The sequence below is a fragment of the Coloeus monedula genome, assembly GCF_965178545.1.
Source record: "Coloeus monedula genome assembly, chromosome: 1".
Taxonomy (NCBI): domain Eukaryota; kingdom Metazoa; phylum Chordata; class Aves; order Passeriformes; family Corvidae; genus Coloeus; species Coloeus monedula.
In genome coordinates, this window is record NC_138781.1 from 147,084,449 (window position 1) to 147,156,537 (window position 72,089).

Consider the following 72,089-nt stretch of genomic DNA (forward strand, 5'->3'; position numbering starts at 1 on the left):
AAGAAGAGCAAGTTTAAACAGCACAGGGTATGAAATTTCCTCTGGGACAAGAGACTACTCTTTTGGGCTTAGATGGGACTGAAATGGTACATTACAATCGTGGTTTTTTTGGAGGTTAGCATCACCTCCAGCTCTTCTCAGATGATGCATTGTAAAGGTTAGTCTGCACAGCAGAATCACCCTATGATTTTATCAAGGTCTGGCATCCCTGCATTGGCAAGCCAAGGTGGCAATAGCAGTAAAAATGACAACATATAAGCTTTAGAAGAAGCATTTAAGTAAAGTGTATTGCTAGTGTTTCTAAAGCATGTGAACCCTGTTATTAGCAGATGATAACATTCAGGTGCTGCATTTTCCTGGCCATTGTCCTCCCTGGCAGGCAGATTACAGCAATTCAGACTCCTTTGTTTTGCTGAGCAGAACTGCTTCTATTGAGAGCTTTGCCCAATCTCCCGTACTCATCAAAAAAGGAATGAATTTGGACTCAAGGTAACTGAGGTTATCTTGGGGAAAATATATAGACACAGAGAGGCAAATCTGTGCAAGGGATGCTCACATCTCTTTGTCATGCCTTTTCAGTTATCAAAAAAGAATGAGTGCCTTCAGCTATGCTAAATCATTTGTTGCCTAATTCTTGCTGAAATTGCTTTATTTTCCTTTGGGGTTGAAGCGGCATCTGATGGGAGTCCGAACAAAAAACAGAAAAATATTCTACTAAGTAGATGATCAGCCATATTTCCTAATGAATTTTCTTTGCTCCAGCTCTTCATACAACATTCTGCCATACACAGTGATAATCTTTTCCCATCTGACCTATCTACAGCACAGCATATTTAGTTTGATGACAGTATTTATGGCATAATATTAAAGCTGTGTGTAGGAGCCAGGAATGGGGAAACACTTGGAAAGAAGTCAAATACAGTCAAACTAAACATCTGAATGTCCAGCTCAATCTTGCAGTTCTCATTCAAGTGAATTCCTTGGATGGGAATTGGGGCTGAGTAAACTGTAAAACGAGAAGCCTTAATCAGATTTCTGTAGATTGGAATTGATCTCTTAACAGGTTTTCTGTGTAAATGGAAAACCTTCACTATTGTAGGTGTAGCCTTTTTGAAGTCTGACATTTTCAGACAAATCCTGCTTTGATGTAACCTTAGTATGCAAAATGGTTTGTAATTTTCCTCCTGTCTATTTTTTTTTTGTACAGTTGAATAATCCAAAATGTCATTATTAAATACAGCTAGATTGGCCAACCAGAAACACTTTTTCCAAAGGTAACTGACTGATTCACAAGTAATTGCATTGATAGGAATGCTTAAAATCAGAGAAATCATAGAAATGGAAAAATTCCTTAAATCAGGATATTCCAGCCTGTAAAGAGGGACCCAGCATGAGCTCACAGACTTGATCCAAGTGTTTTATTGGCAATGCAAGAACTTTTTCCATGATCAGTGAAACTAACGAAGCATCACATCCACTGAATTTGTGTCTTATGATTATATTTTTTACCTGTTTTCTAATGCCTTAAGGTCTGGAGTATTCATAAAAGTTCATCATGTAAATTCTCTGATATCAAATAGGAGGAGAGCTCCCACTGCAGTATTGATGTCTCTCTCCTATGCAGATATCAGGGGGTTTTAGTCCACAAAAGCTCAGAAAACTTTAATCCTCTATCCTGTTGAAGATAAGATTGAATTGTATTACAAGTGGAACACATATTTGGAAGATCACACAGATAATCATCACTCCCCCCAGGCCATAAACACACTGCATAATTATCCAGATTGTGTTCCTTTATGACATCCTGCTACAAATAGATCCAACTACAGACCATTAGTGTGACTACCATACTGATCAAGACAGCAGAAACAATGATAAGGATTTGCCAATTACAGTCTGGAAACTGAGGTAAAGATACTCCTGAAGAAAAATCCATATTTAAATTTAAATTCCTAAAAGCAATTAAGGTATAATAAAAATGTTAAATGAAGGATTGCTGTCTGAGACAGCAATACAGTACAGTATAACCAGCACTGCATGAAGAAAACTCAGTCAGGATTTGTGTGCAGAGGACACCACATGCATATATGCTCCATTTGGTTAGGAGCTGCTGGTCATAACACAAACCTGTCACTGATTTCTAATCAGTATAAGTATATGGTATTAACCATATTATATTAACCTTTTTCACACCATCCAGAGTGTTGTTATTAAAAAAGCAGTTTGTATACTTTAGTAGAAAGTGAGCAATACTGATGGTTAAATGAATGGAGTTAAATGATGATTTGTACACTACAGGTTATGGATAGCAGTGTAAACTTCCCCACTGGAATTTGTTGATAAGCAAAATCATAGTAATTTTGCAAAATAAATAAGAATGTATTTTGGAAAGGTCTGCCACATCAAAATTCTCCATTTTATAATAAGAAGCATCTAAATGTCAAACTGGTGCATAATTAAGAAATTTTCAGCTCTGAATGTCACCATCTTTACAGCAGTTCTTTTAGCTGGTTTTCTATGGTAGTAGATTTAGAGATTGTTTAAATTAAATGCCATGCTTTATTTATTAAGTGCAACAATATTTACCTTAATTATGTGTGGAATGGGTTGGGGAGCTGAGACATTATTGAGTAGAACACACACAGACTTGAATCAGAGCAGAAAGGAAATGTTAGTTTAATAAAGAAATTTGCATAATAACACTTCATTATCTGCTGACATGTAGTTGTCTAGAGTGCTACTGTGTCTGCTGTGCACAGACACAGATCCCATTTTGTCTTCTGCTGGTGACCCTCTCGCTCAGGAGACAGTTGGATAGAGCCTAGGAAGGATGAGCTTGTGCCCTCATCTGGTCAACTTTGCATGACAAATGCTCATGAGAACATGGTATCTGGAAAAGATGCATTTTGTGGGAAAAGTTCCCATGTATTGGCCCTCAGAAGGCAGGGAAGATGTTCCTTTATCATGATATATGAATACTGAAGGCCCACCTGGTTACTGTAGGATGTCCACAATTAATTTCTTGTCACTGTCTCATAGAAGCTATAAAAGGGACAAAAGACATATAGGGGACAAAACTGAATAGCTGACACTAGACTGCTTCTTTGCAATGTGTCTGGGAACTTTAAAAGACATTGGCAAGACAGGAGAAAACCTACACCCAACAGAGATCAAAAGAAGTGCAGTAGCTTACAAAGGGAACTCCTACAAGAGCAGCTGTAAAGTTGTTTGTGGGAATAATGCTCCTTTTGGTCGTATAACTGGGTGTCTGAGAGAGCTGGGACAGCCACAAAGGGATGTAGAATGCATGCTGGGGTTTTTAACATGCTTTTTTCCTCTACATAATTTAATCCTGTGGTTAAGTTAAACTATATTTTGGTCTTCTTTGTCCCTGGTTTTCACACAAATTCTCAGAAAGGAGATGAAGCTGGTGTCTGAGCTTGTTCAAAGCTACTGTATTCACAAATCCTGACCTAAGAACAGGAAATACGCTAGATTTCACCTCTACCAGTACTGTACTTACAGAAGAGGGGTAAAAGAAGGCCTTTTGGGACACCATGGATTTACTGACACCTTGGTGGCTTGTGTCGCTGATAATGTATTGTTTTCTCACTGTCCATTTTTATCAGTTAAAATTTCAGTGCTGGTGAGCTTTTCACTTTAAGGAAAATTTATTGACATGAACTTGAAATGTAGAAGATGCTATTTTTAAAAGGATAGATCCTTTGTATATATCTGAAATTAATAGATTACCTGTCTGGATACTTCTTGTCTTATTTTTTCCTTTCATAACAAAACAAACCACAGCAATAACAACTCTTCAAACAGGGCCTGGGAGATCGCTCAAGATCTCTTCTCTCATAGTTACTCAACCCACTTGATTCTAGGTGCTAACTTCCATCAGATATTTAATGTATTTACTCTCTCTAGGTCATCATAAACTTGGGCAAATAACCAGCTGTTTGCACCCCCAGACAAGGGATGGTAACTACAGCTGAAACCTCCTTAGACCTTTAGGAAAATGTCTGTCTTCAGAGAATAGTATGATGCCATGAGTGCTGCTCCCATGGCAGTATGCAAACTGCCTCTGCATTACTTGAATTTCTCCTACCTTGCTCAAAGAGGTTTCCACTGAGCTTGCTGGCTTCTACAGACCATCCTGAGGGAGTCAAGGTCCCTGTATCATGGTTGTGTCATACTGCATGACCAGGCCCTAGGCCCACCCCACCTAATTTTACTCCTTTGACAGTGGCATTTACAGTAAGAAACTAATGACTGTACAGTTCAGAGGGGCTACATGGGTCATCTACATGTAAGGTCTCTGTCATCTCTGAAGGTGTCTGGCCTCTTTCCATTAACTGCAGAGAGAAATGCAGCAAACGGCCTTGAAATCTACATGGTTCAGTTACATTCCCAAAGTTGTGTAGAATAAATCCTCAAAGGGGTGCCTAAATTTGTAGTGTTGTTATGCTCAGTATTGCAATTCCTAGATCTCTTTTTTTCCTCCAGGAACTTGTTATTTCAACGCTGAATTTCTGGGTTTCTGTAGAACCTAGGCTAATATCTAAGTGCAACTTCCTATGCCTAAACACCTAATGCCATGTGAGAGGTTGTAGTGTGTCCAATTGACAGACCCAATGCAACATGCATCTTTCTGGAGAAGCAGCAGAAGGCCATGAAAAATACCCAGTGGCATTCTCTTTTGGCAACTGAATTAATCCCCTATTAATCTAAAGTGAATATAAATACGTGAGAAAATGAGGGAGTTAATTACCTTAAATCTTGGTGATTTCGGCTCTTGAACTTCTGATATCATAGTTCACCTGTTTAACATTGAATCACAAATGCAGTAGACACATCTCACTGAGGACTCCCAGCCTCTGCTGGTGCACAGTGGTCTGTGTTAGTCCATCTCTATAGACTAAATGGTATGTTTGAACAGATGCACGTCCTGGAAAGCTGCTGTCTATTAAAAATACATATTAATAGTTTCCTTGAACTCCCTCTGTGATACAATAGGTCATCAAAATATTTCTTTAGAACAAAAAATACTCATCCTTTTTACAAAGAACATCTTGACAGAAAGACAACCTCATCAAACTATCCTGCTTCTCTTGCTTTGAGCACCATCACATGTAAAACAGATGTTGTGAATCAAGATAATCTACCAAGTCTGAAAAAAGTCATACAGTATTAAACAACTGTTCTGTATTTGTAGCTAGAGATAGCTGAGATGGATAGAAAGACCAGCTGAGTAGCAGTGAAAGGGGAATCCAAAGTGAATGACCAAGTTTAGCATTCCCTCTTCTTCTCAGTAGCTGTAGTTGAGTAGCCATGTGTTCAGGGTAAACTTTTTCAAACTCTTTTATACATGGACTGGGCAGGACAAGCACCATAGACTAGATCAAAGCCTTAACAGATGAAGACAGGATGAATCTAACACTCACAAGTGAATCAGATCAATGAAACATATCCAGACAAAATAAACAAAGAGGGTATTCAGGACTTCAAATGATTTACTGTAGCCTTCACACTGCTCTTCTGCATCAAGCATATCTTCCTTGTATAGATGCAAGTTGTAACAGTTCCCCAGGTAAATAAACCAACTTCTTGTAAACAAATGTTTTAATTAACTGGTCTGATCCACGTCATGGATGCAAAAGCATGTGAGCAACCATGCTCAAGGCCAGCTTGAGCTTAAGTTCAGCGGGACTTCTTGGTGCAACTTCAGCACCACATGGACAGGCCCGTGCTGTGAGCAGGCAGCTGCTGGCCCTGGTTGCAGGATGGGTGCACACGTTCAGTTTGACTCCCAGTAGGTACTACTTGCCAGAAGCAAAACTCTGGGGGCATGCAATGTATGTCCAGCCAGAGGAGGGTGCAGGGACAGAGATCCCTTGTATGGGGAGTTATTTCCAGCCTTCCATTAGCCTGGATAACAGAGAGCTGACAGCATTGGCAATGACACTTTAATGCTGATACAGTTTGTGTTAGTGTTAGGGTTTTTGCTGGTATATGTATGACCCAGAAGAAATTGCAATTTTAACTAAATCTCTATGCTGGTCGTAAGTATAGGCCTGATCAAATAAAGAGAGAAGATTATTAAATAATGGTTAAATCAGTTACAATAAATGCACAGGTGGAAGTGGCAAATTTATTCTCTAGCTAACTTCATGCTCATACTATGAGCTAAAGATTGGCAGAAGATTTGGAAGTTGACAGAAAAAGGAAATTTTTTTCCATTTCTTCCTTTCCCCTGAACATTTGCAAGCTCCAAAGGCTTCACTGAATTAACAATTTTGAAATATATTTATAGTTTATTTGTGTGTACTGAGGTGGATTCATATCACTAAAAGAGCTAACACATGCCAGTTATCCATTTTGACTTACAAGCTTTGACGGCAAAAAAATTACATAACATTCATTTTCTTTGTTTCTCTTTTTGGCTACACGGTCAAAAAGTTCATGTGTATTCTGAAGTAGTTAAAAACCACAATCACTGGCCTTACGTTATTTGTCATGGCAATAAAAATGTATTAAATGATTCATATGGTGCAGGTGAAATCACCATAGTACTTTTGAAATATGTACCTGTGTGTGTTTTATTCAGTATATGTTGGAGATTGCCTGATGCAAATTAATTTTATGGAAAATTAAGCAGATAGCCACAGCTGCACTTCACAACTGCCAGACATTTCTGTAACTGGCAATTTTCCAGCAATCCTGCTAAGAAAGAACTGAAAATTTACCACAAGCAGCTATGCTGAGGCAGACTCCAGGACTGAAATAAACTGGTTGTCATTTTACCATGTGGTTACTCATAAAAGTATTGAATATTGGATTTTGAGTTGGTTTTGAAGTCAGGTTGTTTATCACTCCAAAGAGACATGTTAGAAATCATTGTATCAAAATTCATTACTAGAAATAATTTTAGGCTATTCCATTGCCTTCAAAATTTAACATCTTTTGACTTTCATAATATTTATTCTGGTTCCCAAATGACAATAGGTTATGAATTACCTCATAGGTTTAAGGAAGGAGTAATTTTTGAAGTATTACTTTGGCTAAATATTTAAGCCATTTGTGACTGTAAGTTAAGCTTTTAATTTAAATGATAAAAAGCTCATTCAGGAAACTGAGGTGCCTCTTTTAGCCTTATTATTTATTGTTCTTATCATATTGCTGGCAGAGATATGGGGTGAGAAAACTAAAGGATAGACCTGTCAGGGTATGGGAGGGAAGCTCTATAGAGACAGTCTCAGCTGAAGGTCCACCTCTAAAACCACAATTTAAAGAAAAGACTCCCCTGGATTACTGAGACAACAGGTCTTGGCTCTTCTGCAGGGGGATTTTTGCACTGCCTTAAATCAGGATTGCAGAGTTGAAGAGTATGGGCATTGACAGAGAGTGAAGTTTGCTAAATGTGGTTTTAACAGTTAGTTGAATATTTCAGAATGCTGTTTCACGCAGCAACAGAGAGCACAAGCAGACCCTATGTTTCCCTCCTCTTCATTTATTGACCTGTTTAAACTAACCTTTGAAAAATGTTTCTCTCTATGGTTTTTTTTTTTAATCCAGACAGCTCTGTAATAAACAAGGAGAATATCTGAGTAAGAAACATGAGTAAATGGTAGATTGTTCTGGTAACAGCTTGAGGTGATGTTTAGTTTTTTGCTTGATTCTACATTTGGTGGGGAGCATTGCCTACGGTCAGAAGCAAACAGCTTTGTGAACAGGCACAAGAAATTAGGCAGAGGAAAAACGTGTGTGTGCTTTGCTGAATACTAGACTTGCTTTGCTTGTCCTAATCAATGCGATCAGATCATTTCCAACTGCAAAGCACCGTCCCCTGCTTAGTTAATTTCTTATTTTGCAACTGTTCTATAGTTAGTAGTGACCTGAAAAGATAGGAGGAACATGTCAAATTAAAAATTGCCTACCATTTCTTCTCATTTTGCTGTAAGGGAAAAAACCAAAAGTAGACAGATGTGGTTAGTCCAAAAAACTGCTCTAACATTTCTTAATTTTCAACGGCTTAAATCAGGAATTTGTTGTGACTTCATGCTCAACTGGTTTCCAAGTATGGGAGCCAAAAAGGTTGGAAGTTGGAAGCTGATGAACACTGTATTGGCATGGCCAGTTTTTTGTCTTTTGGGTCTGGAGGTATTTGGACAAGTCAGTGATGTGATGCATTGCTATGGGTGCCCCATGCCCTGCTTGGGGAATATTGACATCCTGCCCTGCCCAACCTGTCTCAGTGGCCTGAAGACACCAGAGCCAACCAGACCTGAATCATGCAGCCCACAAACACATGCTGGCTACAAAACTGAGTTGGATGCCTGCTCTTCAAAGCTATGACACCAGCTTTGGATCTCCCCCACCCATCTCCCTCCACTATTGGAGGTTTAGGACCCAACAGGAGTGAAATTCAACTTAAATGACTTCCTAAGACAGTATTTTGTTTCGAAAATCTGTGAAGAACCTTAGAGGAATGATGCTCTACAGCAAAATGCTCTGCTCATTGGTGAGAAAATGCCTGGATGGGAGGATTAGCTACATCCCAGGCAGAAGATGAGGCTGGTTCATCCGGGACATTTCTTCTGACTCCAGTCATATTCAGCTGGCCATGAATTTCGATCTTGAACTTAAAATAGCACAGACCTCACTGAGTGAGTATTTTTTTATCTGAGCAGGTTTGTGTATTTCCTCCATAAGTCAAATACTTGCACAGTGTTCATTCATATAGGCCTGAAGCAGGTCACATACATGAAAATCTGATCCTGGGTAATGCTGGCCAGGATTTGTCTGTGGAATAATTCTTAACTGAGAAATAAGAACTTCTGGAAACTGCAGGAAGTGCTGACATTTGCAGGTGAGACAGTAGGGAAAAATGGATGAGAGAAGGGAGAACAAGCAGTCAGCTCACAAGCAGCTCTGGGGACACAGGGAGGATAACTCCAAAACAGGCCTAAGCTTCAGTGTCTCTCTTTTGAGGTGGGAAACAGCAGATGGGACACAGGAAGATTTTTCAACATTCTTTTACATGCCTGTAGGACACTGCTACTTTAGGCAGGAGTTAGATCACTTACCTGAGCTGACAATACTCACATGAAGACTCTTCTGACAGAGCTGGGAGCTGTTCTGGGAGCTTGTCTGATCTCTCGTGCTTTCCACGTCTCAATTCCTTAACAATATGAAATGAAACTGAGTCTTTAATTTATTCTTTTTATAATCAAATAAGTATTATTGTTTTCATCTGGTCCTTCCATCATCTATAAATACTTCCTGTATCTTCATTGGACACACCACTCTAACAAAGACAGGGATCAGGAGCTAGCACAGTATCTATTCTGGCTCAGGCAGCCCCTGACAGAGTCATGCTCTCCTCTCCCTGGGGCTTTGCATCTCCTCAGGGAGAGGAGAGCAAATCAGAGCTGCAAATCTCTAGGCCAAGAGATGTTTACTGAGTAGCTGTACCAAAGAGAGGGCAACAACAAGAGAAGAGATCAGATCTTTTGTCTACAGCAAAGTGGAGTCAAATATTCTGGTATAGAAATTGTAGGGAAGGTGGTTTTCATAGGTTTTAGCAGAGAAAATGGCTAAAGGAAAGAGAACACAGCCTCTGTAAATACAGTGGCTAACTGCTTTTCAGCATCCAGTGGTCTCAGGCACCATGACCTTGAGGTAGGTGCTAAAAAGCTTATTCCAAAAAATAAAGAATACAGACCACAAGTTGCTTGTACGAGGAGAATAGGTATTTCACAAACTTTATTGATCTACAGAGTGTATTTCAAAACTGTTATCACTGCTGTACAGATCTACATTGCTCATGCAGAGGAGGGCAGGGCAACCTGCAGTAGCATTGAGAACAGGAATGCCCAGACTGGGACTTTTAGTTAAACCATTTCCAATCGCAGATCAAGGAGTGGCACTGAAGGAAGGAGATAGTTTTTTCATAGGGATGAGCTCACAGTCTAGGAGCAGGGCAGAGGAGCAGTGAGAAAACTTGTGAGTGAGAAAGCAGCTTTCACTGCTTTCACTTGTCCATCTGTGTCATACATGAAATCCCTATTTGTGCTTGGTCTTTGCATATTAGGTGCTTTAATTAATTAATTTTGAGTTAATTATTTTTAAATTGAATGTTACAATTAACCCATCAGCCCAGGTACAAAAATCCAGTTCCATTATCAGTGTTTTCATTTGTTTAAAGTTTATTAATAGAGTTGCACCCTTCCCAGTTAAAATTTTCCCAGTTAAAAATCACAAACTTGCCCCTTTTCAAGCTTCAAACCACTGGTACACCATAAGAGTCACCTTTCCTGTGTTTACTGTATACTTTTACAAGTGTTTTGAGGTGTGTTGGATGTATTTTAATACTTTTTGTAGGTGTTTCACTTGCATTTTGATTCCAAGGCCAAAACCCCACCCAGTCTTAATAGCCAGCAGCTATTTTTAGCTACAGAGCCATTACTCTGCAGGCAAGTTCCATGGCAACCTGAATACCTGAATTTTAATGAAGGTATTGTATTCCCCTTATCTCAAACTGATACCACGCCCCCCCCCCTTGACAACGATGAGCCATTGGTGGATGGAGATGATCCATCAAAGGGAAAGCACCAATTGCCTTGGACTGAAGGGGCGGGCTGTGGGTGGACTGGGGGCGGAGCAAAAACTATAAAAAGGACGAAGCTGAGAGGCGGGTTCTCTTTTTGTCTTCCCCTCTTGCTCTCTCCAGAGTAGCTGTGGGAGACATCGGTGCTGGGCATTCAAAGCCTTACCCCTTTTAAGGGGCTTTTAGCAATTTTTTTAAAAGTCAGCCCAGCACTGCAAGTTCTTTTTCTCTACCTGAGGTCTAGTGCTGTCTCAGCCAGAAGATCTCATATCCCTGCGCTCCTGGGGCATACCATCTACCGAGCCATAGGATCCCAAATTTTTATATTTTTCTGATTTCTGTAATTTTTCAATTTTTCTGTTTTCAATAAATTAATCTTTTTAAGAGTTGTCTCATTTCTCACAATCTGTTAACAAGACATCCTTCCCAAACTTACAGGATTTAGGGCTAAAGGTCACGAGGCTGCAGTTCCTTTTGTAACACTATTTCCAGATTAGGGTATCATCTATTATTTTTTGTCAAATTAAGCACTCAATTCTTAACAGGCAATATCCTAAAGTTAAGGCAAGCAGCTCTCTAGGCACTATTTTCTAAGTAAAAAAACCCCAATGATGCAAGTTATCATAGGGAGGCTTGCTGTAGAACCCAATTAGACAAAGAATCATGGAAAAAGCAGCCATACAAAGGGCAAACTTTACTAGCCCTGGATGTCTTGAGTATTTTTATTTGTCTGGCAGAGCTCTTGGTCATTCCATGATTAACATCTTGATTAATGAAAACATGTTCTCTGGCCGCTAGTTTGCACTGATGATGGTTTTTGTTTGAAATCTGTGAGTGAGGGAGTCGTTTCCATGAACAGTTAGAAAATCCTCAACGATGGATTGCCTTGCAGGCAGGGTTTTTAGTGTGACACTGCAGAACAGGCTGTTCCTGGCCAGCAGACCTGGGGCATTATGCCCTGGCTCTGCTCATTCTGGAAGCAGCTCTGACAACAGTGGGAAGGGGCACCAGGGTGGCTGCCTCAGACTTGAGGCTGTGGCTTACTTGTTTTCTTGGACTTTTCACGTGCACATGTAACTGGCATCACCCCTCCCATGGCCCGTCCTATCCCTGTGGTGAAAAAGTCCCATCTCTCATCTTGTATACAAGGTGTCAAATAATTACATTTGAACATCTTTTCCTTTTGCACCTTACTTTTCTGCAAAGTCAGAACAACATTATATGTATCTGTACAGGCTTTTATTTCTGGCAACGTGCTCGTTGCTGTTTATCTCCTCCACATACACTTGGGTTTAATGACCTTACAGGCCTATATTATAACATGGCTCTTTGTGAAAGGGACTGAAGCTGAAGTTGCAAGTTTACGAGTTTATTACTCAGAACCGGACCTGAGATGAGAAGAGGGAAAAGAGGTTTTCCTATAAAGGCCTAATTTTATCTATAGCTGTAATAAAATCTGTTAAGGTCAGTAAAGGTAAAGGTCAGAAAAGCTGATCTCTTGCTTGCTTTCCTACCCTTTCTCTACTTTGGGACAGGCTGTGCTCATATTATTACTATTGTTCCTGGGAACAACTCCCACCTTACATGCAGGAGCTTTCTACATCTCTCCTTTCCCTGCTGTCTTTTGCTCTGGCTGTAGCACCATGAAATTTCAGCCATGGACTCAGAGTTTTCTGGACTTTATTTTTGAGACTTGGTATTTTCTATTTGCCTCCTCATGTTTTTAAGAGTTGTGAACTCTCTCTTTTCAGAGACTCGTCCTCTATTTTCTCTGTGCCTTACTATCAGACCAAGGTGAATTTTTACTCCCATTGTGTCAAACCAGTTTGTACAGCCCCTTCTCCAAACTTGCACACAACCTATGATCTATTTCCTTTCTCACCCAGTAGTTCAGATCTTCACCCCACCCCGACACTAACATTTAGGATCATTGTCCTCTTTGCTCATAAAAAGCATCATCAACCTGATATTCCTGGAGAGGTGGTTTTTAAGACTTCCCTGTGAAATCACACAGAAAATTCTCCCCCGTCCTCACCCTCTCAGCTGCCCAACTTCCTTAAGACCTTCAACACAGGATTCACACACATCAAAGATGGTGACATCGCCTTTCTTTTCTTACTGCCTTGTGGCAGATGGGTTCTCGCGCCACCCTTAGGTGAAAATTGCCATCCACCTTCATATCTTAGTGGCTCTGGGGAGAAATGTCAGAGTTGCAGAGCAGGAATAGTCCTTGACTTTTCTTACTCTGACACTTGAGCCTGATGCTCCCTTGCTGCCAGGACACTGTATCTGTTCTTCAACTTCGTAGGTCTACAGTGTGGGTGAGAAGATGACTGGAGCAAGTCCTGCCTCCAGAAACTGCTCCACAACTGATCCTACCACAAGTCTCTTTTCCTTTTTGGCATGTCTCTGTTTTGCTAAATAGTAGGGGTTCTCAGTTTGGAAAAATTATAATGGAGGCAGAATACAGCACAGTTCCATAAACCCTGGCTGGTGCAGGGAAAACAAACAGAGACTGATCAAACTGATCGCTCACAGTCTCTCAGAACATAAAATCTTTGGGGGCACCCAATAAAATTGTCAGGCACAGCTAAAAATAGGCAAAAAAGGAAAACTTTGTGTGGCCTGTAGTTACATTGTGGCAAAATAAATAAAATAAATAAATGCCAAAAGGGATTGACACATTAATGGAGGATGAGTGCTTTGTTGACTATTAGATACTATGCTCTGGATGTAATTTCAGTCTCAGGAAATCTCTACAGTGTTGATTTTTAGAGGCTGGAAGGCAGTAAAAGGGCTCTATATACCCTGATTCTCATACTTTTTTTTTCAGTATCTGTTAATCACTGACAGAGACAGGGTACTTGGCTAGATAGGCTTTTGATTTGACTGGCTATGGTACTTCTTACATTTTTTCATACATTCTGTAGCAGCTTTGCCTAGAACTTGGAGTACAGTTTATTCTGCTCTGTGTGCTGCATTTCTGTTCTTTTGCTGATAGCCAAGAATGACAAATTTAAAATAAGGCTTATGACAGCAGCAGCATGCATGGCACAAGATGCATGGTAATGAGTTGGTTTTCCAAGTTAAGCACTGGAATGACTTCAGTTGCTGCCCATATTAGGGATCTGTACATACAATCCCTTGATGGTGGAGAGGGCCTGCAGCTGGGGTAGATCACAGCTTACTGAGCCCAGAAGCTTTCAGCCCTGCCCGATCATGTGATTTCAACCCACAGTTTGAAATTCAAGCTACTCTGTTATAACCCCAAAGCCTGCCGCAGCCTGGGAAAGACAATTTCACATGATTCTCTCGTACAGACTCAGTAGGTAAGAATAAGGATGCTGGCAGCAGATAATGATCAATAAGCAATGTTGCACACCATGTTCACAGAGAGAATGGAAGCACACTGCTAAATTCACCTGATCCTTAGGATCTAGGCAGTATTATGTTAATGGTTGGACTCAACAATCTTAGAGGGTTTTTCCAACCTAAATTATTCTGTCTGATAAAAAATCAAATCTCAGAGTAAGTAAATGGATTATTCCCCAGGCAAGTATTTTTTAAACCGTGCTCTGAAATGTAGGATGTGAGGAACGATGATGAATATAGAGTAAAGCCAAAGAAAATATTCCCTAATATTTTGAGAAATAAAGCCTTTTTTTAAAATTTTTTTGCATTTCCACAGCAGAGCATGAAGGAAATTTCAGGGGCACATTAACAGAATCAGTGCAAATGTTGGTCAGCATTTTCAGCAAATGCTGGTCTTTTTTGCTTGTTGGCTTTTGTTTTGTTTTGTTTATGGGTTCTTTTCAATACCCCAGGGGTCTGCTGGAAAGGACAGAAATACAAAAATCAGTCCTGCAAAGTGCCAAGAGCCCTACACTGGCCTGGCTGTGGAAGTTGAAGACACCTTGCACCCATGGGCAAGGTCTCTGCTGCTGGGCAGGATGAAGCCTGTTAACAGGTGTGTGAGTCTCTAAACTACTGAGGCATAGATTCAACTGTCATAGGTCCCATGAAGTAGTAGCATTTGGCAGATCCTATTATTAATGATACTATGTTTGCCAACAATGTAAAACAATAACGCATGTGAGTTAACCAAATTCAAATCATATGAAGATTTTCCTGTGTTCTGTCCAAAAAGTTATTGTAAGAGGCTGATTCATCCAATACCATTTCTATCCCAAGAGCAAGGGAAAATAATTTTCCCACTCTTTCACTGTGGGAAACAGAACCCAAATCAGGCCAGATTTAGTCCTATTGGTGGTCACAGACAGACACTACCTTTTTTTCTGACAGAGTGTATCTAAGTTTTGCTTGTAGTTGTTTTCCAAAGAAGTGACTGTTCTTTCACTGTAAGGTTGCTCATACCGTGGAAATCCACCTAATCAGATAGAGCTGAAAAATAGCAAAGAACTATTTTCCTTGCTGCCTCAGAGCCATCTGTCTGGGTTGGAGGTCCTTGTGGATTAATGTGTGAAATTCAAGACCTGGAACTGTGGTCTTTATTTAGGGAGTTGCAAATACATGCAGAGCAAGTGTTCTGAGCTTCCCTCTGAGCATTAGGGCAAGATCTCAAACCGTTTAAAAATTAATCCATTAAGTCTTACAGACCCCTTCAGAGCCTTTCCACCCCTTGTGTCGTGAACATGTTACCAGAACTTTCAGGTCTATTTTGGGGTTTTTTTTCCTCTTTAGGAGGAAACTTTGGTATCATGCACAAGGGATCATCTTTGCTGTCATCTAGTTTACTTCCAGTGAGAAGGCAGAAGCAAATCTCTGCCTATCCTTTTGGCCAGATTACCTCCTGCAGCTGCTTCTCATGGCTCTGTGATCCCTGAACAGCCATACTCATACTCTGCTGCTTTCCTATAGGGAAGCAGAGTTAACACACAGTTCATACTCCAGCTTTGGCACGATTGGCCCACTTGCCTTGGGCAGTGACTTTAGTTGTTTCCAAGTTTTGACTCTACAGAAGTTGCTTAATTACCCCTTTCATGAAAACCAAAAGAGTGCTCAGGCCACCCAAAATCTGATATTATGAATATTAAAGTTGCTTGGTGTTGCACAAAGGTCCAGGAAGAAGGTGGTGTCCTGCTACTAAAGGTTCTTGTTGTAGATCAACAATGGGTAAAGCAAATTCAGGAGAGGCAAGGTTAAAGTCAAAAGCATTATTTCAGATCAGTGTTGTGATCAGTCTCCATTTGTAAAATGCACTCTCTCATTTGAAACTAAAGTGGGGAACAAGGAGGTTCTTGGGCCAGTATTAAATCAATTCCATGGTTGTGTCCTCCTGCCCATGAATTGGACCAAAGCAGGAGGAATTGCAGAATTTTCTTTTCAGGCCTCCCCCAGTTCATCTCTGGATGTGCTGACCAGGCCCAGGACTCTCACACTGGGGTGACAAAGTTTCTGTCTGCAGCACCCTATAGACTTTTGATATTTTTGTGGAACATGGCTTAAAGCTATTTTTATTTTTTCTTGACAGATCTAGAGGTGAAGGCAGGGGTGCACACATGCACCTTGACAAGGTTATTTAAGTCCTCCCACAGTTCTTTTTGTCCCAATTTGTACACCCCTGCAGACGATTTCAGTGAGTCTGCTCTTTCCCATTCATCACCCATTTCAGTGACAGCAAACCACTGCGACATCACTGTGCTTTCTGCCATTTTTCTTGTCCCTTGAGCAATTTCTCTGAGCTGTCCTGCAAAACAGATACCTTCTCTTCATGGATACTTCTAAAATCTTTCAGTGAAGGCATCGTTTCTCTGCCCAGATTGGGAATGGTGTCCACCTTTCTGCTGGGAAAATGGAGGAAAACTGGGAATAAGAGATGGCCATCATCTAGTTATCACATTAGCCGTGTAAAGATCTCATTTCAGAAGTACCCAACAACGCTGTGTAAGCTCAGGATCCCTGACAGCAACTAACAAGGAGTCAGTACACTTGCCCAGTTAAGAACTGTGCCTCTGAGGACCCGGGAACTGTAAGAAGTTTATTTGCATCCTGTATCCTGTTTTTCCATCTTGCCATCTTCCCAGAGACAGTGTGTATTCCTGCAGTCCCTCCCCTCTTCTCCCCTTTCCTTCCCTTTCCTTTTCCCTTTCCTCTTGCCTTCCTTCATCCTTTTCCTCTTCCTTTTTCTTTTCCCTTTCCTTTCCCACAATGTACACAAGCACTCAAAGCGTCAACCTGGTAGAAGTAAAAAAAATATACACTGAAATGACTAATGGGAATTAGATCTATGTGGTAATGGACGTCACACCCAGACTGACCTCCATATGCTTCTGTTCCCTCTGTTTCCCTCTCTGGAAAATATGGTTTACGTTTTTATCAAATGCATAGTTAACATCTTCTAGTTTCAAGGAAAAGTTTAATTCGAAATTGGATCTGCTACAACATTACTCAGTTTCTGAATATTGCTAATTTTTTCACAGATTACCCGTGACTTCCATGAATAAATTATACTTTATAGATGGAAATCCGGATTGTACACTTTCTAAGTATTAAATTTAAAAATTGCTTTTCAGGCTGAGTATTGTAAGACTAAGTACTACAGTACTCAATGTAAGTTTTACATTATTGCTACATAAATCCACACGTATAGATGTGTTATAGATATACAGTATGGGAGAATGATTTATGAACTTCCTCTTTCAAAGAATTCCAACATGTAGTAAGGTCCTTAGGTATTTTGGAGAAATATTTTACCTCATAAAGGTCATTAGCCCAAAGTTATTTCCCTGTGAAGCAAAAATATATTGTTTTGTGAGGAAAAGCACTGCTCTAGCTGCTTCTGGATACAGAATGAGATCTCATAGAAAAGATACTTCTTCTAGTGAAGTTACCTATTTAACTGAAACAGATGGGTAGAAAATAGAAAAAGATTTCTGAAATTGCAACGGTATCCACAAAGGAGAGCAATGGAGCTGGTGGAGGGTCTGAAGCACAAGTCCTGTGAGGAGCAGCTGAGGGAGCTGGGGGAGCTCAGCCTGGAGAAAAGGAGGCTCCAGGAGCATCTTTCCACTCTCTACAACTCCCTAGAAGAAAGTTGTAGTAGAGTGGGGGTCTGGTTCTTCTGCCAGGTCACAGCGATAAGACAGGAAGGAACAGCCTCAAGTTGCACCACAGGAGGTTTAGATTGGATCTTAGGAAAAGATTGCTCATGGCAAGGGCTGTCAAGCTTTGGAACAGGCTGCCCAGGGAAGTGGTGGAGTCACCATCCTTGGAGGTATTTAAAAGACGTGTAGGTGTGTTTAGTGCTGGATTAGTCAGTGCTGGGTTAAGGGTTGGACTTGACAATATTAAGGGACTTTTCCAATCTAAACAATTCTATGATTTTTACAGAATTAACTTTCAAAATGAGCTGAGCTGACAAAAACTCTTGAAAGTCTTCATACAAATTCAGTTTGGTTAATTTTAAAGGTCTGATTGGCTTTTACATAATTCTTCCATTGATTAAAAAGAGATGTAGATCAGAAACCTCAGTTTTTATAGAATCTTCCCTAGTGCCTGTCACTGTGCCCTTAGCTTTATGACTATACAGATATTTTAATGTTTTTCTCAGTCTATTAGAGAAATGGGCAGGTTGAAACACTCTTCCAACTCTACATACAACATCAAAAGTACATTCAATTTACTTTAGAAAGCACCACAGACATAATTTATATTAACATGCCAAATTCTATATAATTAATCTCTTTCCATTGTAGTGGGACGAAATTCATTTGCAAGTACAATTAGTGACTTAGAAGACATCACTGAAGTCCTTATGATGAAAAACAATTTGTAGATAGACATTTTTGCTTTCTCTTGTAAATAAAAATAATTAATTTCTGTCCTTCATAAGGAAGAATGGAATTAAGTCACTGCACTCTTTAAGATGTTCCAGGGTACTCCTTGTTTTAATAAATTTAGAATAAATAAGGAAAGAATTGATACACATCTGAGTTTAAAGATAAGAAAATGTACGTTACATGGTTCTGCTTTAAAGATGAGAAAATGTTAGGTTACATGGGTCTGTTATTTTGCTTTTGTTCTTAGAGCTCATGAGAAAATTTATTTCCAAGAATTTGTTTTTAATTTGCTAACTGAAATTCTAGCAAGTATCCTGCAGACTGAGAAGTGCTTACCTGAAGTCTTCTGTCTAAAATGAGTGGTGTTGATCAGCAGCTAAGACAGCAGAAAGACAGCAGTTAAGTGTTGGGGGTAACTTCCCTCACTGTGGTTCTAGGTTACTGCGCCGTGCAGCCTGAAGTCTGTGCTTCCCATACACAAAGACAACATCACCCATTTCTGGCTTACTCTATTCCTGCCCCTTTGACTCATCTTTTTCAGCCACACCACTTCTGACATACTGAGAGGAGGATGTTTCCTCCCAGTGCTCCATGGGAACTTGCAGATCAGAGCTGGAACTGCCTTTGGCTGAGGAGGTGCAAAGCCTTGAGCTTCAGCTTCCTGGGTAAATGCTTTAAACCTCGAAATTGTTAGGTAAAAGTAACAGTTCTGCTTCCCTTCCAGATGCAGGATTCATCCAAGGCCAGCTGTGCTTTGTGCAGAAGTGAGTGCTGTCACAACACACCCAACTTTTCCAGGAAACACTGTCTAGACTGGACCTCTGGGGACATGAGTGTAGGACTGTCCAGTTTGCAAGTCTCAAAGGACTGCAGTCATAAGAAAGGTACCAAAATGTTCAGCTCTGGAGGGATAGTAGCAAACCAGGCTGTCAAACACTGGAAGCACCTAGTGAACTTCAAGAGGGAAATGATCACTGGTTGTGGCTCTTTTTATCTCCTGCCGGGCTAGGCAAGTTTTTGTGGATTGTACTTTTAGACTTAGACATCTCAATTCTGCCTCCTTCCCCCTGAAAGCGTCTGTTGGTGTGGTTCCCCATATCTAAGCACGCAGGCACATGCATGCAGACACTGCCTTCACATGAAGCTTCCCAAAACTGAAGCAAAAGAGGCTGGACCTATCGCAAAAATTATTTCAATGCGTAGGTTATTCCTTGTGAATTTCTAAGCGAGCCATTTGTAAATGTAAACATATTGTTGGCCAATTAATGGAGTTAAATGTTTTAGCAGCTCTATAAAAACCATCATGTGGCTAATTCAAGTCATTGGGAATTAGCAAGCTGACTTCTGCCAGAATCTGCACAGAAAGGGAACTCTGTAAAACAGGATGAGGCAGGACAGAGATTTATGCAAAAGTGGGGTTATTTCCAAAATTGCTTACTAAAATATGGCTAATATTTTGTTCCAAAATAATACTAACTAAAAAGTCCTTTCTATCTGTATGTCCTACTGACAAGAATTCACTAACACAAAAAAAATTATTTTATTTATTGATGTATTTTTATGTACATTGTGTATATTTTTATGTATTTTATTTTGAAAGCTCCAAATTTCTTATGGGAGGTGATAAACCCTTCCTTTCTCCTCTAGATTTGTGAATCAAATGAGGAGAAATCCATGTTGTTTCCAGTGTGATCTGACTTCTTCCTTATAAGTAACACCAAAATCAGCAGTTCCATTTAAAGCCATGTGTTTGTTTTCTATTTTTCAGTGCATTTTCTCTTTGTGAAGAAAAGGTTATGAGTTACACTACATTCTTCTGAAACAATACTGAAATTATTCTTACATTTTCTGGCATCTGTGCACTTTGGCATGCTGCTGCTTCAGTGTGGATTTGGGGTCTTGACTAGTGGAATCACCTTTATTCCTTTGCAAAAGCACACTGACTGCTGATGTGGACTGAATGCCTCAGGGAACCACTGAAACCAAGAGAATGGCCCAGTGATTATGGAACACATTTGAGGAAAGGTTCACTCTCTTGTACAAGGGTACAGCAATTCCAGAGTAGAACAAAAATCGCAGGCTCTTTTCCCACATGGTTTTATCCTTCAGGGACATAGAGCATTTTTTTTACAAAAGCAAATCCCAGTGGCTAAACTTAAACAGTATAAATAGAAAAATTCTTTAGCTTAGGGTATGATGCAGCCTTTTGATCATGAGGACATTGTTCCTTCAAAGCCTGTTGTTCCTTTTAATTATTTAATATTTATTCTTCTAATTCACTGTAGTTTCACAGAGAGCAGGAGAAAATCTTTTGTCCCCAGGTTTCTGTTACTCTCCTTTCTCTGCACTTCTGGGAAAGAAGCTTAATGTAAGAAAGCTGTAGAACTGTGATACACTGCATGTCTCCACTGTGACTTTGACTGATCTTTTTGGCCTATGACTAACTTAGACCATACAATTCTAGACACCAAGATAAATTCAGGATATCTTAGCTCTTCCAAACAGTGCAGTAGAAAACAAACTCACATGGATGGTGTTACTCAGATTTAAGAAAAGAAGATCAGATGGATTAGATTCTTGTGGTATTGTAAATTCCCTAAACCATGGAAAACCTGGATTACTGCCTATAGTTTGAAAAGGTGAACAAAGAAGAATTAGTTGGAAATTGAGCATATCAAGAGAATAAAAGGGAATGAATAAAAGGTTCCCAGCACTTTCCTGGAAATCAAGTACATCAACACCACTAACAATTTTGAGCAGCTCCACTGGTTTAGCTGTAGTAACCTGGGTTTCTCTCATGTAGCTGAGAACAGAGTATGACTGTTAGTTTTAGATGAAAAATTCTCTATGCAGATGGCATTCAGCTTGATCTTTCAAAGAACTGCCAATCTTATTCTTACCTAGCTGTGTTTCTTCTGGAAAACTTTATCTGTGTCTGACATGAACAGACAATGTGCCTCAAGAACATCATAACATTATCAGTTCCCCCATGTTATCAACACCATGAATGTCAACCCTAAGAACACTGATTTGACAAAACATTTGCTTGCATCCTGGTTCATGATATGGTTTTTTGAGTTTGATTCCTGGATTCTGCTCAAGAATGGAGATTTTCACGTTTTTACACCCATGGCTCTTTCTACTGACTTAGAGATAAGGGCAAAAGGAAATGCTATAAAGGGAGTATAGCAGACTATTGAATGAGAGAGAAAGCAAAGAAAATATAAATTTATTGTATCATCTATAGAAATTGTTTATGGAAGCCTAAAGTCACATTGCTTGTGACTGACTCACATCCTTGGCCCTATATTGGCCTAAGAGCGTTGCCGGTGAATCAGCCCAATCTCTGCAAATCTTTTGATGTATGCTTCTGGAGAAAAGGACATGCTCTCTATCTCTGACCATATGTTAAACTTTCCTCTTCTCTCTTCATTTTATTTATATTGACAGAGAAAAGGAAGGAGGTTTTGGAATAATCCCAGCAATGTACAGAGACAAATGATTAACGTTTCCTCTCCTGGATGCTTGATTAATTAACATAACCTCAGACATCCTGAAGGAACATATTGCATGTGTGCACCATACTTCTCATAACCCCCAAAATCTCAAACCTTGAAATTAGTTAAATACAGTCAGCTCTGCAGTTAGAAATTCTGTAAGGTAATGCCTTTGTAACAGGAATCTGAAGTGTTTGAATTAACTGTGTGTCAACTGCATCTGGAAAATTAAGGGTGACTGAGAGAAGACAAGATGAAGCAAGAAACAGACTTTATTAATCTCACAAGGAAAACAAATAAATATCATAAAGCTGATTTATAGTATCTTATTTTGTATATTTAAACTGAATCTTCTCTAGAAACTACCAACATTAAGACTGATAATGCCAGAGATAAGTAATTTTGTCCTGAATGCTCTTCAGTGTATTCACTTCCTGAGACACCCTGTTTCAGTATAGAAGATCCCACAAAATACCCTAGACTATGCTCAGATCATAAGGTTTGCACGTGCAAAATAGGGTTCCTACAGCCCATGGATGGGTATCCCCATCACTTCTTTGTGGCCTGTGGCCATGTTTTGCATGGATGCACTGATTGCATGTGACACTGTCCTTCATGCTAGGGTGGACATCCAAGAGTGCTCAAAAAGACCATGCAGCCTTCAACAAGAAAAAAACTTCCTCTCCCCACATAGTAAGAACCAACAACCCCTGAAATGACAAAGAATGAAGCAACAGCATGAATTTACAGAGCAACTATGCCTGGACAACACTTCCACCTTGTTAACACTTCTTGAGAGAGTATTGACATTTCTCTGGTGCTCTGAAACTCATCCCAGAATTTGGATTAATAAAGAAACCAATATTTTGTCACATTTTTTTTTACTAGTATGCAGTGATACAATAAAGCAGCAGCAGGTTCCTCATATTGTGTGAAATTGCTCACTGCATGGGCATTTTGTTGGATAGTGGAGAAAGTGAATGTGTTGCATCTGACTCACAGTGTTTTGGTGATTCGCACAAAAGTCTCTCCTTATTCATTTATCCTTATTCATGTTGCCTATGAACTAGGTTGCCACACATTTTTACAACATCAAATGATGCTGTTAAGTGCTAATATGCACTTTCTAAATACTCAATAAACTAATGTTCAAAGAACTTGCATCTCTATCCAAAGTTAAGCTAGTGTTTAACAGCTCTCTATTTAGAGAACAACCATATTATCGGAGCTGTAGGCTCTACATCATCCACATAAATGCTGTCCTCCTTCAAAAGTTAAAAGACCATTTCAGACTGGAGTTTTCCAGTCTGTCTGACCCTGGTTCCTTCAGCAGAAAAGTAGAAGCAACAGGTAATTCAGTGCCAACTGCAGCAATGTGGTCTGGATGTGTATGTTGAAGCATAGATGGGGCTCATTCTTTCTAAGTGGACAGGAATTAGTGTTCATGTCTCAATCTCCCATTGTTATAAAATCCTACCTGGAAGAGGACAGCAAAAAAATTACCTTATATCTTAAAAATTCGTCTTACCATGAATTGATGGTGCTGAAATGTGAAACAAGCAAGGGTTAAGCATTGTTTTCCTGACTGCAAAACTAATATAATTTTAAATTTAATTCTGGTGGAATCAAGACATAGATCTATACTGGGAAATGGAACTAAAGACCCAAAAATACATCTAAGATTGGAAAATCTCCACATTCACCTTTAAAAAGACAACTGAATAAATTTTTCAAAGCATGTTTTCCATATGTAGCTAAATTGCAAAGCAATTTCTCACCATTTATCATCCTGATCCATCTGGATGGCTTGAAATACTGAAGGAAGTGGGCAAGCTCAGAGGAAACCAAAACAATACAAGGAACAGCTTTTGACACCCTTCCACAAAACCCCAGCTCTGATGCAGCCCCCAAAATTATCATGTAATATCTTAATGTTTTGCAAATATCATTGTCCAAGGTGTCCTTCTCCCCGTGGCTGCCCCTCAGTTCTGCAAGTTATTTAAGTACACGCTCAGGGACATGGTTTCCACAGGAAGGGCTGCATTGCACAGACTGTTGGGAACCAAAGGAGAAATCAGATTTTAGATTAAGCTGAAGATCTTGGCACTACTGAAACAGCAATTTCCATCAGACTTCTTGGTCATTTTAGTGACCCTGCTCCCTCCCTTGTCCCAGCTTCCCCTCCCCACATCACCCACAGATCTTGTGCATTAATTCTCACTCAGGATCTTTCCCAACATGAAGCAACTGGCTTCCCTTGAGGTATAATCCGGCTACAGAGGGTTTGCTCCAGGGTCTGCTTCCCACTGACAGTAGGAGCCAGTACTTTCCTCACTCCCAGATGTCCCCCAGACCTGTATCAGACGGCTTTTGCAGTCTGAAATCTCTCCACACCATCCACAAACACATTCCACCCATCCCAGTGCTGCAACCCAAACCCCTGAGGTTGTGCAGAAGAGCTGCTCCGGGAACTGTGATGCAAATGTCCGGGTACAATTAGTGCTGCAAAATGCGCATATGCATAAATGTGTTTTACTGCCTATAGTGAAAACAATGGCTTACACGATTAGGTCTTGCCCTGGGGCACACCAGGATTCTAGTGGCAAGAATATCCTACCTGTGTCCATGTGAAAGTAGGCATCTATTTTTGAATGGATCAGTAGATCCCAGAAGATACATAACTCTACTGTCTACTGAACAAGGATAGAATGAAACTTAATTTAAATAATTTTGGTAAGCTGAGAAGACACCTACACCCAAGATTTGTTCTTTGAATTACCTGCTAAGCAAAGATTGAGGTAGAAGTAACATTTTTCTACATGAAAGGTGATATTAAAATAATATTAGCTAACCATGCAGTGATCTAATACTTTATGTGTGTGTAATTAAAAAGAAGTTTAAAATACCTGTAATTTGCAGATGTAGTGGTCTCAATACAAAAACATCTTGGAACCTGAGAGCTTCTTTCATCTCTCTCAAATGTCTTGATATAAAATAAGTAGATTTTTACCAGAAGATAAAATACCACCTAGTGCCACAGTCCCATGCCTAGCTGCTAAACAAATGTAGTGGTATTACTGACAGAGAAGGAATTAAAATCGTCTATGTGGTGGGTTTTTTGAGGTTCACTTTGGGATATATTTGTAAGCAACATGGTACACTTGAATGCCAGCTGGCAGAACGGTTCCAACACATTCACCCTCACCTCGGGAGGGGTAGTTTGCTCTCCACAATTTCAACCCCTTACTTTCAGAGGTGTCAAAAAAAAAAAAAGTTCAAAAATGCCTTCAGAGATGAGGGGGCTGCAGGGGGAAATGCAATTCTCAGTTTCTCAGCACAGCAGGATAAAGAATCGATGACATCATAAAAACCATGACAAAATCCATTTACAGTGGTGTGCCCACAAATTTTCATTCAGTCTTCCTGTAAGTTCAGGTAGGCAAACATCGACATGTTATTTTAGGAGAGAAGGTTTAAAAATACTGACAGGCGGCTGTTAGAAAGGGCTGTTGCTTTCCTGGGCCAGGAGACACACTCATTTGAGCCAAGGGCTCGGACAGCACAAGAGCTTTATTGTATCTGTGCATCATACCACATTGCTCATAAACAGTTGGATTATTCATGAGCAAAAACTTTTATTTAATTTTAAGAGTGAAGACTTACATTTCTTTAGCTGGAAATGGAGTTGGTAGCAGTTTGAATTTCTTTTTCTTAACTAAGTGATAAAACTGTTGCTGTTCTGGAGAGAAGCAAGATGACAGAACAGCCTGTTTGTCTCTGGTGTTTACTCACTCAGGACAGGGAAGGGTCTAAAGAAACATCTGGTGTCAGCTTTTTTTCCACTAAGTAAAAAAAATAAAGCCAGTAAGTTTTTTAGAGAGAAAAGTAAGTTCATGAGTCATGAAACTTTAGCTAGAAATCACAGAAAATGAGAGACAGCGAAGACCAACTATATTTGCTTTTACATAACCCATAAAGGAGAATGGAGCATTCTTACTCATGTTTGTTTGGTTTCTGTTTTTTTTTTTTTAATTCTGAATGTGTCTTGATTTACATTTCCAGCTGGTAAGAAGGTTGTGAGAAATTTAGGTGCAGAGGCCAGAGGGGCGAGAAGGGCGGGAGTTAGGCTGGCCACAGCTGGGAGTTTACAGTGAGTGGAGAGTAATGAGGTAGCAGAAAAATTTCTTCCCCTCTGGCCTCCCTCCCCACCTTCTCTCTTTTTTTTTTTTTTTCTTTTTCACTTTGAAAAAGGACAACGGTTTCAAAGAGGAAAAAGGGTGCTTTCTTTCCCCTTTCTCTGCCCCCTTTCCTCTCTATTCTCATTCAGCCTTCCCACGGGTCACCCCAGGTTTCCTGTGTCCCAGTGGGAACTGCAAGAGAGCAGCACTGAAAGCCCCAGGGCAAAGCCCCCTTTGTAACTTGCAATTGGACATGAAAAGCAGGGGAGGACTAGTCCAAAACCTACCTCTGCACCCTGTGCTTGGGACACCCATGACCGTCCATTAAGGCCTCAGGATGGTGTGGTGTGAAACTCCTTGAAACAGTTTCCCCATGCAAATTCTTATGGGGAGAATGGAGAAGTTGATATGAAAAATCACCTTTTGTTAAAATTGCCTCCCCCTCAATAATAAAATGGCCTTGCTAAGAAATCCTGTAATCTAAGTACAAGCTTAGCACCATCCATCAAAGAGAGGATGTGAGCAGTACTTGTAAAGTTAATAACCTCCATGGTGGGACAGGGCAGTGCTAAAGGAAAGTGCTGAGTAATGGCCAGGAGGATCCTTTCATCTCCCAGTGAGCTCAGTGACTGGAAATGTGAAGTTCACTTCAGTTAACACCAGTTTTAAAATGTCTTTTAAAATTACTATGGATAAACAAACAAACAGAAAGGCTCAAAATCCAATTTTTATGACTTGTAGGGTTTTGGGGTTGTTTTGGGCAGCTTCATAGGTCTCAAATTCATATGAAAAAAATGAAGTGCAATTTTTAAGCAAACAGTAACCAACCAGGGTAAATGTCCATCTTTTCTTGACACAAACAATTGCCTGAAAATACAATGTTAGTGCATGTCTCAGCAAATGGGGAGCAAAAGCATAAGCCCTACATATTTTTTTTCTGTGTATTTAATCATCTTCATTGTTGAGAAAACCCTGTAAGTCCTCACATACAGTTCAGGTCTTTTGAATTATTGAAAACTGTATCCCTTTTAGAAACTGAGCACAAATGCCTACGTGCGCACTTGCACCTAGACCATACACAAATGGACCTAATTTATTTTGGTGCCAAACAATGCTGTGAAATACTTTGACTTAATTTTAAAGAAAAGCAAACAATGACCAGTGCTTGTGATGACACAATCTGTGTCATAAAATGCACCCAACAAACCATTTACATTGCAAAAAGTTGCCCCAACTGTTGTTTATATTGGAAGTAAGATTAGCACATTCATATCCCCTGGCTAGCAGATACTATCAGCTGCAATCACTTGCTACCCACCAGTGACAGTGAAGAAGGGGACATTCTCAAAGTTGAGATATGCAGAAGTATTTATATTGTTTTAAAAGACAGCTCAAGCCCATTTCGGTTTGCTGAAAAAAAATATTGGTAAAAATGTAGTAAAATATCCTTATTTGTGTGAGTACTGTGTAGAATGCAATCTAAAACTCATTACGAGTTTAGCTGGTATTAGTCAGCATAAATCAGAATAAGGCTGATTTATTCAAATTGAGGAAGTAGATTTTGATATGTTCTATTTAATGCTTCTTTATACTCCTTGATTAAAAAAATGTCTGAGGTTGGTGAATTAGTCCCAGTACACCTGATAGATAGGCTGCTGATAGATAGGCTGCTTCCAAAGGCGCTCCAAAATATTTCCACTCTCAGGTCTTTTGCTCTACTTCACCTGCTCAAGATAAGACTGGCTAAGAAATCTGGGGCTAGAAAGAGCATGTTCCAGGCCATGTTGGCAGATAAGGAGATATTTCGGTTTTATGTATTGTTGCTCAACTTTTAAAGAACATCTTGTGCTTTTGACCAAACTAATACAGGACACTGGTAATGCCTTTTTATTTTCCTTTTCTTTCTAGAGGAACTATTTTACGGCTAGGGTGGATTGATTGGTCTGTCAAGTCACCTGCACTATACAGACTTACTTATGATTATGGGCTGGAATTAATTATCCAAGTGGGTTTGTTCAGTTGCATGTTTCCTAGTATAATATACCAGAAAAAAAAAAAAAAAAAGGCTCTTTACCTAAAACCCTAGTTCACAGAATGGCCCAACCCTAAATCACACATTGTGAATTATCTTTTGAATGTGTTACTGTGTTGTCCATGTGTAAGCTTGCAGCTGGGGCAGAATGTGAGTGGATTTAGCATGCCAATTTTTAAAAAAAATTAACATGTCCAATTTTCATTACACAGTTTGATTTTTTATTCCCCAGGACAAAAGTATAGGTATTAAAAAAAGTTATTTTATAAATAACTATGACCACTGTTTGTTTACAACACTTTCTCATTTCTGCAATTTTTTTTGCGGACAGAGTCAGGTAAAGAAGAAAAATAATTTCATAAATTCTTATTTCTTTAAAGTGGATGGTGAATGATACATGCATGGGAAAGATGACTCAAAAGAGGAAGTAAAGGGAGTCACAAACCAATGACCCATGGAGGCTTCCTGTTGAAGTTACACATTGAACTGATCCTAATGCCCATTTAGAAATTGGGGAAATTTGGAAATGTTTTCAGATTTCACAATTGGCTTCTGTTTTGTCACAAGACCAGCTGAGTCCTCGCATCGAAGCACTTTCAATCTTTCAGATTCCAGCTCAGGCCCTCTGGCCTATGGTTGTCTCTCAGCAAAATAGAAACATTCATTAAGCACCAAGTGCCCCACTTCCAGCCTGGGCTGTCCATTCAGGCTTCCCCCTGAAGTGCCGGTTCCCACAGCAGGACAGAGCCCTTCGGGGAGGTGTTGGCTGTCAGGAGTCAGTTGTCAGGATAATTCATGGCCTCGGGGGAAATGCGGGCTGAGAAGCAGCAGCCTTCTCCAGTTCTGGGGAGTTCAGGCACATCAAAGCCGGGATGTGCAGCGGGGAGGAGCGGCCGCTGCTCTTGAAGTTGCCAGCTTTCCTTTTTCTGTGAAGGCTAGGGAGTGTCAGGGGATGTGTTTGAAGACCTGGGGAAAATCTGGGCTCATTCAAGCTGGAGCTGAGCAACAAAAGAGAGGGGCTCCGGCTTAGTGAGGCTCGATGTAGATTTTGCTCAAATGGGTTGGAAATCAGAGGGAAAGAATACGTGGGGCCTTGCTGCTTCGCTTTGCTTTTGCACTGGCACAGTGCAACTCACTTCAACTTCTCTTTCGCAGTGCAGTAGACAAGGAAGAGTAGCTCTACCTTGCTGAGCACAAAAAGCTGTTCCAGGGGTCCAGGCCTTGTCCCTCAGGATGTGTGGTTTTTTCTAAGAACATGTATCTTTCCCACTCCTTGCATTCAGGGAATTTGGGAGCAAAAACAATTTACTGAACTTTTTTTTTTTTTTGCCTTCTGTTTTTAAAACCTAAGCAAAAGTTTGCCAGGTGTGTGAAAAAACCATGAGTTTTACTAAAGTATCTGCATGGTGAGAGAGGGAATGGAAAGGTCTGGAGCTGTCAGGGGAGAGAACACAGATGGGAAAGAGTGGAGATCACTGGTATGGATGAGACAGGGCATGACCAGAAAAAATGAAATTTGCAGATTTTAGTTCATTTCAAGTTTTAAAAGCTGTTGACGTTCAGCTTCTTACTGAATTATGGCTGGAAAAGTGATACCTATTCTTCCTTTTACATTCAAATGTATATACAAACTCTATACTATATATATATACACACATCACCAAAGAAGGGGTTATATGAAAATGTTTCACTTCTACTGAGTGAGTAAACAACCAAAGGTGTCCCTGTGTCTGGGAGACTGCTCTAGCAAGGCGTGAGAAGAGTAAAAAGTGAAGATGAAATGGGAAAGAATAAAAAAAAAAAAAAAAAAACAACAGGGGAAATACAGTTCAGAGCATTAAAATGGATTTTGTATTTGATTTACATGACAGTCATGATTCATTTTAAGCTGTGTTGTTGTATGGTCTTTGGAATACATTTGTCAGCATTATGTCTGCAGGCAGTTTTATAAGACCAGCTATAGTGTTGAATAGGCTGTAAATACAGCTTGCTTTATTGTGTAATACTCTTTCTACTGCACAGCTGAGTGCAGCCGTTTGAGAGATGAACACTCAGCCTGGGTCATATCACTGGAAAAGACTGCTGGATGTTCCTGCCTGATTCCTCTTTGCTGGAGTTTCCTAGGATTCCCCATCTCTCCTTTTCTTCACCTTCACCACGCTTTTTGAGTGCTCCCAAGTCAACCTGAATCAAGTTCCCCTGGGACAGGCAACTTAAGATGGGTTTGTCTGGCTCTGCAGCGGCTAAAATGTGCCCAGGACATAATTGCTCTGTAAGCAGGCAACACAAGAAGGGTACATGTGCTCAGTCCAGGTTTTTGATCTGGAACATACTGTAAAAAGGACATAGTGTGATGACATTTATCAGCACTGGCCATCTAGTTAACAACCCTTTGAAATGAGCAGGCAAATAACACCTCAAGTCTATTGTTTTAAGTGAAGTTGAAACAAACCTATAAACCTGTCCCACTTACTCTGTCTTTGCATCAAGATAACCGTAGCTGGGAGTTTTTTGCTAAAATCTGATTATCTAACTGACAAGTTAGCCACCCAGAATGCTTGCAGATGGCTGACATGGCACTGTCCAACTGTGAAAAGGTCTTGCCCATTTTGCCAGCTGTGAAAGCACAGACAGGGTTCCACAGTGAGTTAAACTGCATAAAGGAAACCAAGTGGTATTTGCACCTTCTCCTTAAGTTCCTATGTCAAAAAGCCACCTGTGGATTTCCTTGCTGAAAGACAACAGGGAGTACTCCAACTGAATGTCCAGAGCAAAACTGATCAACAAGGTCTTCTGAGTAGGCCAAAGGGTAAGGAAAGTGGCAGTATGTTATGGATATGTTATGCAAGTCAGGATTTCTGGCTGTACCTGTTGTTGCTGTTAGTCTATGGAACTGTCATTCCCACAAATTTCACACATATTAAGCTTGATTAAAAACAACCAAAGGAGTATTTAGCACTCAAAGAATCCTTTCATTATGGAGAACACTGAGATGCTTGTTACATTTACACTTAATGAAGTGCATAAAAGACAGTTGCTAAAATATGCTGCACTCTGGCATGTAGCTCAGTTAAGAGAATTTGTAGGGGTTTTTGAAACCTGGTCTCAACAGCAAATCTAAAAAAAAGCAACCTTTCTGACAGTACTGATTGTATCTTAACCAAAAGTATAAGAGGACCAAGTAGGCTACAAATAGCCAAGTAGGTAGAAAAAGCCCCTGTAGAAATTCTGTATACCTTGGCAAAAATTCTGTTAACTGTCTGATCTCTTCCAGCAGAGAAGTGGAAGTTTCCACCCTGAACTCAAATGTTGTTATAAGGAGGTAAAAGAGCAAATGAAGGAATGAATTGCTCATAGTAAGCCACTCACTAGAAAATAGTAAACAGATAAGATAGAAATATCACAAAACAGTACATGCTGCAAATACCAACAAGTGGCAGCAGAAGTATAATTAGCACTTCAAAGAATTTTTATTAAGACAAGTAAAATAAAAAAAATAGTCTTTCTTCAGGCAAAATGCACATTGAATTTAGACCTGTAGATGCAGGCAGAGTTCACTGCCTCCTCCACTCTATGTATGGGCCTAGTACCTCACAAGACTAGACCCATAGCTATGCAACACTGGACCAGAAACGTGTAGCAGTTTTACATGGAGCTACACTGGGAAAAGCCTACTTCTGAATGGAATACTAGTAAATTTGAGACTGGATTTTATGAAGTGTGTGGGTGGTGGTATGTGTCAATTATGTCATTCCCATTATCCTAGTGTCCCTGCTGACTTAGAATATACACATCTTGAATTCATTAAGTGCTGTGTTGGTCTAGGAAAGAAAATGAAGGGAATCTTCTCTTCTAGCTTACGGATAGAACTGATTCAAGGTTTACGAACAGCACAGACTAAATTTTCATTGTTGCACAGTACATTTAGACAGAGGATGTACAGTGCTCTGAACCACTCCAAAACATGTTGTAGTAACCACCTGCTTTCAGTTCCGGTAGCTTAAACAAGTGAAGTAAGATAGACTTGTCAGAGAGAAAAGGTGAAATGAAAGATTTGATTGCCACAATAAATGTAGGAGGAAAGATTAAGTTTGGCTGGGGTTTGAGAGAACAGATCAAGAAAGCCTCAAACTCTTTATTCACCTCCATATTTTTTGACATGGTTGTGGTGCTTATGTTTGCCTGAATATTGAGGGTGGCTCTAGGTTATAGTTTGGGAACTACCTCAGGGCAAGGAGCAGAGAGAACAGTTGATAAGAATGGAGGTAGTCCAGCCTCACCTGCCTTCTGTTGACTCCTACCCAATATTTACAGTCTGGCCCAAAAGGAAAGACTGCTGAAAAAGGTATTTATGCAGGTTAGCATGACCTTGAGCATTCGCTGAGTTAACATGAAACCTTTTATGGACCATCAGGGACTCTCTGGGACATAGGAACCTCCAGTGGATTGGAGGCTGGGATCATGAAAAGAAAGGCAGGAGAAAAGCAAGGAGGAGGAAAAACAGTAAGTGATAAAGTTAGCTAACATGTCTTTTCTGAGACAAATACAAAAAATACAGTCAAACTGTTCACCAGCAGAGAGAGCAGAAGAGAGGGAAGCTGTAGACACCAATTTCTCATTTTGATGAGGCTTTCAAGACATTTCAAAGGACAATGTCTTGAGCGAAGTAAGGACCTGTGATAAGGAACCATTCTAAGTTACATGGTTGATGAAAATATATAGACAACAATTACATGACAGCTGACTGAAAAAAGAGGTTGCATTTCAAAGAGGATATCTCAGCAGGGACACAATCAAGATCTGCCTGGAATCCATTTTATAGTTGTGGTATTTGGGGATCAGTCAAATGCTGGTTGAAATTTTATTCAAACTCTAGGACATGGTAATGGTGCCACAACCTAAGCTACCTAACTGTTATTCAGCATTGAATGATGCTAGCTGACACATCCTTGAAACATTTCACACAGTTTTATAAAATGTTCTTGAAATCTTAGAATTCCATTGGAGGAAATCTGGTTTCATTGAGCATTTATATGTACAGAATCTGTACAGAATTAACAAACATACTTGGAGCTTTAAGTGGAAAACAGTTTCTGAGGACTCTTATTTTTAACAGAGGTATGCTAAATGGGAATGCATTTCACTGGGCTTCAGAGTTTCTTAAATGGAGAATTTCTTACCTTTCTGCTAATGACTAAAGCATAATTAGTGTTGTATTTAACAAGAAGAAATTCAACAGTGACCTTATAGCCATTAGAGTTGGGAAAAAACCCTCTTCAGTTCTCTTCAGTCTCCAATTAGCTCATGGGTGGAAGTTACAAAAAAACTGCAGAAGTTACAAGCTCGGCTCTGCTGCTGGTCTCTTCTGGTAACTCATCTCCTCTGAAAACAACCAGTTTTTGAGGACTCTCAGAGTTGTGGGTTGGAACCTGCTTTTCCAAAGTATTCTGCTCCCATGTAAGTAATGTAAGACTGCTCCTTCTAGCATTTTAGCATTTGTATGTTCCTGTTTGCAATGAGTTGTGGCTTGTCTGAATTTTACTGTCTGAATTTTACTGCATGAATATAATAATAATAGGACAATCCATGGAGGAGGCCTCTTCTACTCTTGAACAGACTTACTGTGGTGTAAGAATGGCTTTTTTGGCTTTGATTCCAAATAACGTAGGCTTAAAAGAAAAAACAAAACAGGTGTGCCTGAATAAACTCTCAAGAGTTTCATTGATCTATTTGATTAAAATAAATGACTTAACATATACTAAATAAACTGACATGTGCAGACAAGGTTTTTAAAATATGCAGCCCCTCCCTTTCAGGAGTTTGGCAGCAGCAACACAGAACGATGCCAGCTGGATTACAGTCTACTTGTATCAGGGCAAAGACAGACAGTGCTTTCTGATGGAGCTGTAACTCTCGAAGACGTAAATAACCCTGGCTGTTGACTGCTGCTGTTGCCTTCACAGCTGGGGTCATAAAAGGGACTGAGACTGGATAATGCCTGGATAATGCTATTCAAATATTTTACCTGAATAAGCATTGATGAGCACGGTTTGCATTAACCTGGCTGGACTGGTGCTGAAGCAGGTGAGGATGCAAAGCATAAAACCTCTATGGCAACTGATATAAAGGTGGGAGCATCTTGCATGCCTCACCTATTTCTAAATCAATATGAACTATTTATCATCAGTCTAAATACAAGTCTTCTAAAGCACAATATTGTCCTGGGCAAGCTATTTTAGTAGTTTACCTCATACAAACAGGTAAAAGCTGCTCTGCTGGGATACAGTCCTATAGCATAGCAGGCTTTGCAGCCTAAACGGATCTAAGGAATGATCCATTCACTCCTTTTCTGCTTTTCTTAGAAAAACATGTGTTTCTGCATCTTGATTACTTGTTCTGCCTGTGGTCAAGAAGACAAATCAAGATCAATTTATTTAATATGAATTAAACTTGAGATAATTGCAAGATCTTTTTGAACTTCTGTAAATGCCAAGGGATTCAATGTAGCTGAATCAAAACAAAGTTTTTTCCATCTATTTTAGATGTGAAAGTACATGATAAATGTACAAAACAGAGGCATCGCTTTACCAATACTGGAAATGTGGCCCTGTCTCCCTTGGAGAACATCTGTTTGTTGTTATGCAGCTGTGTTTTGGGAAAAGCAACCTTCAGAGCAGAGAAATACCAGTTCCATTCAAGCTTCAGGAGCAATTCAATTAAAACAAGTGTTAACTACTGGAATTTATGAAGTGTTTCCTGCCTAATCTTATGAAGCATGTGTAATTGCTATGGGTGGTTAAGACTTTAGTTTTATACCTGCCTGGCTCTGCTGATTTAAATAGAGAAGTAACAAATTAGATTTGAGGAAGTGGCTGGAAAACAAAAGGATACAGGTGTCCCGTGCAATGATGCTGAGTTTCTCGGGTCTTTGCTTGTTAGCACATAGGGTATCACCCAAAATTCACAGGAAGAAAACCACAAGGATAATAAGCTTTTTATTTTATTTCAACACCAGGTTGATCAGAAAACTTCCCACAGTTCTTGGCAAGCTGAAGTCAATGCCAGATATATTTCCAAATGACTTCTTCACTGGTTAGTTGTTTAAAAAAACCAAAACAAACAAAGGGTATGGAGTGATCTATCATGTGTGCAGAACACACTAGCAGAGACCAGCACTCTCCCCAACATTTACCAACATGCTACAGCAATGTATTACTGAGGAGTGTATTTCTGCTGACAGATTCTTTCCACCACAATTACAGAGAGAATAATGGCAGAGAAAAAACACCCATATGTCCCCATTAACTTTGCAATCTGTCTAATCTGTGTACTTACAAAGCCCTCATCACATCTCAGATATTATAGTGATAACAGGGGAGATCAGACAGACTTCAAAGCTGCAAGAGGAATACGAACGTTGATTCCAAGCCATGATTAATTTGGCCAGAACCTCACACTCCTTTAATTTAATTAAGAACATAAGGATCAATCAGAGCAATGACAAACCAAGAGAGGGACTGAGCTGGCAGCTGAGGACAACACGGGCTCCCCAACAGGTAAAGATACCCACATGAGATCTGTCAGGCTGTCCAGGGAGCACACTCTGCTGGGAGTGGGCAGGTGATTCATTCTCCATGGGATGAATCCAACTGATTACAGCATGTGTTTTAGAACTGGAACTGCATTAAGCCAAATGACCATTAAATAATTAATTAATGGAATTAAAGACTAATAATTATATAAATTGAAATTAATGGATCTGGCAGCTGCCTGTGATCATGCTGTCATGTTGCAGTGTGTATAAAGCAGTTGGTCTGTCAGGAAAAGAGTAAACTGCTTCCAGTGGGCCAAGAGGGAAAAGCATGCACCGTGACAGCTGCACCCAGCATAAGGCACCATAGGTTCACACTCTTTTCCCCCTACGGTAACATGCTGATGTGCCAATGCCAGCAGGCAGAGCAGCCCCAGTAATGCTCATCTGGCCACAAAGGGATGTGCCATGCAGCGAGTTAGCTTATTTACAGTTTATTTATGCTTCTTTCAGTGATTAAATCCCTCTCTCCCTCCTCTGCTGCCAGGACCAGATGCACACCCGACTTCTGTGGTTCCTGGCCAAATATGGGTTTGCTGCACGTACAGCATGTTCTGTTCTACCACTTGGGTACAACATATATGCAGCCTATGCATCTGTCATGCTGGAGGTGCCTCAGAGGGACATATGCAGTCGTTCAGCCAACAGCCTGCTTCTTGTTCAGCCTGAGGAAAGTGGTTGCTGGCATTGGGAGGAGGTATTTTGGTTCTGGCCTGTGCAAAGTCTAGTGCAGAGACAGTGCAGGCACACCTGCAACTTCCTCAGCTTAATTTGCTTTGCAGTAGGTGGTATCTTCAGCATCTTCTCCAGTGCCTGCAGGAGGGCAACTCCATATCCCACATTTGGGATCATGTGAGCACATCTTGGTCACACTTCTAGTCTTAAACTGTCTTAAAGTCCTACCTAAACAAAATACAGAGAAGAGGAGGTGTTACTAAATCAAATCAGAACTGCCCTATTCTGAAAACACATTCTTAAAGGATTCTTCCAACAGTTTAAATAACCAGGCTGAAATTTTGGTAATTCACAAGTCCCTGATGTCTTTGTGTGCACATGGCACAAGCCCCTGGCTTACCTAGAAGGCAGTCCTGAGCAGTTTAAGGTACATATACATCTAAAAGCTTTGAATGGCCTAGGGCATGAGTTTACACTGCCTTAATTATCCGTACATTATCTGTCCATATTTCCTCTCATGCCCTGTGGCCAATGCAATATAACTAATGACTCTGACACTGTAGACTTAAGCTACCTCATGCTTACTGCCCTGCCCAGGGCAATCCTCATGGAAAAGAAGTGCTGTGAATTCACATTGTGGCTTATCTTAAGGTAAATCATATAAGACTGATCTGGCATAGGTTGACATAAAAGTGTCATGTTTCTCTGCAAGTTTGATTAAATCAGTTTATTACCACAATTTAAGTAAAGTTTTCTTCGTACAAGCTAGTGAACAGAAGTTTCAATTTTACCGTTGTGGGCATAATTTCCCAAGAAACACAAATCAAACCAAATCAAATATAATAACACTTAGACGACAATAAGTAAAATCACAAAGATTTTGGTTGCATCACACTTTCTTGTGTAGACAAGGCTGTCAGAGTGCAGAGGTTTTTACATATTTGACCGAATCTGAGCATCTACAAAAGTCAGCATTCAGGGAAAGGCTGTGCTAAACTGTGGAATCGACTCTTCTGCTGGGTTGTTTTCATTTCAGAGCTGTCCCTGCTTTGAGAAAAATGTTGGACTAGATGATCTCCTGAGACCCCTCCAACCTGAATTAAACTATGAGCCATGATCTGAGTGGGCCATGGAGCCTCCCTCCATAGGCAGTGAACAGCAACAGGCACTTGAAGGGAGCAAGGTCTATTTCTCTACAGTATAAGCATGAAATAAGCATTTTGTGTACTGTGCAATGCTGCTTTTATACCTCTGTTATCAAATGTTTCCTTCTGTCCTGCCTGAAGAACGAGGGCAGACAAAATTCACTGGTATCTGCACCATCAACTGGATGGGTTCAGCCTTTAAGATACATTCATTAAAAAGAATCAGTATGGAAAACTTAAAAACAGTTTTGGGGAGCAGATACAGGCCACAGTCTTGTAATTAATTTAGAAAAAGCTGCCCATTTGATCTATTTTTAGCCACATTAATCTCAGTTCTTCATGACTACAGTGTTCTATGTAGCAGTATGTCCCCAAAGTGCTGTAGGGTCAAGACATAGAAAGAAGTGCTACTTCTACTCATAAGGACTATAAAATAAATAATTATATGGGCAGAGGGACTTACAAAATCTAATTTCCTGTGATTCACTTGCTAGCTGTCACACTTTCGCATGCTCTTTCTGTGGGTTTTGTGATTTCTAATAATGTGACTGATAATGTCAGATTCCAGACTTCACTCCCTTGGGTTATATAAAGCAGCACTGATCATGGGCAAGCTCTTAATGTTTTCTGTTCTCACTGATATTTGTGAGAAGCAGCCAAAAGAAGGTCCTGTCGTAACCATACCATTTCTACAGTGTGTCCAACTGGAGCAAAGTGAAGTACTAGAAGAAGGTCAGCCCAGCAGGAATGTTGTAAAAGAAGCAATGGAAGTATTAATGCAATGGGTCCTAGACCCTGGTTAGTGTTTTTTCTTGCTTCCTGTAAAGAACTTAGAAAATGTGTGGAGTTTCTTCATTGAAAGGTAAAAAAGAAAACTGTGAAAACTGCAGAACTATAAGACATCTAAGGATCTTTTGAGAGAATAAGATCCCACATTATGTCCAGTAAAGGAGTGAATTGACCTGCCTTTTGCTACTCAGTGGGGTAGTGATAGCTTGTATTTAATCTGGTAAAAAAAAAAAAGCCAGGGACTTTTTTCAATCTTGAGAACAGCTGATGGCAGGGATCACACCTAAGCTCTACAATCTCCCAGACCAGGCTGGTTGCTGCTCCATGTACCAATCCCACCTGTGTCCAGCATTTTCTGGGGCAGGACTCTCTGGCCTATGGCAACAACATGCCACAGACTGCACTTGAACAATAGAGTATTATCATGTACCAAAGCTCAGAAACATGGCCAGGATTTCTCATTTATTTAGTGAAAATGTAACTGTAAGGTTATTTTCCTCTAGGCAGTCTGGTAACTTAGAGAAATCTTAGTGTTATTTTAGGAGAACAAATTGGATTTATTTGGCCGAGACAAATATTATAGAAAGTATAATATTTATTATAAAAAGTATAAAATTCTTCTTCCATAGCTGGAAGAAGCAGGAACAATATGTGGCATCCGTCCATCCATCCGTCCGTCCGTCCAAGACAAAGCTGAAGCAGCAAATTTAGGCTAAATAAAAGTTGGGGAAAAAAATGTACTATATATAAAATAATTGTGTTAACTCCAGAGAAAAGTGGCATTTGCATCAAAGCCTCAATAATACCAAACCTCATCAACAGCTTTCAGTGGTTTCGTTTCCTTTTTACCATCTTAACTCTTGCTAAGAAAAAAATTCAGACCAAATTTTTTAACAGATTCACAACAGCTTGTGCATCAGGACATGTTTGGCAGTACGTGTCTGACAGGAATTTTTCTGCCTCTTAGAAAGGTTCTGCTAAATATTCATGCATTTGCCATTGAAAGAAACCTGATTCTTGGCCAAAATGAAGCTTATTAGCAGACAGAAGAGGAGGGGTCCTTCCTCCCTGCTGCACCTCTGATTATTGTAGGTTTTGCGTCACACCTGGCATCTGCAAACAGATGCTCTCAAACCCAAATTAGTCTACTTTGGAAATGATTTATAACTTGAGATATTGCCAATTCATGGCATTTTTTTGAAAGGTTGTTTTTAAACTTTTATGTAGAATTCATAATTTGTGGGAGTTCTTTCAGCACCATCTGTCTATCAGAGGTGACTAAAAAAAAATCTGCCTTTTTTAAAAAGTTCAAAACAAAACATGAGTATTTCTTTTAACATGCTTTCTTCTTTTGATGGAGATCTCAAAAATATATTTGCTATTAATGAAAACTAGGATATATTATTAAAAATCACAATTTGTTTGAGAACACTTTCAATAAGAACTGTTACATAGTCTATTTTTCTGCTGAAACCTGTTTCTAAACAGCCGCAAACATGGTGAGGAGAGTGATCCAGTAACAGGAAGGGTTCTGAGTTTTTGGGTACTTAGTACCAGCTGCTGCTGAGCTATTTGTGCCTGGGGTCAGGATGGATGTGTTTGGAACAGAGATGGAATGAGCTTCTGTGCGCGGGTGGGAGCTGTCAGCACCTGCTTCAGAAAGGATGACAGGAGAGTTCATGTCTCTACCCCAACCTCTTGCTTAAAGGAGGGGCAGCTCTGAGGTCAGACCAGGCATCTCAGTACTATACCTAGTTTAGTCTTGAAACTCTCTCAGGATGGAGGGAGACTGCACTGTCCTGGCACCTGCTTAAATGTCTTCATGGGGAAGAAGTCGCTGTTCATAACCAGGCTGAACCCTGAACCTTGAACCTCTCCTCTTTCATCTTGGAGTCTTTCATTGTCACACCAAGAAACACTGTTAAGGGCCTGCAACCATTTTCTTGAAAACCTCCCTAAAGGTATTGGATATGACCTTAGGGTCCTCCTGCCAAAGCTATCCCTTGTCCAGCCCATCCAGCCCAACCAGCCCAGGTGTCTCAGACCCTCCACTCCAGCCCAAAACAACACGCTGCCCCTGAGCTGAACTTGCTGCAGTTTATCAATGACGTCCTTGTACTGGGGAACTCAATACTGGTCATGGTATGTAGACATAGGGTAACAAGTACTGAGGGCTGAGAAGCTGTCTCCTAAGTACCTGACCTGTGGCAGGCCTGTGTGAGATTTCACTTTACCCACTGTGTCCTTGCAGTAGTGGCTGCTGCCCCTAACCCGCAGTGACAGAAAATACACAGCTACATTTCAGCTGTGCCAGGGCAAAGGGGGCTTGACAAACAGCAGCAGTGAGGAGCAGGAGAAGGCCGTAGACCTGTCCTCCTCTGCTTCCCAAGCTATGGAGGGTGGTAATTTCCAGTGGACAGGAGGGCTGGAAAACATCAGCTCCCATGTAAAGTACTTTGGCCGTAAACTTCAAAGTGCTTCCCAAAAGGAAGTTGGATTGCTATTCCTGTTTTGTAAGTCAGGAAGCCGAGGAAAAAGGGAAGGAAGTGTTTTGACTGAATTGATCTAGCAGCTGCTGGCAGAGACTCTGAGTGCTGCCTATGCAGCGCACTGCCTCAGAGCAGGGACCAGCTCCAGCTGCCTCAGGCACTCACTGCACTCCATGGGTGCTCCATGGCAAATTCCCACTTGGAAATCAGGCTGGTGACATGAGAACAACAGCCTTCAAACTGTGCAGATTTGTGGCTTCAAAGAACGAGTGCTGGTGAGAAATACCATGAATTAGTCATAATCTTATCAAAAATATTTTATTTATGAAAGTAACAATTATACTATACAACCTATATTGGAAATACATTGAATAATTGCTAGAATAAATACAGGCAATTAATTCAATCTTTTTATAGAATGAGAAGATTTATTTGACATTTGAATGTTAACCCAAGCTTTAACTTACATCATAAATAGTTAAAAGGCATAGTCAAGTTTTTTTTATTTTTACCGTTTCTCTTGCTTTTTTTTTAATACTGTTCTATTTTGTAATCAACATGAATCAACTCTCCAATCATTAACATAATATTAGTATGACTTTCAAGCAATCATGTACCTCAAGATAATCAGACAATAAGGTAGTGTGTGTGCAGTTCATACTACAGCAGAATCTATTCCTGTCTGCATAAAAAAGAGAAGCTGAAAATGCTTCCAAGTTCTTTAAGCATCATATGCCGATTTCTGCTTTACCACAGTGCTTTTAATACCAGAATCTAAAAAGGCAGCTGGTCTTTCTGTTGCTCTTTATAAAGTATATTAGAGCTCAATGCCACATTCCTTTGGCTGGTGAAGGACTGCAGAATTTAGTCCTGAATATTATTTCTCAAAACCATGGTCCAAACTAAATGTCCAAGACTGATTATTAGGCACCAAGGAAGTGATGCATTTGCTAAGGCTTGATGTTTTCTGATAAAAAAATTGGCTTCTTTTCTGGTAGATATGCTGTAGTCAAAAACAAATTATTGGGCTCAGTACTGGTGTCTGTATTATACTGGATGTCTGAGAAGGTGATGTTTTTATGTTTTGTAAACTGTATGAACGGCTCTGCAGAAGTTTTATAGTACAACATACACATTTTGAAAGTGTTGATAAGTTTTTCCTTCCATGATTTTTTTAATAAAAATTCTGAACTATTTGCTTGGTGCTAGCAGATTATGAACACCTATGACCATCAGTGAATTCAACAGCAGTTTCAGGTGCCCAATATTTTTCCAGATTAGATGTTTTTGACTGCTCAGGTCCCATATAAAATCAGTGGGAGGCTTTCCATAGCAATGTCTTTTCCAGTGGCATGGAGGCCTGCCTTGCCTTATGGTTTATTGTGCATGCTAGGGATATTAAGCTCTCAACAGAGAAGCAAATTTCCCTTTTACAATGTTATCAAAACAAAAACCCCAAATTGCACATATCTACCCCTTTGGCCTTTTTTTTTATGCACAAATATGCTTGTATGCAAAACCTGACAATTTTGGGCCTTACTTAATAAATGTCTTATAAGAGCACATTTAAATGCCTTTTCACAGAAATAACCATTCATTAGTTGCAAAAATGCAGAGACACTTTTTATTCTTTCTGTTGTGAACAATATCATTTCAGCAGAAATTTGGGGGGAGAATGTGATTTTTTTGTCCCCAAATATATTTAAAAAGGCTAAAGAACAAAATGTTGGGGAGGCATCTTTTTTTGGCAGATAGTAAAATATAAAATATGTGATTTAAAAAAAAAGTTGGCTTAAAAATACACACACACAAATAATACAATAATATAAAAATACAGCTCAGCCAATGGCCTCTTAAAATTTACCTTTGGCATTACATTTGGCAGCCTAAAACAAAAGACCCTTCCTATAAACAGAACTATAAAAAAAGAAAAGTTCATAAATTAGGTTGCAAGGGGTTGTACAGTCCTTTTCTTGGTTCTCCAAACTCCCTTTCTTTCTGTCCACACACATAAGCATGACCAGTGAGGTATATAGAATGTAACACTGTCAGGCATATGCACAATAAAAAAGTGCATAAACATAGACGTTCTCCCCTTTTCTTGTGAACAGGTCGTAACTGTGTGGTTTGCGTCCTTCCCCCCTTGGAAACAAAAAAATCTTTTTTTTTTTTTTTTTTTTTTTTTCTTTTCTTTTTTTTTTTTCTCCTTACTTTGGCAGGATGAAAATGAACCCAGAGGAATATAAGTGTCCTATTCCCAGCAGCAGTGATCCATTTCCCTTGGCAACATATGTCTGATGCCACAGATACTACAAGGTCATTGGGTTGCTTTACAACTCTGGGTAACTTCCCATGGAAACATCATACGTCTAGCACCATGTCGTAGTGTTGTTGCTCTTTCTTCCGCCTGCCACATTTGTTGATAAGAACCATGTACAAAGTCAAAAGCAAAACCCAGTAACATGCATAGAGTATTGTGCCAATGATGAGAACTGTCTGTTTTGACTCAGAAAATGGCTTTTTTGATTCCTTGTAAATAGTGAAAATTACGCCACCTAGGAGGATTGTAAACCAAATGGAGACTGGAATGAGTCCTATAAAATTAACTACAATGGTTTTCCTTCCTGACGTGCCCCACCCTGCTTTGTTTATCGTGGCAATTGCAAACATCTTTGCTGGCAGTAAACTTGACATGTACAACACTGAGTAGAGTGACATGAAAACCATGACAATGTTGCCCCTAAGGAAGCTGGCAAAGGAAGACTTTATCAGGCCAACTAACTGAACTGTCAACAGGAAGAGGAGGATGTTCCAGATTTTTCCCCTGTAGAAGAGCTGAATTACTGTGGCAATAAGGAAGAAAGGAAAGAATCCAGTGATTACAGCTTCATAGGTCATCCACAAATGGTGCTTGTGGAACCACATTGCATTATAAAGCCACTCTCTAAAGTAGGATTTACTCCAGCGGGTCTGCTGATTCAGCCACCTGAGATACTCTATTGGTGTTTCCGTAAGGCACTTGGATCTAGCTGTGTATTTTGTTGCATAGCCCAGACTTAGCACTCTGTTAGTTAGATGCCTGTCATCTCCAAAGCTGCACTGGGAGCCCATAAACTCTTGATTGTACCAATCTTCCACAAATTCATGGAGTAAAGAGTTTCTGTACATTCCCAGAGGTCCACTGATGCACTGTACACAGCCAAAGTAGGACTGACAGGCTCTTTCGATGTTAAATGCCATCCAGTATCTCACGCTGCTCAGAAAGGAGATCCAGGAATCATATTTGTTCAAAATCTGCAAAATAAAAAAAAAAGTTTTCCTTTTAGATGAGCTCTTGAAACAGAAAATATGCACATTGGAGCAATAAGGAATTTGCAGAGACTAGAGCACCATTACATGAAATGTGGTGGGAACCTCACTCCTGTGTCCTACCCATGGCAAACCCAGGAGCTACTCAAACAGCTCTGCCAGACATTGACAGGAAAGGTGAGATGAAACCTTCAAATGTCTGCTTCACCAAGATGTTATTTTTTCCTTGCAAGCTTTCCTATTCTCCACCAATAAATTTCCTTATTTTCTGTTTCGTTCTTCCTTCCCTTTTGTCCCCAGTTAAAGACCTGCTGGATTTAGACTTTCCCAAGAGGAGCTGGTGAGTTCATGGTCTTCTGCTGCTTTTCTGCACATGCACATCTTTGGAACTCACAGGACTCCTTCCAGCCCTCCCAAAACGATGCTGGAGCATGAGAAAAGCTGAGCACATGGTCTTCGCCCTACATTTTTGGTATCATAAGGCTGGCCCTAGAAGTTTAACCCTGAACTGTGTCCCTATATCCAGCATTAGGTCCTCTGAGGAACAACCTGTTCTGTCTCTGCAGTACCAGCCTGTTACCTTGTCCCAAGACATATGGTGATACGCCAGCAGAGTCTTCCTCAGGCCCACATAAATGTCTCAGTCTTTCTCTTCTGCACAATGCAAAGCTCACCCAAAGCTCAGACCTGCACTTAACATAGACATATTCTAAGTCTGAACACTCAGTGGATGTATGAATGCATGCAGATGCACAGGTCCATGGCTTCACACCCAGGTTCTCAACACACACCTTGTGCCAGAGGATGTGGCAAGGAAGTGTGTGGGTCTTTGGCCTTCTACAACTATAAAGCATTGCCCTGCAACTAGAAAAAAATAGTCTTTTGCTCTGACAGGCCTAATATTTGTCAGGTTTAATTCCAGGACATATTAGAAGCTTGGGGATAGGCTCAAGCCTGGCTCAAATGTATTTGGTGTATGCTGGAAAATGACCTGGGGGGAAAAAAAAGCCCAGAGCTTTCATTCTGTCACCTTGCCTCACAGAGGACACACATCCTTCCCATTGCAGATGCTTATGAATCTTCACTGTCATAGCTGAACCTGTACTTCCTCCCTTCACTTGTACTCACATATGCCTGGAATTTCACATGCATAGGCTGTGTACACCCGCTTTATGGTCAGTCTAGAGTTCCAAAGTTATTCAGGTTTCTGTGGGAATCCTAATTTCTGGAGTTATGAGCCACATGCCTGAAATACTTCTGACTACTTGGGCATTCATTAGTAAGTTCTTGCTCTTTTACATTGCTCTTTCTCCTGTCTCACATAAAAAGCTCAACAGAGTATTGGGGACTGATCCTAAGGCCAACTAAAATATTCATACACGTTTCTCTCTATAAATTGCAGCAGAAGGAGTTGTGTCAAAAGGAATCAACAGCCTTTTGCTGTAGTAGTCAGACAAACTTGGTAATGCTGGAAATCCTAACACTTGTGGAGCTGGTCTGACTTGGGAGTTTTCTATTGTCCTGCCTGAGAGATGGGAGACCCAGCAACACACAGAGTGCACAGTGCAGAGCATTTCTAAATTACTTTTATTTCTAACAGTCTTGGCTGCCAGTAGTAATATAATTGAAGACCTTGAGGTGCTGGACATGGCTTTGGGAGACCTGTTCTCAATTTCCTGCTCCTCTATAGCTTTTCTATGGTACCTTGAGCAAGCAACTATACCCAGAGACTCAAAGATGCCACAACAGTCCTGACAATGCCAGTGCCCGCCTTTTCACATGTAGGGGGCAGAACATTATTTGTTTACTTGCTATGGGTGTTAAAACCATACAGTGCTCACATCCAAGAATAAGAGTTTCCATTCAATGGACAAAAAGGCTAAGGTATGATAAAAGCACCTATAATGGTATCACATTTTATATATATATATATAGAGTATAGACACATAAATTATATTTAATGCTATTCCAGACAGAGAAATCTGTTGCAATGCAAATAGCTGCTGAAACACCTCTGTTAATCAGAAAATTGTTGTACTCACCTGCACATCACCTCCAACTCCTCCAACCATTGGATCTTCTTCTAAAACTTTTACCATCTCCACTGATGAGGCTGGATCAAGCATTGTATCTGAATCACAGACCTATAAGTAAGAAAAAACAAGAAAAAAAATGGGTTAAGGAGCACAGTAGAGAAGAAAATAAAAATCATGCAAGTGGTTATAATGACTCTAAATGCATATTCTCCTGAATGCAATTAAATCTGACTTTGAAGTCTGCACTGATATTTCTGTTAAAGATCACTTGTACCAGGCAGCAAGGCATAGTGCTGCACAAAACACAGAGCTTATTAAGGCTGTGCACACAAACAATCCTCTCCTCTGTATCAGCTCCATTTGTTTTACTGGCACACTGGGCTGGCTACTTTGAATAAGATATGGGGCACTGCAGAGTAAGAAGGTGTTTGTGGGTGTGGCAGATTCCTGTTGTGCTCTGACACAGGGTTTCCCTGCATCAGCTGCACAGTTGGAGCACGCTCGTCAAATATTTCCCACTGCCATATGAGGGAAGGAGTGAGGAGTTAAATCCCAGGCACTTGTTATAAAAAAGAAAAAAAGTCGAGTAGGAGCCTGGGAAGAAACCTAATAGCTCTTTCACTCATGGAAGGCTTTAACAATTCATGTAAAATACGTATCTTGTATTTCAGAACAAACTAATTTTTAATTTTAGATGCATGATGTGTTATTAGTAGTGCAGGGATTTGACATTTGACTTAGAGAAATTATTTGCTATTTTTCTCTGGCATTCTTATAAAAAAATAGGTAAGGCCAGAAGGCGTGAGTCCTGAAGTTCAGTACTCCACAAGACCAAGGCAGAAGTAGATCACATACAAGGCATTTCAGCTATACAAACACTCCTAGTCAACTAAGCACTGTGTACATTAGGAAATTGGCTTTCCCCTGGAGAGTAGGAGGAGGGCTCAGACAGGCTGGCTGGTCTGTGAGGCAGCTGGCATTGCTTTCGTTTGCTCTGAGGAGAATGACTTGGGCTGCAGCCTGTTTAAAACAAGAGGGTGTCTCCTTGTTGCAGTTGTTGCAGCTGAAGAACTGGACACATGGTATGTGAACTCATTTCACAGACACCCAGGAACTGGAGCAGAGACTGTCCCAGAAACACCCCTCTGACCAGCTGAATTCCACCCTACAAATTCTCATACTGCTTCCAGTTTGTCCCCACATTGCATTCCTGTGACTTCAGATGGGGTCAGTAGGAGCAAGTCAGTAGCTCTGCATAAACAGCACATTAAGACAGATTCTGCTGAGGCTTTGTAATGTGTATCCTAATTTTGGTGTCCTTTCATGCAAACTTTCAATTCAACCTAAGCCCTCTCACTCCAGGGGAGAGGTAACCTTTATGTCTGCTCTATGAAGGGGGAGGAGAGCACTGGGACTCTGCTCTGGACCAGACTCAAGAGGAGAGGTTACCCAGGATAGTTGGACTGCATATCTTGGGATGCAGCTGGGAGTCTGCCAGCATGCTCCCCCTCCATGCTCACTCAGAGGGGGCCAAGAGGAGAAAGGTGATGAAAACTCTCATATCCCCATCAGGAGAAAAGCCACAAGCATGTCCAGCTCCCACTAACTTGATGCATCCACCTCCTCTCCTCAAAGGCCTCATCCCACAAAGTCTTTGTAACCTGGCCAAGGTGTGACTCCAGCTTTAGTGGAAAGCTGTCATCAGTGGCAGCACTGAGTGACAGAAATGGAGCAAAACAATTCTACTGAAGAGGGGAAACAATGCTTGTATTTTTACCTGGGTCTTCATGGACAAACTTCATGTTGCTGAGTGTTTTGCACAGGGAATTTGGGGTTTGCTGAATTCCCAGGGTGCTCAGGCAGTGACAGGCATGCCATTTCTTGTGACCATGAGCAGTGGGCTGGGATCAGCTGCCTCCCAGCCCCTCTGCTTTCCCTCCAGCACCTGGCACTTGAGCAGCTCCCACCCCATCAGATGCATCTACCTACGGCAGAAAGACCTGCCCATGAGCCACATCACTAATATATTAGAGATGAGGAATCCTGAAAACACTGGTTTTTTTAACAAAATACCATCACACGTCCTGGGCATGCTAGCACAGTGGATATGTCTGTGTTTCTGGGACAAATCTAACAAGCCATCATTTTCCATCTGGATGAGGTTTTTGCAGGTGAACAGGGAATATATCCAGAGAAACACAGACTTATTTGGCTTAGGAGCCCAAATAAAACACACTGACACCTGCCTAGCCAGGGGGTGCCCAGGATAGCCCAGGAGACAATTTGTCATCCTTCCACATAAGGGCCGAGTGACCCAAATATCACTGCCTTGGGTCACAGAATTGGGTTACATGAAAGGGACAATTGACCTTAAGGGAGCTGTTCAGTTCCTTGCTGTAGGCAGTGACAGTTTATCCAAGTTGCTCTGAGTTCAGACTGCACTGGACTGTCCACACAGGCACCTCCATCAAGCCAAGATGAATTGCACCCTGGTTACCTCACAACTCTGCACTGATGATACCTGCCAGTTTAACTCTTCCACCTGATTACCTGCACACTCCTCAACTCCTCTAGGATGGAAATAAGCCTTCACAGCAGTTTTGAGTACTTAATGAGACACCACTAATGACTAACAGCTCATTATCTGCACTGGTCTGACAGTTTATGGTTGCCTGTTAATAATTCCAGGGTGTCTTTTAAGAACTATAAGGCCTACAGTTTTGGGGGCTGGGCAGTGGTGCTGGACTGGCCACTTTTTAAAATGCATAATCATTACTGCAGATTACTTAGCCCTTGAAATATTGGGCTTGTTTAAAGTAATTTACCCTGGGTCACCCAAAAAAACCATTTGAAATATCTCAACCTTTATTAATTCATAAAACAGAGCCACGTTTTAGCTGCATTTTTTTATGACTCTGTAGTAGCCAGGGCCACCAAGGGGCTGCATTGCTACTAAAGATGTGACTGTAGATGTAACTGTGGCATCAGTCACTACTGCAGACTGTGCTCACAGCAGCATTACAGTCTCTGGCAAATTCATTAGAACTTCTGAGCCAGGTCAGGACTGTTAACTGAACAGAAATACTTCTTCTATTTTCTGAGTTTATGCTATGACTGTTGAAATAGAAATGCTTTTTCCAGGTTCCCTGAAAAATACAAGACCTGAACTGAGGGAGGAAACTTGCAATGAATCTGCTTCTTCTCTGCCTTCTTTCTCTGCAATCTGGTATGTCTGTGTGAAGTGATTATAAACCCATGCTAATAAAGAAAATCAGCATTTTTATCCCATCATAGTTCCTCACAGCACAAAACCAAAGAACAGACAATGGAGAGCTTAAGCCCATTGTTTTCAAAGAATAAATCAGTTTCAGTTTGTGGAGTTGTAGAGGATGGGTTTTAAATCTTGGCCTTATTCTTCCAGCTCCAATAACAGAGTGGTTCCTGGCACTCATCAGTTTCTGCTCCTCATGTGCATGGAAGACTTGCTGCTCTCAGCCCAGCTACTGGCAGCCTCTCCAGATCCTTGGACACTGCACGTGGATGCTGTGCTGTGCAGAGTGTGCACACCCACCCACACAAGGCTGGGCACAGGCCCCAGAAACACATGTGGCTCAGCCATGCAGCTGCCCTGAGCCAGCAGAGAGCACCTCTCGGGGAGCTGCTGCTCCACTGCAGGAGGCTGCTGGTTGCTCTGAGTGTGGGAGAAGCTAGGAGGAACTCAAGGTGGTTCATTAGGAAAATCATCTCCTATTCAGTGGGATTAGTCAAATGAGCCTTGTTGGCCTGGATTGCTAAGGAAGGGTCCTCAGTGTCCAGCCAGAGTATCTGAACCCACCTGCCTGCCTCCACACATGACCTCTTCCCCTTCCCACAGTCAGCAGGGCTGTTTGCAGGAGTGAAGAGTGCTTCCATGTAAAAAACATAGACAATCTTTCAGGGGATCCAAGGCAGCTGGAAAGAAATGTGTCTCTGCTGCTTTGGAAACAGGGAGAGAGGACCCAGCCTAATTCATTTTTAAGTGAGTAGTGTGTCATAAGGGCCTTAAAGGCCAAGTTGCAGAGAGTGAGGTAATGCAGCTGTAAGTAATGAAGCAAAAGCTCCTTCAAGCTTTAGCTGAAGAAATTTTCTTTCAAATCTACACATTGACCCTTTTATTGAATACTCCACATGGCCTTCAAAGCCTTTAAAATAGATTCCCATCTTTTTTACAGACTTCACCACTTCTCCAAGATATTCCCTAGTGAGAACAAATACCTGTCTTATGGGCTTGCATATGGAGCCACTAACAAACACAAAATAAAGCCTCACCCCAGACCCTCACCTACAGGAGCAGAGATGGGGCTTTCAGGAGGTCACTGGCTTTGCCTGAAGCAAAACCATTTGGATGAGGGGGAAGTACTGAAGGCGGGGGAAGGATTTCAGATTTCTCCAGTAGCTGGTTCACAGATTTAAAACAGTCAAAGATAGACTGGCCATTTTAAAAGGTAGCAAAATACCCTTTTAACGGTCAAGCTGTTTCCAAACAGACTGAAAGGAGCACTGTGTTCATCAGGGACTAGGATGGCCTCTAACATGCTGCACAAAATATACAAAAGCTGCTTTCTTTCAAAGTGTGTTTGAATTGGCACTGACCTGGTGCTCTAATACCTACCTGTACATAATCCACGCTTCTCCCCAGTGCTTTGAATGCTGTGTACATTACTTCTCTTTTTCCACCCCATTTCTGCATGATGCAAACACTTTTGTTGGACAGGACCAGCTGAGATACGTGTTGCATGCTCTCTCTGTGAGACTCCTCTGTCTCACCCGGACCTTTGTCGTGGAAGTTATTACTCCAGATATAAGTGGCACAACTGTCCCTACCCATGATTTCAGTGAAAATGTCCATCATGTAAACGTCATCTTCTGAGTTCCCATCAATGACCATAACAACTTTAATTCCAGGGTAGGTCAATCTTTTTACAGAAAGTAAACATTTTCTTAAGTAGTCAGGATCTTCTTGATAGGCAGCAATACAAAGGGCAACTGTTTTGTTCAGTTTGATTGGAGTCTCTAGCGACCGTTTCATTTTTCTGTGCTCTAGGTAGGCAAACAGGCTTTGGATAATGAGATGTGATGCCAGGATAGCACCATAGAGTCCAAAGGAGAAGTAGTAGTTGTCTGTTTGGATGAACTGGTAGCCCACAATGTAAGCAGCGGTGATTCCCAGCAGGAGGGACACCCCGAAGAGTGTGGTTCCAAGTATTCTCAGGATACATATAAACCTCTCACAATACATCTGCAAAGAAGGAGGGAAACCATTAGCAGAGCCACCACTTGCTGATATAAGGCATCATAAGGTGGCTGCAACACAGATCTCAGCATCAACAGATACACCCTGAGCTTCTGGCTCATGGAGTCGCTGTATCCCCTTGCTCAACTTAACCTCTCTTTGCAGTACTTCCTCCATGTAAGGTACGACCTAAACAGACTTAATGTAGCAGAGATGTTTTCTGCTATTTGTAATGTCCTCACAGAAGGTGCTATCTGTGTCAGGATCTTATTTTGGCAGCCTGGGCTGGTTGGATAAGACACTCTGTCATATTATCCTGAGGAGGTTGGAGAAGGGGCTTTTGGGCCACCACTCGTTTCATACAGTCACAGGAGAGCGGAACAGCTGAATGTCTGGGCAGCCCCTCCTCATCCCCCATCCATGTCATGACTGCATCCCACCCTGAATTGTTTCTGTCGCTTAGTTATGTTTGCAAAAATATTGGAAAGACATTCTTAAAACAGATGCCTGAATGTATTTATAATTTTTAAAACAGATGTCTGACTATATTTATAATTTATATTTATATAATCAGACATCTGCTTTAAAAGGTATTCTCAATACCATTGCAAAAATGTATTATTCATACATTTGTGTACATAGATATAGGCACATGTGAGCATGTGTGCATAGGGGCTAAAGCTTGACTGAGATTAAGTCTGTGGCAAAAATATGCATCAATTTAACAAAGCCAACACTCCACCCTGGACTCAGAAATTCACTATGACATCAGCTGATTCTGACCACTTCTACATATTTAAGTTACCTGGCTGTAAAATCTTCTAACCTAAACTCTGGGCTATGGAGGAACTGGCTGGCATGGAGAGTACTCTGGCATTCTTGAAACAAACAAACAGTACGGGCAGGCAGGCAGGTGGAATATATTGGTACCTAACTGCTTTTTTTGACAATCACATTAACCATTTTATGCAACAGCTTTCTCAGAATTACAGGAGGTTAATGACAACATTTTCTGCCAATAGAAGCATTTTATGGGAAAGACATAAAACAGATATGTCTGTTTAAGGCTAACCAAGCAAGTGTGTTGCAATGCTTGAATATTTTGCTGAATTAGGTCCTCTCAGAGTAATGGACTTAATATTTGTGTTTTCTTGCTATTATTCATATTTTCCCTACTGTTATCATCTCACTCATCTGCTGCTCATGTTTGTTTCACCATCTGTTGGCCAAAGCTGAAGCTGGAACAGGACTTCCTTACATCATATATGTTTTTAACTCTTCCTTGAAAAATTATTACCAAGATGCAGCAGCATGGCTGTCATCAACTATATATATGTCTGAAAAGTTACAGGCTTGGAACAAAAAAGCCAACACAGAATCACTTACAACATAAAAATAAACTAGGCAAGCATGAAGTTTGAGGTTACAAAGACTTTGCTTTTTTCCACTGGCTATTTAGGGTCTTAAATTTCAAGACAGGAGGAAGCCTCTTAAATGTATATTTGGAGGCACTGTTAAAGAAATCGGACCCTATCTCTAGGACTTCCTTGAATACTTAAGGCTGAGATCTGACAGGTGCTGTAATCATCCACCAGCAAAAGGGACCCTCCCTGCTCTGGCCTGTCTGAAAATCTTTAACAGCAAGGGTCATAAAGACGCCTAATAAAAGACAGCTTATGCTTACCACCACTATGGGTGAACTGAAACTCAGTGCCCAAAATAGACTTGCTTTAGAAAACAGATTAAGTAATGGATCCCCTCTTGATTCCCTCGAAGTAAAATAGCCTGTGTGTTTACTAATCCCTCAAGCATGCAAAATGTCACAAACATCAAGGAAAATGTCTCATTAATGGTGCACTTGTACTCTGCTTTCCCATTTGGGGTCCTAAAGTCTGCTTACATTGAGAATTATATGGCTGAAATAAATAGGATTTGCATTAAGATCTGGAGTGGCTACATTTGAATGACTATATCCTGTAGCAGGCATCTTTTACACTAATTTGCTATTGTTTTGCTCTACCTATGAAGTGCTTCTGCACAAAAGGAAAAAAAAGCCAACCCAAATTCTCTGACTTTGTCATTACAGCACAGATCCTCTCCATTGCAAAAATCCAGTCTTTTAAGATAAAGAAATTAATTTCTGGTGTTAATAAAATAACTTTTTTTCGTTTCACTGTCAACCTTAGGAAAATAAACAGTGTTTTGATCTAAATTCCTGGCTTTCATCAAAGAAATTTTCCCCTTTGTATGTGCAATTGAGGGTTTTATGTATTGTCTTTTAATTGACTGAATCTCAGGGGAACTGGAAAAGTTGCTCAATATTCTCAAGATTTAACACGAGGTATTGATAGCTTGCCCAGCAGAAATGATCTTTATCAACTTCAACATGCCCAAACAATGGCAAAGAAGCCAAAAATTCTCCACCCATCTCCAATAATTAAGCCAAGAAGTTAAAAGGAAATGATGCTTGTCCAAGTCTGGGACCAAAAATGAGCTGCTGAGTCAAATACTAGCTAGGCTAGGCAGCAGCTGCATCAGAGACTTTAAGAGCAGACAGTGCTGTTATGAGCATCTAGCCTGGCCTGACACAGTGATATACAACAATGCTATCCTGCAATTTGTGCACCTAAATCCCTTATAGGCACGTAAATCCCTTAGAGGCACCTTCACCTAACCCCGTGGTGCTGAACCTAGTATGAGTTTTATGCAGTTTCCAGCAAGCAGATCCAAGGTTTGCATGGCCAAGGTGAGTGTATGTAAAGAGTCTTCGAAGTCTACTACTGAGCAGCTCTTTCCTTTCAGGGATGGAGCTGAGCAGTGCTCACCAGCCCATCTAGTAGAAATGAAATGTGAAAGCCATATGCTAAATCCTAATGCTGTGTAGGCTGCTGCTGATTGAGTCACAGGTTTTGATTCACCAAGCAGTGCCTTGTAGTGACTGTACAGTAGGAGGCAAGGAGTGCCTTTCTTTGGAGGCTCCTATGGGAAAGCATGACCCAGAAATGAACCCTTGCATGTACTTGACATCAGAGTCCACCTGGTGAACTGTTTGGCATTGTGTCTTGGCATCCTGATAAAGCCAAATATATATACAAAAAGAGTATTTCTCCTTTGTGATGAAGGTGAATTTACTCTATATTACTATTAACAACTGGCATAACTAAAAGTTGTAGTATTCTAACAATGCTTTCATGAAAAAAATCAGGTTAACAAATGACTGATACCTACATGGTACATCTAATGATTTGGGTATTAACTGTAGCACTAGAGATCACACTCCTTTCTCAGACTGAATAATGCCTTAGATCTCAAATTAGATGAACATAGCAAAATATGCTTCAGTTTTCTCTATTCTGAAAAATATTTAAGCTAGCATTTACTGTAGCTATGGTACATAGATCTAATTTTAATAAGATCTAGACACTTGACTGAAATGCAGCAGATTCTTATGTCCTGTTTTGAATTGGGTCTTTACTCAGGAAAGAATACAGGTGACCTCCATGGTAAAGTACCAATTTTCCCTCCTCCAATATCCTGTGGCAGAGTTCATCCACATGGCTATTAATCAGCGTTCATGCATCTCCAAGAGTAACAGGACCTTAAGATAGTTCATCCCTTTATGAAGTCAGGAGGCAAAGAGAAAGAAAAAGCTTATTTCATTACTAATACAGAATAGGGGCAAATAGATATCCAGAAAACCAACGTGCACTGGTGCCAGCAGATATCAATATTGTCTGCAGCCTGTTCAATTCTGCACCCTCTATTGTGTAGCTGCTATGAGGACAAAGGAAGCAATCAGGTGGTGCCTGGCGTCAATTGATACAGGACATGGAACCAATGACTGATGGGGGTCAAACTGAAGTCAGGTTTGCTTGTAACACATGGGATGCATCTCACTACATCATCTCTTTCAGAAATCCCCTCTCATGCAACACTCAAACATTGCCACACAGTAATTCTGGGTAGCTTTTCCCCAGAAGATTAAAAAGCAAGAGGGGGAGACACAGAAAGTTTGTACATACTGTAATGATTTGGAAGGTTGTTTGAAAGAATTAGCACTTATTAATTCCAAACATCTGAAGACATTTAAAAAAACACTAACCATAAGCCACAAAAGCCAGTATTTATCCAGGAACCAGTAATAAAGGCTCGGTCACAAATGTGCTTATTTTGTCCCTGTATTGGGCCTGGCTGAGATAGAATTACTTTTTCCCATAGCCCTTCAAGTGGTGTACTTCGTATTGGTAGCTGGGAAGGTGTTGAGAACACAGCAGTGTTTTGGCTACTGCTGAGCAGTGCTCCCACAGTGTCCAGGATGTCTCTCCAACATTTTCTCCCAGTATGCTACAGGTGGGCAAAGTCCTGGGAGGCGACATAACCAGGACAGCTGACCCAAACTGACCAAAGGAATATTCCATACCATATGACATCTACTCAGATACAAAAGCTAAACAGAGAAGGAGGGGGAAGCATTTGTTATGATGTATATTTGCTTTTCAGAGCAACTGCTGGTGTACTGAAGCCCTACTTCCTGGGAAGTGGCTGAACATCACCTGCTGATGAGAGGTAGAGGATAAATCTTTTGTTTTCCTTTGCTTCAATGCACAGCCTTTGCTTTATTAAGTTGCCTTTATCTCAACCTACCAGGTGCTTTTCCATCTTATTTTCTGCATCTACATCCTGCTAAGGAGGGGAGTGATAGAGCAGCTGGGACGGTACCATGCAGCCAGCCAGGGTCAACCCACCGCAGTCCCCCTCATTTTTAAAGGTAACAAAAAGCTGTGCCTCTCTCTAGACATCGAGGGCTGTGGCCACATCAGCAAATAGTGCAATACAACACAAACAGGTCTGCAAAGAGGAACACCTGGTGCTGAGGGCCTGACTGCACCCGCCATATGTTTTGTTTTGTTTGAACTAAGTATAGTTGGACCCAATGGATTAAAACCTGAAAAGTGTCCTCCAGAGGTACATCTTGCAATTAGTTTCATTCAAGAGGAATCCAATTTGAGTGTTCAGTTATTGCTCAGCAATAGAAGCTCAAGCAATTTGGTTGAAGGGGGGACACTTGTAGCTGCAGCTTCAGCAGCACACTCTGTATTGAAAATAAATTGATAACACAAATCAACCTACATATGAGATCTGCGGATCAGATTTGTCTGGAACCTTTGTGGAAACCAGAAGTGCTGAGCACAGAAAACCTTTGAAAACATCTCATTTTTATATGCCTGTATCAAAGCTGAATTCTTGAATATCTACTGAACCGTAGTGCTGAGGCTTTGAATGCAGCAAAGCATGTAAGTGTGTCATTAAAGATAAGTGTGCACTTAGGTATTTTGCTGAAGAGGGAAATCAGTGGATAATTTATCTTGCAGTTCTGTAGTAAAGGTGTAAAAAAATCTTTCTCTGAAAAGCTGCTGTTTCTGGGACACTTGAGATTAAAATGCATGTATATGTTTGACAAATTTATTGTAGAGATTAACCTCCCTTATAACAGATGGGTTAATGCTTAACCACTGCATTTCTTACATTAGGGAATCTAAGAGTGGATCAGGGCCTAGACAATTTGCATTTGCTTCCTAGTGTTGTCATTCACCTGTTGGGCGATCTTAGATAAGTGAATTCACCTCTCTCTGTCTCAGCTTCCTCACCTGTAAAATGGGAATCATGATAATGCAAGAAATTTTTGGAGGTCTATAAAACCCTTCATAAGGCTTAGGTTACTCTTTTTGATGTGATATGATATCCACCTGTTCTCTAGTTCCATATAACTGCTTTTAGTCAAAAAACTCCAACAAAAACCAACACACCCCTTGCTATTTTCCTTGCCTATATCCACCTGAGGGTAGAGTCTGTGGGGATTTGTCTGTAACAAACATGCAACTCCAACTCAGCAGGATGTCTGAGATCAGTGAGGTGGGCACCATAAAAGCCAGCACACACAGCTCTAAGTGCATACAGCCACCAAGGGCTGTTTTACACACAACCAAAGGAAGAATGTAATCTTTATAAGCCTTAATACCCACCTCCTTGCCTATGAGAATAATAGCACTGGCTGCCCCAGAGCAGCTGCTTTGATGACACAAGTGCGTCTGAGTGCGGGTGTGAGTGCTTGTGTGCCTGCACACACTGTGTCTGGCCCTACACACACTCTCTCTGTGAGTGCATGGTGTTTGAGGCTTACAATTTCTCAGACAATATTTAAATTCATTATTAGCCTTATTTTGGTGACAAATTAAATCATATATCATTGGAGTATGAATGATTCTAGGTATGCATTAATTACAAGCATAAGATAGCTGTCCAGATTCCCTCTTCTATTCTACAGCCTCCAGAAAGGAAGCTGAAAGGTTATGCTCCATCTGTACACCCTTACTACAGCACAATTACTCTATCTGGAACTTTTGTTATTTATAACTTCCAGATTTTGTTATGCTATTGATCTTCTGGAAAGGGCTCACATGAGACTAAAGTTAACTCTGAGGTTAAATTTAAAGTAAAGAACAGGATTACTGATGATGTCAAACTCTATCTGTATGCACAGACTTTGATCAACAAATCAAGAATCTCCTATTTGTTCAATGTGTGTTTCCCACTAAACTGCCCAAATTTAATCTCTTACAGGTTTGAATAACCAATGTGGAATGAATTTTATGGCTGCTGGTTGGATTTGACCCTAATGTACACAATAATACACTAGTTGCTGAATTAACCAAAAAAAAAAAACCCAAAAAAACCAAACAAAAAACCCAAGCAAAATAATCCCCAGACAAATGCTCCAAGAAACAAAACCAGAAGTAAAATACATTTATACTCAGATATTTTGGATTGTGGTTAAACAAAAATCTAGTTTAGAAATGTTTTCTGGTTGCTGGTTATGAAGTCCATGGATGCTTTTGGCACAAACCTGACTATTTCATGCCTTAATCCATCAAATAAATATTTATTTGGTGTTCACAGCTTATTATCTTGTAATTTGTTTATAAAGCATAGGTCATATCTTGTTTGACTAAGTTGCACTACATGGAATGGAGGAATACTTTGCTGCTCTATACACTAATCTTGAATAGCAACAAAATTAAGCCAATGTGCTTTCATGCTACAAATATGAAGACTTGAGTTTTTGCAAGTGAACTTGCCGGGAAAACTCCATTAAATCCAGTAGAGCTGCTCTTCCTACTAGGAGAACCTTTACCCAGGTATTTCTGTGCTTGCATGCAGGATAAGAAAGATTTATCACCCTTACCCAGTCCTCAGAAGAACGCCCAAGGCATCCATGTTACACACAACGTATGCTTTCAAAAAAGTGCATGGGTGCCCAAAGGAAGAAAACTACGAAGCTGAGTGAAACACGGAGGAGCAGCTGTGCCCTAAGATGTGGGGTCACTGCAGCCCTGCAAGAATCACGGAACCCTTAGAGTTCGAAGGGACCTCTGAAATTGCGGAGTCCAACCCACTGCCCAGGCACCTGGAGCAGGTGACACAAGAACATGGCCAGGTGGGTTTGGAATGCCTCCAGAGAGAGAGACTCCATGACCTCCCTGGACAGCCTGTTTGGTGCTCTGCCACCCTCAACATAAAGAAGTTCTTCCTGCTATGAGGTGAAAATTCTTGTGTTTTAGTTTAAGGCCAATGCTCCTCGTCCTGTCGCTGCACACCACCGAAAAGAGTCTAGCACCATCCTCTTGGCACCCACCTCTGAGATATTTATATGCATTAATGAGATCCCCTCTCCATCTTCTCTAGACTAAGACAACACCCATCAGGAGTGCTGTACTACAGTGGGGTCCTCTCGGGGCAGGGAATTGGGGTAAATTCTCTCCCAAGGGCCAATGCCCACTTCTGCCAGCGTTGCCATAGAGTCTGGCGAGGCTCTGACAAGCCGGCTCTCGGCCGTGTCCCAGAGACACGAACCGACGCTCCAAGAGATGCCGGGCAGGGCTGCTGGGGACAGAGGGCTCTGCAGCCGGGCAGGATGCACCGGGGCCCCGCACTCGCCGCGGGCTGCACACGGCGCGGGGGAACCCCGGCCCGGCGCCGCGGCCAAGGGGCGGAGCGGCGGCGTCAGCGGGCGGGGAGCGGGGGATCCCCGCGCGGCCACGTCACGGCGGCCCCGCCCGCGGGAGCGACCCGGGCCCGGCCGTGCCGGCGCTGCCATCGCCCCCCGCGGCCGCGGTCCCCGGGGCGGCCCCGCCTCGGCCGGGGCGGGCCCGGCTCGGGCGTGCGGCGCGGGGAGCTCCGGGCACCCCCGCCCCGCTCCGCTCCCGGCCCTCCCTCGGAAAGCCGCCGCCCCTCTCCTCCCCGCGCTGCGCGGCGCCCGGGCGGCTCGGCAGCGCTGTCCGAGGCGGGACGTCAGCCCCACGCCCGCCGCCTCGCCTGCCTTCCCTCAGTCCCAGCCCTCCCTCCGCTCCTGTCGCGTCCCCGCCCGGCCCTGGATGCGAAGGCGAGGGGCGGCCGGAGAGAATCCGGACTGGGCTTTGAGCAGGTCTCGCCTTCTCCCCTGCCATGAGCGGAGCGGCTGCCCAGCCTGTGCTCGATTTTATTTCAGTTTCGGGGGTTTATGGGGCGGTTGGGCTAGTTTTTTTGGGGGTTTGTTGTTTTGGTTTTTTTTTTTTTCCCCCAGTTCTTGAAGCTCAGCAATGTCTTAAACGGATTACACGGAGGAGGGGTTGAAGCTGAAAACCTCATTCATCCTCACGACGGTCCTATTCATTGCTGAAATAGGTGTAGCGTAGGAGCCGGTAAGATCCTCCCCCAGCCCCACTCGTATTTTGGGGATCTGTTCCACCTTTTCTCCCTTGAATCGTGAGGATGGGAGGAGGGGGTCTTCTGCTCTTGAGCTGACAGAAGCATAATCATAAATCACCTACCTTGTTTGTCCTTCTGTCCTTTGGTCATAGAGGGGCTCCAGCCAACTGTGTGGTCTCACGTACCGTTGCTCCCGATGAATAGTTTCCAAGTTTGAGGTAAAAGAACAAATCGCACTTTTCAGGGGCTTATTGAGACGCTTAGAAATAAAAAATAATTAAAACTGAAAATAATAAAAAAATCGTGTAAGGCTATTCAGTCCTACTCATTTTCTCCCACGTGTTTTCACAATTACCATGTATTTGTCTTTCTCTGCTTCAGTTTCTAGCTCAAAGTTGTGGGATTTTTTTTCCAAATAATAGTAATAATAATAATAATAATAATAATAATAAAAAGTTAGAAATAATAAATTAGGAGTTAGTTTCTCGTGGTCGAAGCTGAAGATCTTATTTCAAACCCGGCTAGCCAGGAGCCTGGAGAAGTTTCGAGGCAGCGTCTGAAAGTTTGAGAGATCAGCATCAGATAAAGTCTCTTTGGTGATACCTTGCTGCCCGAGTAACTGTTTCAATGAGGTTTCTCAGCAGCAGCAGCAGCAAACGGGTAATATTTTCCAGACGTCTTTTTCTTTCCTGCTGCTGCTGCTGCTTTTCTGCCTCTTCCACGTTATGGGGTCTTTTAACAAGGGAGACTTGACTTGTTTTAATAGGCGGAGGATGGGAAGAAGGAGGGAACTCCTGTAAGGAGGAAAAAAAACCCAACCCTCCCAATTGCCATGATCTCAGCCAAGGACCAGCTCAGCGCCAGGAATTTAATTAGCCAAGTTGCAAGTTTTTTCAGAGAAATACAATACACATATGTTACCACCAACTGGTTTCCTCTTCATGCCCCGCAGTTGGGGGAACCCCCCACTTTCCTCACTCCCTGCATCCTTGGGCTTGGGGTGTGGGATTCGTCCCTCCCACAGCCACTATTCGGCTGGGACGGTTTTTGCTGCTGCTGGTTTTTATTAATAAGGGAATTGCCTCTATGAATGGATGAACTTTGCAGTTCGCAATCCTGCTTTACCCATTCACTCTCGGGAAGATTTGTTGTAGTATATACCCGAGGAAGCTCCCACTGACATTCCTACCCATGCCTCTTGTGATAAAACAAGCCGGGAAACACGTTAGGCCGTTTAAAAACTGGAAAATTGTCGTGTGGATTTTGTTTTGGTGTTTTGGATTGGTTTGGTTTTGGTTTTGGTTGGTTTGAGGGTGTTTTTTTGGTTTTGTTTCGTTATAAATCAGAAGTGTTAATTCTGTCGATGGTTCCCGGTTAGCCAGGGGCACCAGCAGCTCGCAGCACACCCCTTTGCCGCTTGCCGGCAGCTTTCACTCGCTTCTTGTGACTCCGCTCTGCCTGCAAGGCGGGTTTCCCCACGTTCGAGTCCCCATTTCCACTGCCAATGACATAAAAGAGGCACTGGGTGGCACTGTTGAGGCAGCGGAGCCCGCGGGGCTCGGGGCCGGAGCGGGGCCGGGCTGGCGCGGCCGCGTCCGCCGTGCCCTGGCGGGGACCCGCGGGGGAGGATGGCGGGGATCTGCTTCCCCTTCCCCCGTGCTGTTTGCTCAGGGACCGCAGAGGTCGCCTCTTTGGAGCGCCGAGCCCACAAAGGGAACCGTATCCAGACACCGTTGGGAAATCCGGAGATGACTCTTCGCAGAGTTATCCCCCGTCGTTGCCTTCTGGTGTGCGAAAACTCCAGAGCACGCTGGGGGCTTGTCGTGTGCAATACATGGTTTAAAGTCGGTGGTTACCTAGGCTGGAGATTTTTTGGGTACCTACCTTGGGGAAGTGGCTACATTTACAGGTGTGTTCAGTCCCTGCCATGGGGAGAGTGGCTTTAGGATGAGCATTGAAGCTGAGCTCCTTGAACGATCAATGTCTCAAATAACAAATCTGATGGCAGTTTAAGCCAGAGTTTTGTGGGCAGTTTCAACCTGGCATTGCCAGGGAAAGCAACTGTTTCACCCTCCTCCTCACTCTCCCTTTTCCTATATCAGGAGAACTGTCATAGGTTAGAAATTAGTTGTTTAGGGAGAGGGAGCAGCAATAAAGTAAGAAAGAACTTGGGCTGGATGAAGGCAAAACAACTGCTGTGGCACCAGTCTGGCTTTTGGTGGTTTAGAATGTCCTTGAAAGTCCAGCCTGACTTAGCAAGCATAGAGTCCACCCAGGCTTTCAGGTATTCCTTTCTCTCAGACCGTCCTTCCTAGGCAGCTCCATTCCCACCCACCTCCCAATGTGTGTCACAAAACCTTTAGTTACAGAGCCCTGCACATCTCTGTCATCAGGCAAGGGGACATATGGCAGTGTCTGCTGCAAACGGGCAGAGGGCAGAAGGGTGTCAGGAGAGCTACTTGATCCCCCTCTCCAGAGGAGCCATCCTACTAGCCAAGTATCTGGTGTAAGCCAGCTTATGACATGATCACAGGATGTTCAGGACCTTAAAGACCACCTAGTCCCACCCTGCCCTGCCATGGGCTGGGACACCTTGCAGTAGACCAGGTTGCTCAGAGCCCCATCCAGCCTGGCTTTGAACATTGACAGGGTTGTGGCATCCACAGTCTCCATGGGCAACCTGTTCCAGTGCCTCGCCACTCTCACAGTAAAAAATTTCTTCCTAATATGTAATCTAAATTTCCCCTCTTTCATTTTGTACCCATTATTCCTTGTCCTATCATTCCGGTTCCTGATGAATGTTTGTCATCTAGCCAGGCAAGGGGCTACCTCAGGAAGCTCTCCTACTGTTGTACACATAACCAAGTCCTTGATGGCTGTGTGAGTCCTAAGGTGTGATTTCCTGGCATCAGACTTTCTCTGGCACTGTCAGAGGCAAGAGAGGATTCAGTTGTAACACAGGTGTCCTAATCCATCCGCCCACGGCTACTCTCAGCACTATGCCTTGGGGAGCTGTTGCTGCCAGCCTCGTTTGTGTTCCTTGGGCACTTGGTGGCCTTGTCTTGATTCAGGGATATATATGTTCTGCACAGGGGACTTGACATCTAGGATAATTTCTGAAATGAGATTTCAGGGGGAAGTTGGGTTTGTTTGGTTTGGTTAACAACTAAATTTTACAGATGAATTTTTTCAAGTGAGCACTGGTTATAAATGAAATAGTGTTTTTTGGTTTTTTGTATTCCACCTTTTAATAGTTACATTTGAAGACTGCGTGTCACCTCTACTGATGAATGCATATTACTCTGGAAATACACAGTATCCCATTGGCTTAATCCCATGCTCCTTAGGTTTGAACAGAGATCAAGAGACAGTAGGTGAGGCACAAATCTTTGTGCAGCAATAGCAGCACTTAAATTACACCAAAACTTTGCTTTAGAAAATGACATAGTGGGAATGGTGAGCCTCTCATGCCCATAGCTATTTCCTTCTCAGCCATAGCTCATGTTGTGCAATCACACTGCCAGGGCAAGTGGGATAACGTAGGTCGGGAAGTTAGGTTTGCCTACCAGGAAGGAATTAAGAGTAGGAGGACATGATTAATGCCAATCCACGCAATGCTGTAGAAACCAGATGTAGATGTGTTTCATTAGAAGTATATCACATCTGCATTTATATGTTATGTTACGTCGACATGGTTACCATTATCAAACAATCCTGCCTCCTAATTGTGATTTATAATCACAAGTAGTGAGGAAAAGGGAGTTCTTGGCTGTCACTGTCCACAGGCATAGATTATCACCAGCCATAGGAGAATAATCTTAATGAACTAACCTGACTTAATTTTCTAATGAGGCAATGGGATTGTTTGAGAGAGGTCAGACAAAATATATTTTTGGGGGAGATTAACATAGGCTATGGTTAAATAAATTGGTTACTGCAGAGTAAATTACTGTATGAATTGATGTCATGTAAGCCACTCTTCAGCAACTGAGTACCCAGTTTTACCCTGAGGGAATGTGGGTACCCTGAGGCTCCATGTGCATTTTTCCTCTCCCTTCTTTCCAATCACCCTTAAGTATGTGAACACTCACCCCCAGCATACACACATGCTTGGACCAGCAGAGTTTACAGTGCTTCACTGATCCCTTCAGTGACTGTGCTGAGGGCAGCTGCAGAGCGCGACAGCCATTTCCTATGTGCATGTGTGAACTGGCTGTGCAGGCTGAAGGGATCGGGGCTGGCTGAGTGGAAACGAGCAGCCAGTGCTAGCAGACAGCAGGACTGCCCTAAACAGCCTCGTCAGGAGCATTGCTGCCCAGAAGACAGGAACAGAGCTGGTCCCCCAGTGACGCTGAGGTGGCTGAGCCCACTGGCTCTGGAGGCTCTTATCTTGCATTGTCTCTAAGGGAAGGATTTACACACACCTTTTTACTGCAGATCGGCTATTGTGTAGGGCTTATCAAAAAGGAAAGCAAGAAGCAGACTCTTTGCAATGCATCGTCGTCTTCACAGAAAGAAAATGAGAGAAAATAAGGATCTTTGTCATGTAACAGTGAAAAACTAAAACTGGAAGGTAGATGTATTCATGCTAGAAAGAAGGCACATTTAATAGCAAGCTTTCTTTAAACAGCTGTCTGAACGATGAAGGGGAGTGGTGGATTCCTACGTTTTGAAATCCTCTGGATGCCTTTTTGGAAGCTACATTTTAGTTCAGTGAAATTTATTGGGCTCAGTACAAGAATAACTGAATGGATTTCCATAACAGGCAGGTCAGACAAAGTGGTCTAGCAGTTCCTTCCACCTCTAAGCTCCACGAAGCTATTGACAACCAGACTGACATGTCAGGTGTGTTCTACACCTATTTTCACATGTAGCAAATTCTGCTGGAAATGGGAGAGTTACAGAAACCAATATAGGTGTAAGTGAAAGCAGAATCATGTCCTAAATTATGATTTATATAACTGAGAATCCACTTGCAGATTTTAATATAAGTATCATGGGCAGTTTAAGGCTTATGAAGACTGGGTGCAGACAGACCTAACACTCTGTGGTTGTTTTCTCCATGTATAGAGCCATTTTAGAGGCTTTCAATCTTCTGGGAATTTAAATCCAAGGTTATTTATATGCAAAGATCTACAGAGTCCAGAGAAAACTATTGGTCTTTAAATCACTCTTGCAAAATTGAAACTTTCCAACAATTTCTTTTTAATGTAACAGAGGAAGCCATAACTTGAAACAAGTTAGAAGTTAATAACAGGCAGGTTCAGACTAGAAACAAGTCATGCGCATTTGGATGTGTCCAGAACTCTTGGCTAGAATGGACTGTGACTGTCAGCAAAAATGCCTGTCAGGATGGTTTGGAGTAATGAGTTTTAATGTGCAACCAGCATGGAGCAGAAGGAAAAGGAGGTCAGTTAGAGGTTTCTTTTGTGAAGTCTAATTTAAGAGAAATTACTTAGTCACATGCCTATAGTCTAATGTGACAGTAATGAGACTCCAGTTTAGAACGTCTCAATGCAAATTTAAAGTAGAAGCATTATATTCTGTAGGATCCACAGATAACACCACACAAAACAAAGTGCACATGCAATTAAAGGTAGATCTATGCACAGTGACTCTGCTAGTGGACTAGACTGACCAGAGCCAGGCAGCTCAAGGTTGGCACATGTTCATCCACACTATTTCAGTGCTGTTGAGCTCCTGGCAGGGCTGACCTTGACCAGTCTGGAGAGTCTGACTATCCCTGAAGGGGACCAGAACCCCCCTGGAAGAATGCCTGGGCTCTCATCTCCAGTGGGCTGCTAACAGCATGGGGAAATATTCCTGTGCATTCCCAGACACCTTCAGATAGGGAAACTGGAATGAGTAATGGGTTTTACACATGCCAGCATAGTGGCTTTTAGAAGCCTCCACAACTAGCTGGAGGTAGTTGCCTTTATTAATCTCCTTTCTTCCTGAGCAGGACACTGAAGTGGTGCAGCCAGTCACAGCCTGCTTGCAGCATTACCCTGGCCTCTGACAGCCTGGTGGTTGCAGTTGTCCTCCCAATAGTGATGGCAATAGAGGCAGTGCAGTTCTCAGCCACCATGTGGGAACAAAGACACGGGGACCTCTAAGGTGCTTATTTATAATAATAATGATAATATATAATAATATATATAATATAATCTAAAAATATAACAATAAAATGATAATAATAATAATAATAATTTTAAAATAATTGAAATTAAACACAAATTTTCATTTAATTAAAATTTCCTTTGAAATGAAATTTTCATTAACTGAAATAAAAAAAGAGCGAGTGAGGCTTTCCTAGTGTATGAGATTTAGGCAAGGCCACAGGACACCCCTTTTATTCACTTTTAGGATGCTCTTTTGTCTGTTGCTGGTACTTACCAAACAGTTCAATCAAAGTTGCCACTTTACCTAAATAATTACATGGTCTCTTGCTTACTTACCAAGAACACGTGTTGCAGATCAGTGTCAGGAAAGTGAACACTACTAAACTGATAGGCCCTCCTTACCACCACCAGCTCCATGAGAGATGGGTCACCATCCTGCAGGCATCTGAGTACAACTACCCCAGGAGACCTCAAGGGATGCAGCTGCACTCAAACAAGTTAGAGGCCCGTTTTCTGCCCATGTTATATGAAAATTCATCAGAAATCAGATCTCTTATTCCTTTCTCTGGAAATCCCACATCAGAGCATCAGCTCTCAGTTAATGACGCATTTTTCATCAAAAGTAGCTAAAAATCAGGAGTGAAACTAACACTTGTGTAGTGCTGTGTACCTCATAGCTGGCTGCTGAGCCGTGTGGCTGTGTGGAAATATGGCTGTGGCATACACAGTTTACCAAGGAAGAGTGCATCTCAAGGTGGGACCCAGCACCTTTTGTGACAACACTAGCAACCAATTCCTGCCTTAGGAGTCTGGATTTTTTTCCAGTCCAAATTCTTTCTTGTCTGTCATATACTCTTAGGCTTTGGGAAGGGTGCAGGTTCCATTTTGTGGAGCTCTCTGTCCTTCATGGATTTTCTTGCACGTGGTCTGGGTTGAATCCTGGGTTGCAGCATACAGCAGCTGAGCTGTATGACTTATTAGATGGTCAGGCAGTCAGTAGCTGAAGATTTTTCCCCCATGTTACACAATGCATCCAGAATGTGTGAAAATGTCTGGCAGTGTTGCATTGTGGAGCAGGAAATGAACCTGAAGAGAGCAGGGCTGCTTACAAATAACAAGTATCAGAGAGTACTAATGATCTCCAGCAGCTTGCACACAAAGCAGGTGAGATCTCATCACAGGCAAACGCTTTTCTTGCTTTCCATTACGATTTGATTTGCCCAGGCAACTGTGCCACAGCCCTTTGACAAATGTACATTTGAATGTATACGCTGATAACAAAGCAAACATGTGAGCAGTGACAATCTGCAGAGCCTGCTGATTCCACTGGCTTTTCTGATCTTTCACTGAAAATGCTGTTTTCTGTTCACGTTATGAGGGCAGATTTCAAAGACACATCTCTTTCATGCCTATTGTCAGACTGAAGCCTTGATGATGAGGTCTTTTCCTGACCAAAGCCACAGGAGCAGGCGACACATCAGAGCTACCAATGAATTGACAGAGATCTGGCAGCATCAATGTGCCCTGATGTAGAGTTCAGCTTTTCCTGCTGCTGCTCGTTGTGCTCTGAAGTGACATCAACTCTCTGGCCTTTGTGGGGGAAAGTCTTTCTGCTGCTGGGAAGTGGAAATTGTCCAGGTAGATATCAACATGGAAGCAATGCCATGAGAAGAAGTGTGAATTTCCATGTACATCTGTCAGGGAGAGCTGTGAGCCTTGCTACCCCCTTTCCCCGCTGGGGGCTACAGGCAGCCACTGTGCCTCTGACCCCCCACACAGGGAACAGCACCCCTAGGCAGGAGGGGAGTGGTGCAAAAGCTGGATGATTTTTCCAAGACCTTTCCAGAAAGTCAACATCTTCCTAAAGTAGTTAAGAGCTGTTGTGTTGTGATGTGGACTGACGCTTAAAGGAGTATCCTGGCTAAAGAGATGTTCCCCTGTTGCATCTTCCTGTGTTTCAGTGGGAGGATTTTCCTCACTCTGGCTGGAGGGCACAAACTGATCTGACTATTAAAGTAACTTTGGTGCTCCTGTCATGTGCCTGTTTCTAGATGTTAAACATAGCTTACACTACTGATTGTATTACACAATGGACTGTGCAGGCAAACACACAATTTAGCATAATAAATAAATAGAATGATTTAGGTTGGAAAAGATCTCTAAGCCCAACTGTTAACCCAGCACTGCCAAGTCCATCATTAAACGATTATTTAAACAGTGATGTTGCAAACGCTCGTGTTCTGTGACCAGTGGTAGAACATGCCATCCTCTATCAGCTATCTCTCTGAAACTCTGGGTCCTTCTGGACTTGACACTTAAAAAGTCCTTTGTCCAAAAGTAGCTTCCAGAGAGGCCTGTGTCCTCCCATGACATTCAGTGTCACCTGCAGAGGTTTTAGCTTGCTGTGGTCAAGAAAGAATTTTTTTTCTTTTTGCATATGCTCATCTGACAGCAGGTCAGGTGGTTCCTACTATCCCAAACCGGGCAGGATGAGCTGCAGGCTCCAGTCCGGTCATGAGAACCCAAACCATAACATGACCCTTCAGAACCAGTGGATAGACTCTAATTAATTTCATTTGCTAGAATAAACACAGACATGATAACATATTAGGCATATGATTGCTGGGAATTATGTTACAGCCGCTTAAGATCTTGCAAACTATCACTTGTGCCAATCAAACACACTCATTCTGCCCATGCTAATCTATATTTTTGTGCAAATCCCGCAGCAATTTTGGTTTGGTTTGGTTTTTGCAATGGGTTTGAGCTGATTGTAGCCTGTGACTCATCTCAGATGAGTATGCCCATAAATTCCAGCATGTACTATCCTACATGCACGAAGCAAACATTTGGCAATTTCTGGATTACAGCAGACACAAACCCCTTTAATGTAGATGCATTAAGAGTTTCAGTCCTTCTGCAAGTCCTGCAAGAGTCACCAAGCCCTAACAGGCTAATTTCTCTCATTCTCTGCTCTCTAATCCACAGTATTGATGGATTCATAATTTTTCAATATTCCTTGCATATTGCAAGGAATATTAAGTATATCCATGACTTCAAGATCAAAATCAGGGTTACAGGTGTATTAAGGACAGATAAAATCTCTTCACAAAAATCTCTGGATTTTGTGGCATTGCTCAGTACTTCAGGTTGCTATGTCCTGCTGATTGCCTTTCATTAAAACACCTTGGCAGCAAAGTGCTACTAAAAAGATCTATGCCATTTCCTATCAAGCTATCATTGAGTGGGCAGTTACATTAGAAAATGAGAGCACAGCATGATCCCTTGATGTGCTCACCTATGGATATTCTCAAAGGATTTTCCTTCCCACATTTTCTGAATATTAGTATTAACTGATATCAATTATTATTAATGATGAACTCAATGAACACATTTTTTGAAAGAAAAACACAAGATGTTTAGCTACAGTGATGACACACAAGGCACAAATTTCACACCGTTGGTCTGCAGATGGCTGGGTAAGCCTGTAATGCTGGGGAACAGCGTCTTGATTTGATTTCTGTAAGAGCAGCAGCATAAATCTCCAACTGCTGTCTAAGACCCCAAGTCCATTCAGTCTGAGCAGACCCATTTCATTGCCTGGCTTTTGGCCAAATCTGTCATGGGGAAGAATCATGTTGTAATGCAATAGCATCCTGACTCTGCAGGATGCTGTTTGATCTTGCCTGTATAGATGGGACTATGTCCTTGCTATGGCAGCATTATGGCAGTGTGCTGCAGCCCTTTGAAGATCAGGGGTTTCCTTCATTTTTGTGAGTTGTACTCCTTGCTGGAAGGAGACCCATCCTGAGTGGGACAGAGAAATCATGGGAAAAGCAGAATTAAATTAGGGAACACCTTCTCATAAATCTTTGGTCTTGAAAGAACAAGAGAAAATTTTGCCAATGCCCTTTGCATTCTCGTCCAAGGGCGGTGACAGCTAACAGACACTTCTTTCCCCACTTCCCTTCCAGACACATCTGCTGGGTCCTTTGAACCTACAGCCTTCTTCCTCCTAGTGCTCTGGAACAGCAGTTGGTGGCTTTTCCCTAGATTCACCCTCTGGTGTCCCCAGGTGATGGACGTACCAAGAGTTTCTCTCTTCTGGTACCCAGGACAGCAGGAATCTGTATCCATCCTTTAGTTAGAGTTCCTCATAACAAAGGAAAAAATAGGCATGTTAATTGTTTCTTTTATTCAAGAAATGTGGGTGAAAATATTGAGATGATTTGTGAAGGCAGGCAAACACCAGTCATTGAAGAGACCTGTAACATTTTTACTGCTTCCTCAGAACTACAAAGCCAAGGGACTTGAGCTCAAGTCCAGGCCTCAGCTAGGGATACTTCCATAGCATCTGTGCACCAACACTTACAGTCCATAAAAACAGGGTGCCACCTCACCCCTTCCTGAGGTTTGATTGTTATTTTTAGAATGGAGCAATGGAAAACCAAAACCTCAAATCCTTCTTCTCAAAGCTGCCTTTATCTTGCATCCTGCCTTTGAGTTTGCTTAGCTGCTCTAGCCCTTCTCTTACAGGGGAAGTAAAGGGCCATGTGTTTCAATGAACTGTCACTGTTGGCCTTGTAGGAGGTGAATTTAAGCCCCTTTACTCCATTTCAGACAAACAGCGTAAGCTTAAGGCAAGCTGGAAGAGTCAGGAGGCAGAATCACATGTTCCCTATCGGAGCAAAGATGTCAGAAACCCCCACCTGCCCGTTCAAAGAGAGTTTATAGGTGCACATGAGAATTGAGGAGGCTCAGAGTGACGGTAACTCATGTGTGGTGTCTGTGGCCTCAGAGGGAGGTTTCAGCCCTTCACCCCTCTGAGCTTTTTGTCCATTGCCAACCCCAACAAAGGGTTGCCAATGGTTTTCCATGTGCTGGTGCTTTGTCAGCTTTGTCACAGTTCCAGTGTCAGCTCTGCCCTCAAAAGCAGTGTGGTCTTTCAGCAGAGATCTGTCAGGAATGCCTGACAGAGTTTGGAATATGGGGTGTATATCATCAGTGTTAGGCAAAAGACTTGTCTCCATAGTCTCCCTTTATAGCTGAACAGATGGGAAACCTGAATGCCAGACTTTCTTTGCACAAATATTTCAGTCTCATGTTGTTCAAAAAATGGTGTGCTGTGCAAAGCAATGAAAGACAAAGATGCTACATTAGATTTACTTGTGAAGAAGACCCTGAAGAGAAAAGGTTACAAAAAAGTGCAAAAGATAATTCTGTAAATACAATTTCTTATTAAAGCAAGTGATGCTGTGACCATCAAGAGTTGCCTTCTGTCAAGTTTTGCTTCTGTGATTTCTACTAAAGGTTGTGGCTACGCTGATCTCAGTTAGGAAATTGATTTTAGTCATCTTTTGTACACTGTTTCAGCCAGTGCTTGACATACCTTAATATTCTGGAAATTTCTCTATCACTCTATTAATTTCATAGAAACTGGCATGGGAGATAAAAAACACTGACAAATTAGAAAAAAAAGGTTAAAATAGAGGAGGTAAAAACAACTTGCCAGAAGTTTAACAGACAAGGTAAAAAACACTTTCGAAAAAATACTCTTAAAAATGAATTAAAAGTGCCCATTGCAGTTAATTCCCCTTTCATATCCCAATATCTTAGCTGTTTTTTGCTTGTGTAATGGAATATCTACATTTTTAAATGCCAATGAAGTTTAGCAACTCTTAGTCACAGGGAGTTGCAGGCGATTAATAATGATTCTGGCATAGTGAAAACTTCCTCTTACAAGTATTTTCACTTTTTTCCATCATTAATCTTGGATGATCTGTCCATGTCTCTTTCTT

The 72,089-nt window shown here is 41.5% G+C and overlaps 1 protein-coding gene across 1 annotated transcript; it reads right to left on the reverse strand.

Moving 5' to 3' along the window:
• Window positions 1-43,168: 43,168 nt before the first annotated feature.
• Window positions 43,169-51,430, reverse strand: HAS2 (hyaluronan synthase 2; the record flags this gene model as incomplete). Its single annotated transcript, XM_082297121.1, has 3 exons — window positions 43,169-44,101; window positions 46,159-46,260; window positions 50,804-51,430. 3 exons carry the CDS (start codon window positions 51,428-51,430, stop codon window positions 43,169-43,171), a joined length of 1,662 nt encoding a protein of 553 aa, XP_082153247.1.
• Between the last annotated feature and the right edge of the window lie 20,659 nt (window positions 51,431-72,089).